Here is a 72,089-nt window from a genome sequence, read left to right as displayed (position 1 = left end):
ACAGATTTAACTAAGACAATGTAGTACGAAGAAGGTTGTAGAGTCCACAGAACTTGTAAGATTTCAAATTTTCTTTATTCCATAGCTCGATACTGTCACATTCACAGCCAATGCGTTTCGCCCAAACATGGGCTTCTTCAAGGCTGTTTGAGCCTGTGCCTGCTTCACTGTGCATGAGATGTTTGGCCGGCCTGAAATGGCCGGCCAAACACCTCATGCGCAGTGAAGGGACAAGAGAGTGCACTATCACTCCCCCACCACAGTATCATCCCCCTGGACCTGCCCCCAAGACTGGTCAGAGTCCTGGGGGTGGGTCCAGGGGCATTAAAATAAAACAATAATAAAACGGGTTAGAAACCCGTTCTATTATTGTTTTATTTCCGGGTGGTGGGGGGGTGCTCCTCCACCCTAATGGAGGGGCCGCCACGGTGAGAGACGGAAGAAATGCACCATATCAACTGGGATATGACGCATTTGTGCTGTCTCCTAGCACTGGCACACTTTGCTTTCCCTAGGGCCAACTAAGGCACCATTGTAGAAAGGTGGCAAGTGTTACCGTGTTACAGGCAAGATTGTTTTTGCCCGGGAAGTGATACCTTCCTGCTCAAAAACAATCGTTAAAGTCTTTTTGCTCTTTCTATGCTTGATGCAGAATGCAGCATTCAATGAAAGAGGAAGTGACGAGGGAAACAGTTATTTCTCCTCATTACACCTCCCTCAAGAAGGGGCTGCTTTTTGAGGCATTCCCAGGTTTACTAGCTTTAGGGGAATGCCCATGCCCCACCCATGGATCGCCTCTCTAAAGCAAAGTAACGCATGGCTGAGCATAGTGCTGTCTTGTGTTACTTTTTGGGAAAAATCCCATGCAAAGACATGCAAATCTGATTTTCGTGGCTTTGTAAATCACAAATAATATTTGTGTCATGGCTGCACCAGAAAATAAACAGCACAAAATGTTCTACGTCAACCCTCAATTTTTTACCCAAAACGTTGATGGAAGAGCAATGGCAAAAACAGATAGATTGCAAAGTGGATCACCACCCCATATTAATATATATATATATATATAAAGGGGTCAACAACTCAAAACCCCCTAGAATTTAGTATAAAGCATGCCTAGAATAATAGCAATACCTGGCTTTGCGGCAAATCTTAAATGGGCCATCTTTTGAAAGATGTGACAATATGTCTCAAAACTCAAGTGGACATCATGAAATAAAGAAGCATTCTGTAGCAGTGTTATTAGTGCAAGATTGGGTAGAGAAAACTGTTTTCTCCACACTGGAATGTTCTTTTGCAGCATGAAGCATGGGTAATTTCTTTTTTATTCATACGCTTACTCTTATTTACTCCTCTAACTGTACTGGGCTCTTTTCGATTAGACAGGCTAAAGCATTTCCATTACCACAGAGGCAATGATATTCTGATGAATCACTGCTGATAGGAGGGGTGGAAATTAGGGTGTCCTAACTCCACGTCAGCAGTCAAATGAGAACCATTAATTGACAGCCAACTCCCAGATTAGAAATCAAATTTAGATACACTTCTCTTAAGACCATGCTGTAGACATAAAGGATAGCAACTGGAAGACTCAACCTCCTGAAGAAGTTAAATCGAGTGAGGATTATACAGAGCAAGAGCTCTGCAATCACAACTAAGAATAAAAGAAGTAAAACCTGATGCTCTGATAGAGATCAATGATTCTCCCTACAACACATTTAAGTCATCAGTACAATAGCACAATTTAAATGGAAGAACCAACAGGACTCAATAATAGACTCAGACAGATTTAGATTAATCTGGTTATTGTATTAAAGAATCAAAATTCATTAAAACTTACAATCTCTTAAGGACTTCAGTCAAGAATAGCACAGCTTGCAATAAAGCACCAAATATTTAGGCAAATCTTTAAAGGATGGGAATTAAAAATTCCATTACAGAGTTACAGAGTCCCACTACCCTTTAAGACAGGACAATAGTTCAAAGTTATAACAGCTCAGGTCCTACCAAAAAGGGGACACAGTCCAGACTTAAAGTCCATTAGGGATAAGTCCATTAGCTTAAAGCTAAAAATATAATGGAAAATTGAAAAATAGAGACAGTTCATCAGCTACCGATTGTAGCATTGAGAAACAGTCCAATAGATCGATCAGCCTAGCATCCGGGTCTCAAGTAGGAAAAATCAGAATGGCGGTTGTTGTGAAGCAAAAATCAATGGCATTCAGTGCCCCTCCATTTGGGTTTCTTCTTTTAAAGAGTTCTTAGCAATGTCAAGTGGCATGGACTCACACCACCATTGAAAGATCATAACATGTCCATGTTCACATCATGTCACCGGAAATGGTTGGAACCTCAAGCTGGTTTGCCATGCTGGTAATGAGTTACGAGAAAATGTGAGTCCACCCAAGCCTAGTATCTTATAAAAGGATACAAAGTAGTACCGTCAATTGACATAGCTGAAATTCCATTCCCACTGTGACCACTGAAGAAGCATTCAGTAATGTCAAGATAAAACATGTACGGAACAAAATGTGTAACATTTTACTTGTAAAGAACGATCCATTGTATTAATTCAGCGGAAAGGTTAGCACTAGAGAAAAAAGCATTTAAAAAAGGACTTTAAGTTAGCATTGCATGTTTAAATGAAATGAGCTCTAAACCAACAACAAATGTAATAAAAATTAAATCAATTCAAATAAAGAATATGTATGTTTTCACAAATTACTATTATATGAAATGGCTAATGTTAGAAATGCCCCATTACCACAATTTTTCATGATTTTCATATGAATGCACGTTTTTCTAATTTCTTCCTACAAAATTTGTTTTTAATATTTCATAAACTATAGCACCCCTAATATCATTAAGCAAAATATCAAGCTTCTACCTACTTCATTGCTACACATTTTTGTACCAACATTTCTAACTGGTCCATTCTCAGCAAAGAGCATGAAAAACAATAGGCCACTTCACTTAGCATCACAATTTTCATCAATATACGTTAATAAGCAACATATGCATTAGGAATTCATTATTGCAACTCAAGTATATGTATTAGTGTTGTCTTATAAATGTGTTTTCTTTAATTCACATTTTAAAACACGCTTTTACGATGCTTCTACTACACTCTTTCTCATGTGTCACTGTGTCTAACGTGTGCAAGGTGTACTGTCAATCTTTTGTGTCTTCTGTGTTTAAAGATGTCATGTATTATGATTTTTAAAATCAATCTGCATCAGTTCCTTTAAAACCAATGAAATCAGGCACAAAGAAGGAGCAAGTGGAATATAATGTTGTACTTCACGAACAACATGTAATTTTGTTTGTCATCCAATTTAATTTAATATTTTACTGGAGGCTACTACTCTGAAGCTAAAAATTGCTGGCTCACATTTTCTAGTGCGATAAAGAGGATTATTTTGAGTGGACGCAGTCAATTACGTAATTTTTGCATGACTCATCATAAATCTGCCACACCACAATTTTTTAACATTCACGCAATGCAGAAGTGCAGTTTTTCATGCAGCGTTGTGGTGCATGAATGTTAGTGAATCTAGACCATAAAGTAACAATCAATTGAAAGGTACTCAGTTTCCCAACTTCAGAAGGAAATAATTCTCCCTTTATCTAGCAACGATTTGAGCACCACATGTTCAAGTTGCTGCACATCTGGTGTAATCAGTAACTGCCTAAGCCATCTTGCCACATATAGTCTTGAGGATATAGCTCATAGTTACAAGGATGAAAAAATAACTTGATCAGTGATACATTTACACTACCTGAGTGGTGATGGGATGGAGAAAGGTCACTTGCGTGGTTCTTGAAAACCTGTGTGCCTGCCTCGAGCTGCTCATAATAAACTATAGTGTTTTTTACTCCCACCTCAGCACACATGATGATTAAGTTTGTGCTCTTAGGCCTTTCCATGATATGAAGTGAGACCCAAAAAAGTCTTCTGTGGTTGAAGGGGCATACCAGGTGTGCCCTTCTTTTGATAAGACTGCAGAGCACTTTGGCAGAATCAACTTATTTTCTACTAGAAAGCCATGCCTTTTTGTCTGTCTCCAGCTAGGGAGAGAGGCCCATCCAACTCTCATGTGTTTTTAAGGGTAAACATCATTTACCACGAATACTTTTCCCCGCAGGGAAATTACAACGTGGTTGTTACAACTACCACGTTGTAACCACGCATACCATTACTCCGCAAGTCGGAACAATGACTTGCAGAGGGGGCGGAAGGTGTTGGATTTAAAATCCAACACCTTCTCTACTATTGCACATAGTAGAGTTGGAATAGTAAATTATACTATTCCAACATCCAGCGCCCCCCCCCCCCCCCGCAAGTCGTTGTTACGACTTGCGGGGTAATGGTATGCGTGGACAAATAATGCATTAAAAGAGGTATATTCGTTTTTAAGCCTATTCATCCAGTCCTCTGTAACTGGTTCTTTCAACCATCCTTGTAGGACATGGATGTTGAGAAAGTGTACATGGATTGAATGTGCAGAGGACGCCTGTTGACACAATATGACGCATGGCTATTGCCACACTGGGTTCCAATTTGTATTGGCTAAAATTAAATATAAGCTAAGATGAAGGATTGGAGATACAAAGGGCCAGACAGTAGTTGAAGAATTCAGGGCTTCCCCCTAGAATCCAAAAATCCTTCAAAGTAGATCCGACAGAGGAGTGTTAAGGAAATCGGATTATACTCATGAAAAACAAGTACAAGAATATCATGGCACACTAATATCATGGACAAAATAATGAGGGACAAAATATTGAAAGGTAAGTGCACAGAAGGAAGTACAGATTTACTGTTCTTAACCCCACATGTACGTATCTTGATTATATACTAATTTAATATATACATATCATTAAGGTACCTAGCTGTTGAGGGTCATGGAAATCAAGACTGTGAGTTCTGCCGTGTCAACTAGCTCCAAGTAGTGCCTGAAGCACTAGAGGACTACTGATTGCCATATGCAGTCAAGTTGCGATGAATCGACAAATGTCAGCTGAAGACCAACACCATTATAAAAGACTGCAACTATAGGGAGTGATGACAGCTACGTCCCAGAAAAGGTGAATCCTTGCTTAGGTGAGCGTTTATTTCCATTGGCCTGGAAAAAGACCCAAGCCGCAAGGTCTCCAGGACCATGAGCACAACGACCCTGGTGCCACCTCCTTCCAACTGTTCTGCTGCTGGCACTGCCAGGACTTACCTGAGTTTGAGAGTGCCAATGCCCAAAGCATGAAGTGCAAGCCCATCAGAAGTTGGACAATTTTAAAAAAGGTATTCAAAAGAAATGGATGATAGATTCTAAAATAACTATTGCAATATGCTGCAGATGTAGGAAAAGTAATTATTTCCATCTGGCAAAGCTAATATTTCTTTAAATGGATCAGTGACAAAAGCACCTGAGGTACCATCACACTATCAGTCTTCAATGTTCAACTCGATTTTTCAAATGTTATGTACTTTAGCATCTTGTAAAGTGCAGTCGTAACTTTCTGGATTTAAATCTCCGACCTTGAGTTTCTACACAAACATCTGCAGTATGTGCATTAACCCACTGACTGCAACATGAGGGCAGTTCATTATATTGACATTTCTGTAGCAAGCACTCGAACCACAGAAATGTCTCAAGGTGTTGGAACCTGAAGCTTGCAGTCTACACACAGGTGTGTGCAATTGTTGCTCAGGGCCATATGTGTAGGAACCATGGAAAGAGTGTAAACATTATCTTAGATGGTATGTAATGTTGAATGATGTTGGAAAGGGTGATACAATGGCCTTTTAAGGTTGACTTGATTAATATGGCTTCAAGGACCAAATGTCTTGCTCCAAGTTGCCTCAAATCCTTAACTTTATTCAAACTTGTACTGTGCTTCATCAAGTATGAATAACAACTGTAAAATGCGACAAGATACTTCTTTAAAGTATATTTCGAGCAAATGCATGTGGAGTCTGGAGACCGTTAAATGTATACAAAGTGTTGATTACCTAATCTAGGCTGAGGAAAGCCAGCCACACATGCATCCCTGAAGTAGAGTATTCGTCATGTGCCATGGGGACTCTAGGAAAATATTGAAAATGTGAGATGTATGTTGTAAGGCACTACTCGAGTTAAAACAAGATGTTTTTGTCTAATTTGGGAGCAAATATAGTCCAGCCAAGTACCTACCAGACGGCATTCAGGGCTTTCTCGCTCACTCTTTGCTCCCTACTTCCTCCCAGCTGATTCCCTCCACCTCCTCCCTTACTCATCATGGCCCTTAAAATACTTTATTGTTTTAATCTTTTTTTGGAGAGCCCAGTAGCTTACAGTCGCTTATCAGCTACTCTACATTAAACAATGTCCTCATGCTCCCTTTGAATGCCCCAGTTTTCAGGAATTTTCAAAATCACAGATGATTGGGTTCAGCCATGAGATTGGGGCTCAGCTTGTTTCAGAGTTTGGGGCCCATGTTTTAGACCTTTGAATCTTTTTTGTTTAACCTCATCAGAGGAAAATGAGTGAAGGGCTCTTGTTGGCATGTTGTAAGTGGTCAGATGTTTCCTAAAAGCAAAATATTGGTGCAGTATGCCTTGTGAATTGGGCATAGAGCTATTACATTAATTATGGATTGCACTGGAGTCCAATGGAGTGCTTTTAATGCTGGTTTCACATGGAATTGTTTATTGAGGTTAAGTAAGAGTTTGCCATGTTTAATTCTGAACTCTTTGCAAAATGTGAATGCCTGAGCCGACCTTGTATATAATGTTGCAGTAATTGAGGTCTGCCATTACAGCTACTTGGCATAGCTCATTCTGTGTTGGACTCAAAGGAAAGAAAAGTTGGCATTCGTAACAGCTTGCATGTATCTGTGGGGCAAAGGGAAGTCCATGTCAAAGATGATCCTGTTATTTTACTTATTAAGAATTTATTGGATGTACTTTAAATCTGACTAGTCATTCAAAAAGCCAGGCACTGAGATGTGAACTTCCGGTCAGAAGGATTTTAGTTTAGGTTTTAGTCTAGGTAAAAGCAGATATTTTTACAGTGAGAATATATTTCGGAATTGCACTTTAAAAAAAGATTGTCTGCATAGATACTTTCTTACTGAATGCCTTTGATAAACCCTATATTTCTGAATGATATTTTGGTATTTCTCTTTTTTCTCTGTTGTGGTTCCTATTTTCCTTCTCCCTATAGAATATATAGGAATAATAGTGTATATTAGTAGTGTATATTATATTACTATCCTATATGTTCCTAAAGGAGTACGTGATCTCTTAGCGGAGCAGTGAGCGACCTCTAAGCACTACGACAGAACTTTCCCGAGATCTATAGAATAGAAATTGTCAAAATTTAGATTTTTTTGTTGTAGTCCTTATTCTTCTTCTCCTGTGGAATACTATAAACTCACCCTGTATATTTTAATACTGTGACTTTATAGTAGTTCAAAGGGGTTGGAGATCTATCTGTGTGAGAAATTAACAACATATACTACAGTTGTTTCCGTTGATAACTTACTACCTCACAGTTTGTAACACTGCTATTGTTTTATAAAATAGTAGTTGCTAAAAAAAAATTGTATACATAGTGCTTCATTTAATATTTTGATAAAGCGTAAATTTCTATGTAATATGATGTCATTTGTGTATAACTGTTTTTTACTTGTTATTGTTGTTGTAACCTGAGATGATGTAGTGCGGGATTGTTTCTTGTTGCACTTCTCTACTTTATCTAGAAGTAACTGATACCCGTTTATATTAACAAGAATATGGGGCAACACTTTTACAAATTATAGGCGACAAAAAAAATAAAGGGTGTGGCCACGCTTAAGGGATATTTTATGAATTGCGTTTTTATTTGTCACCCCTCTGATATATACAGCTTCACTTTCCTAAGAAAGTATATTTGTGATTGCTTAATAAAAACTGTTTCAAACCTAGACTGACATTTTTGCAGCGCAACCACACCTCCCCGTCAGAAAAGTAAACACCATATTCTAAGTAAATAGTGCTCCTGGGAAGTATCCAACCCGCTGACTTAATAAATAGAAGACCGCAACACACTCCCGCCTTGATTTGTAGGCCCCACACAAATGATATAAATGGCCCTTAAAATATATAAAAAACAATTTTTACCTTCACAGTCCCTGTCCACCACCTTGTGACCACTGTACAGAGTTAATACTGTTCCTACCCTCCCCTTTACTACTTTTGTGTCCCTTACTCCTTTGAAGTGCGTCACAAAATGGCTGACAACAGTGAACCGTTCCCAGCCAATAAGGAGCAAACTTGTACTCGGAACCCTTTAGCCAATAAAATGTCCATGGTGTTCCGCAGAGGGGGAGGGAATGGCTGCCAACACTTCTACTTTTAATGCTTCACAGCCAATGAACATTTACTTGGGAAGGTCCTGCTTGGAACACGTTACCCAATCAGATGTCCCTGATACTCCGCGGAGGGGGAGGGAATCGCTGACAACACTTCTACTTGCAATGGTTTACAGCCAATGAACATTAAGCTTAGGAAGGTCCTGCTTGGAACACGTCAGCCAATCAGATGTCCCTGCTACTCCACGGAGGGGAAGGGAATGGCTGGCAACACTTCTACTTTCAATGGTTCGCAGCCAATGAACATTAAGCTCTGGAAGGTCCTGCTTGGAACATGTGAGCCAATCAGATATCCTTGCTACTCCGCGGTTGGGGAGAGAATGGCTAGCAACACTTCTACTTTCAATGGTTTGCAGCCATTGAACATTAAGCTCGTTGTTGGAACACCTTAGCCAATTAAACGTTAATTTTGTTCCGCGCACAGGGACAGAACACGCCCTCCCACATAATATTACATTTCCTCTAACAAAGTGACACTATCTGTGATAAAAGTGAACACCGCATTATAAGTAAACATTACTGCGCATTATATTAAAGGAAGGCTGCAAAATAGCGCATTGTTATTTTCCCAATATGATTTCCACAAGCCTACTGAACATTGCCGCAATACTGCGCATCGTTGTTTTGAGGATGTGATTTCCACGGCCTACGCAACATTCACACTACCTGTGTGAGCACCCTACACACTGCTTGCTGCAAAATGGCGCATTGTTTTCCCGATGGGATTTCCAGAGACAACGCAACCTTGCCGCAATACCGTGCACCGTTGTTCTGCGGACTTGATTTCCACGGCCTACGCAACATTCAAACTCCCTGCCTCTGCACCGTACAGACTGCTTAAACTAAGTCCACAGTGTTCCTACTATACCTTCTTATACAATTTTCTCTTTTTTTCCCCATACTCCTTTCAACTGAGTCTTAAAATGGCTGCCAACGTTGCCTAGTTTCAAACGTTCACAGCCAATTCGTGCTCGTAACGCCTCTGCCAATCAGATGTCAGAATTCTCAAATATCGATATCTGTAAATTTTGATATTTCTCAAAAACTACTGAACGCATTTACACCATTTAAACAAAAGCGTGCTTTCTGGACCACGACCTTTCTCCCTGCCAAATTTGGCGTAATTCTGTTCAGCAGTTTTACCTGTAGCCTTGTCTAAAGTTTCCTATAGAAATTGCATGGAGAAAACACGTTTTGGGACCCCCCTTTTTTCTCAGCCCCCCTTGACGAATCACCCCCAAACTTTCAAGATAGGAGCTGATCTGAAAAAATTATGTTTGGGGAACATTTCGTAAAGATTCGTCAAACGACGCCAAAATTATAATCAAAACAAAAAATGCTTGGTCCTGGTGTGTTTAGATGTTTTTGGTTTAATACGTACATAAATTAGGTTAAATATATGTATATGTATATATATTATATTTAATATGCGCTCTGGGATCCCTGAACATGAGAGGGACTATTCATTGCTTATAGCTATTGATGAGTCTCCCCTGGAACTATTATTTTCCCACTGTCACAGTCCTCCATTCAACATAGCCCCACAGGTGAGGATCCTGGAGCATTGAGTCCTACAAATGTTTGATGTTTTGTCCGAAAGTTCTCTTCAAAGAACAGAAGATTTTGACTTCACTCAATGGCTTTAAGTACCTTGTGTGCTTTAAACTACTTATCGGACTGAAAAATATTTTTTCTAAGTCACATAATGCAGTCTCTTTTCAACAAGTGCCCTTCGTGTAGCAAAAAGATTGCACATTCTGACCCACACTCTGTCTGCATTGTGTGTTTGCCTTCCTCTCATTGTCCAGCAACATGTTATCACTCTCAAAAGTTCTCTAAGAGGACTTTGAAGGACAGGGACAAGATCAGACTGCATGCCGGTCAGGAGAGAGGAAGGGTAGAACCTCCAAGTGGCCTTAGGGGTTCTCAAGCCTCCTTCAAAGAGCCCTCCTCTCAAGAAAAATTGGCACACAGAGGAAGAACAGAAAAAACACATGAAAAACGCCGTTCCTCATCACTGTCGACAGGTAGGAGATCGACATCAAGAGAAATACCTGTCTGCTCGCCGTCGCTATCAGGATCGACGTCGAAAGTGCCACCCAAAGCCAATCCAATCCAAAAGAGCTTTATTCGACAAAAGTCATAAAAGCAATACAAAACAGGTACACAATACACAAATAGTTTGACAAACAGACAATATAAAATCGAATACTATTTAAAATATTTACAAGTTTTTAAAAGTACATATAATACAAAAGAGATCATTGGGGGAAACATCTAAGGCAGCTGAGACTTTACTAACCATTACTCTTGATTCTTATAATCCATGCCTGTTGGAGCCGGCCTCGTGGCGTGGTCCTGTTCCCCCTCGCTAAGCCGCACGAGGTCCCATGCACCTCGGGGCTCCTCCATTTTGGATTGTACATGACTCTACGCACCCGCCTACGTGACCCCGCTCCACCCGGCCTCGGTCCCAGCGAGGCCGGACATCGAGGCGCCAACCCCTGGCCCGAGGGATACCACGTGGACACTTCCCCACTCCCGGCGGCGGGCAGTATCGATGGGACCCCCAACCGTCCTTCCACACCTAGGTGCGATCGCCCCACAGCTCTCTGGGGCCTGGCGCCTCTCCTGCTGGGCGTCTGGCCGCTCCCAACCCGGCCTCTCCGCCCCCCCCGGGCGCAAGGGTCCGGACATCAAAGGGCTCCAGACCTATATCTGGGGCGACCCGGCAACAAGACAGCAGTTGTATCCCGGAGTCAAGAGCCCTGCTGATCGGATCGCGGCTGACCCTACGGAGAAAGACTCATCCTGAAACCACACTCTGAGCCCTGCTGACGACGTCGCGGCTCCACCGTGCTTGAAGACCTTCACGAACCCTTGGGGCCCTGCTGACGCTGTCGCGGCCCGACCTTGTTGAACTTACCATCAGAGCCCCGCTGACCTCGTCGCGGCTCGACCGAAGCGGACCTACCACCGGAGCCCTGCTGACTGTGTCGCGGCTCGACCCAAGCGGAACTACCACCCGAGCCCTGCAGACACCGTCGCGGCTCTCCACGTCCGAGCTGCTTGGAGACCAGCACGCCAGGTCTGGCGCAGAGCCTCCCCGTACCAGGCTGGTACTAAGACTGTCCCGCTACCCTATCTCTACAAAGACATTGAGACTCTTTCTGGATCACTCGATCCCCCCTGTAAATATATTGAATGTGCTACCATTGATAAAGTACCAAGATAAGCAACTGACACGGAGTCCGGTGTGGTGGTGTTACTGGGCCTAGTACGATCACGGGAGAAGGACCTCTCCTAGGAGGCTTCTCAGAGGCGCTCGGCTATAACTGTGCGGTAGGAAGGTGCTCCGGAGTAGTCCCCCCGACTCCCCGGTGGTCCTCCCTCCAACATTTGGTGGCCAGCGACGGGATCCGAGCCAGACGCAATCGTACAGGCAAGTAACGCACCCACTACCTAACCAGACGGAAAAAGAAAGGGAACCATGGACGGCCAAGAAGCAACCGTGGCCGCAACCTTCCAGCCGGAAAGGCTGGAAGAATACACCAACAAAGAACTGAAACAATTCTACAAGGACAAAGGGATCCCAACCACGGGATTGGGCACCAAGGAAGAAATGCAGAAAGCCCTGAAAGCCTGGGCAGAATCCGAAGCCACTCCACCCCGAGCTGAAGGGACCTCGGCCCGGGACGGAAAGCTGCCACCGACCATAACCCCGACAGATGGGGGGCGAAGCATCCCGGAAGCCGGCCTATCCCGCGAAGAAATGCGAGAACAGGAGAGGGTCCGGACACACGAAATGGACCTCGCACGACTCCGGCTGGACGGTGAACTCCTGCTGGCGGAGAAGAAACTAGCCTTGGAGCAACTGCGGCTGCAGGAGGAAATCGAAGAAAAGAAACGGCATCGGGAACTAGAAGAGAAACGGCTAACCCTCGAGCACGAGAGGAGCCTCAAGGAACTCGAACTGAAATCTAAAACGGGGGAGACCAGCACCCCCGGGGCCCGGAACGCTCTGCCACTGACCGAGCCAAAGGTTCATATCCCCAAGGATGTCGTCAAGGAATACTACAAAAACGACGACATCCAGCAATGGTTCCGAGCCTACGAGGAAGCTATGACCTCCCATCGGGTACCCCGGAAGGATTGGGGCGCCGGCCTATGGGGGAGGTTCCTCAGCGAGGGCTGGGATACCCTGCTGCAACTCCCCGACGCGGTGATGACATCCTACGACCACATGAAAGAAGCCCTACTCACCCGCTACGGACTATCAGCCGAGATGTACCGGCAGCGCTTCCGGGACTGCAAGAAGCTCCCCGGTACCACATGGGTCGAATACGTGGACTTCTTCAGCCGGGCCTTTGAAAGGTGGATAAAAGGGAGCAAGGTCACCTCGTACAACGAACTGTTCGACCTCATTGTCTGGGAGCACCTCGCCAACAACTGCTTTGTCGAACTAAGGCAACACCTCCTGGACAGTAAGCTGACCGAGCCCCGGAAGCTCGCCGCCAAAGCCGACCGATGGGTCAACACCCGGGTCCCCCGGAACCCCGTGGGGGACTACCAACGGAGTACCACGGGACCTCCTCGCCAGCGGGGCGGAGGAGGGGGGTCCCACCGCAGTCGAGAATTCCCGGCCGGGCCGCCCAGAAGCCCGCCACGAGGCACAGCCGCCAACCACACGTCCCCGACCCTGGTCCGAAGGGGGACCCCCATTGCCAGGCCTGGACCCCGACCAACAGTGACCTGCTTCGGCTGCCAACAGACAGGCCACTATGCGAGCGACCCGGCCTGCCCCGTGAACCGACGGAACGGGACCGCTGGGCCCCCTCCCCGACAAATAGCCGCCGCAGCCCTGGGGGAAGGAGAGGACGGGGAGGAAAACCGCGACGACGGGTTCCCCGAGTGGGAACCAGCTGCCATGTCACTCGTATGCCTGGGCTCCCGAGAAATGGTGCCCCGAGCGGCCATCCCAAGCAACACCCAGAAGTACCAGCAGTGGGTCACCATCAATGGACAACGGGCCGAAGCCCTCCGGGACACCAGGGCCAGTGTGACCGCTGTCCGCTGCCACCTGGTGACCCCCGAACAAATCCTGCCGCATGTCCTATGCCCTGTCCGGACCGCGGACAACACCGAAAGCATGTGCCGGATGGCCAGGATCCCCTTCGAATGGGGGGGAGTGTCAGGCACCCTAAAAGTAACTGTCCGCGACGACGCCCCAGTGGACTGCCTCCTGGGGAACGACCTAGAGAGCTCCCCCTGGGCCCAGGTGGAGTGCCGAGAGCATCTGGGGATGCTAGGGCTGCCCGAGTGGGCCTGCGCCACCACCCGGTCCATGACCACCCAACCAGCCGCCGCAGCGGCCCCCGACGAGCCTACGGGTCAAGAACTGCCACCCTCCTCCGGCACGGAGGAGCCCGACGATGAGGCCGGGCCATCGGAACTTTCCCCGATGAGGCCGCCTCCCTCAGCGAGATCCCCGAACTGGCCCAGTGGCGCCACGACGGGGGCCCCACCCGCGAACAATTCCAGCAAGAGCAGAAGGCCTGCCCGTCCTTCGAGGGGGCCCGCCAGCAAGCGGCCGCCCAGGCCACGGGGGACCCCACGGGAACGCACTGGATCTATTGGGACAATGACTTGTTGTATAGCAAGCAGAAAGTCGCCGAACTGGGAGCCGGCCGGGTGTTGGTGGTTCCCCTCCGATTCCGAGAGTTCCTCCTGAACCTGGCGCATGACGTGCCTCTCGCCGGACACCTCGGGCGAGACAAAACTTACAGCCGCCTAGTGACCCATTTCTATTGGCCCCGAATGCGGCGAGACGTGGACCACCACTGCCGGTCCTGCCAGACCTGCCAGGCTAGCGGAAAGACTGGGGGTCGAGTCAAGGCCCCTCTCCAACCGTTTCCAGCCATCCACACCCCGTTCGAACGAGTAGGGATCGACATCGTGGGGCCCCTCGACCCCCGAACCGCCCTGGGACACCGCTTCATCCTGGTACTGGTCGACCACGCCACCCGATACCCCGAGGCCATCCCACTCCGCACGGTGACAGCTCCAGTGGTGGGCCGGGCCCTGATGGGCATCTTCTCCAGGGTGGGGTTCCCCCGAGAAGTGGTGAGCGACAGGGGTACGAACTTTATTTCGAAGTACATGAGATCCCTCTGGCAACAATGTGGGGTCACCTACAAATTCACCACCCCCTACCACCCCCAGGGGAATGGACTGGTCGAGCGGTTCAACAGAACCTTGAAGGGGATGATCAAGGGTCTGGAAGAGCCCCTGAGGAGGAGATGGGACGTCCTGCTGCTCTGCCTCCTGTTCGCCTATCGAGAGGTACCACAGAAATCCCTGGGCTTCAGCCCCTTCGAACTGTTGTATGGGCACCCCGTCCGAGGGCCCCTCAGCCTGGTCAAGGAGGGCTGGGAGGCGAACGTCCAAGATGCCCCCCCGACGTCTACGATACCTCCTGGCCCTGCGGAACCAGACTCGGAAGTTCCGGGCCCTGGCAGAAGCCAACCTCGAAGCCAGCCAAGAAGACATGAAACGCTGGTATGACGAAAATGCCTCGACCATCGAGTTCGAGCCGGGCCAGCAAGTCTGGGTCATGTCGCCCGTGGACCCCTGCGCCCTGCAGGACAAGTGGACCGGGCCCTTCAAGGTGGTTGAGAGGAAGAGCCCGGTCACCTACCTGGTCGACATGGAGTCCCCCAGGAACCCCCTCCGGGTCCTACACGCCAACCGGCTCAAGCCCCACTTTGCCCGAACCGAACTAAGCCTGCTGCTGGCTACCGACGATGGGGGCGAAAGCGACTCCGAGCCCCTACCCGACCTCCTGGGGTCCTCTGGCCAAGACGGCTCCTTGGAGGGCGTCCACCTCTCCGCCACCCTGACCCCAGAACAGCGCCATGACTGCCGGAAGCTGCTGCAACCCTTCGCTGCCCTCTTCTCTCTCACGCCCGGGGTGACCCCCAGGTGCGTCCACGACGTGGACACCGGGGACAGCCCCCCTGTACGACACCGCGCCTACAGAGTACCCGACCGAGTCCGAGCCTGCATACAGACCGAGGTCTCCAAGATGCTCGCCCTCGGAGTCATCGAGCCATCCGACAGCCCGTGGGCCAGCCCTGTGGTCTTGGTGCCGAAGGCCGCCGCCCCCGGCACCCCCCCCGGAACTCAGATTTTGTGTAGACTACCGGGGCCTGAACGCAGTCACCAAGACCGATGCCCACCCCCTGCCACGGGCAGACGAGCTGATCGATCGCTTAGGGGCCGCCCGCTACCTGAGCACCTTTGATCTTACCGCTGGGTACTGGCAGATCAAGCTCACCCCCGGCGCCCAAGAACGATCCGCTTTTTCCACCCCCGATGGGCATTACCACTTTCGGGTGATGCCCTTTGGTATGAAGAACGCCCCAGCAACCTTCCAGAGGCTGGTGAACAAGGTCCTGGCCGGGCTAGAAGCTTTCAGCGCGGCCTACCTCGACGACATTGCAGTCTTCAGCAACCACTGGGCTGCACACCTAGGACACCTCGGAGAAGTCCTGGCCACTCTCCAAAGGGCCGGGCTCACGATTAAGGCCAGCAAGTGCCAGATCGGTCAAGGATCTGTGACCTATCTGGGCCATCAGGTGGGGAGTGGCCAGGTGGCGCCCCTCCAGTTGAAGGTCGATGCCATTCAGGCGTGGGAGCCCCCCGCAACCCAAACCGCTGTCCGGGCCTTCTTAGGCCTCACCGGCTACTACCGGCGATATATTAAGGATTATGGCAGTATTGTGGGGCCCCTCATGGAGCTCACCTCCAAGAAACAGCCCAAGGCGGTGCACTGGACGCCCCGCTGTCAGACCGCTTTTGAAGCCCTCAAGGCGGCCATGTGCGCTGCCCCTGTGCTACAGGCCCCTGACTACAGCAAGGAATTTGTGGTCCAGACCGATGCCTCGGAGTACGGGGTTGGGGCGGTCCTCTCCCAGATGGACACCGAGGGCCTCGACCGACCTGTGGCCTTCATCAGCCGCCGACTGCTACCACGAGAACAGAGGTGGAGCACCATCGAGCGGGAGGCCTTCGCCGTGGTATGGGCTCTCAAGAAGCTCCGGCCCTACCTCTTCGGCACCCACTTCAGAGTCCAAACTGACCACCGGCCCTTGCGGTGGCTAATGCAAATGCGGAGCGAGAACCCCAAGTTGTTGCGATGGTCCATCTCGCTGCAAGGGATGGACTTCACCGTGGAGCACCGGCCCGGCAACGACCACGCCAACGCCGACGGCCTGTCCAGATTCTTCCGCCTCGGCGGGGAGAACCCCCAAGGAGATGGGTGACTCTCCCTGCCTTCAGCTGGGGGGGATGCGTGTTGGAGCCGGCCTCGTGGCGTGGTCCTGTTCCCCCTCGCTAAGCCGCACGAGGTCCCATGCACCTCGGGGCTCCTCCATTTTGGATTGTACATGACTCTACGCACCCGCCTACGTGACCCCGCTCCACCCGGCCTCGGTCCCAGCGAGGCCCGACATCGAGGCGCCAACCCCTGGCCCGGGGGATACCACGTGGACACTTCCCCACTCCCGGCGGCGGGCAGTATCGATGGGACCCCCAACCGTCCTTCCACACCTAGGTGCGATCGCCCCACAGCTCTCTGGGGCCTGGCGCCTCTCCTGCTGGGCGTCTGGCTGCTCCCAACTCGGCCTCTCCGCCCCCCCCCGGGCGCAAGGGTCCGGACATCAAAGGGCTCCAGACCTATATCTGGGGCGACCCGGCAACAAGACAGCAGTTGTATCCCGGAGTCAAGAGCCCTGCTGATCGGATCGCGGCTGACCCTACGGAGAAAGACTCATCCTGAAACCACACTCTGAGCCCTGCTGACGACGTCGCGGCTCCACCGTGCTTGAAGACCTTCACGAACCCTTGGGGCCCTGCTGACGCTGTCGCGGCCCGACCTTGTTGAACTTACCATCAGAGCCCCGCTGACCTCGTCGCGGCTCGACCGAAGCGGACCTACCACCGGAGCCCTGCTGACTGTGTCGCGGCTCGACCCAAGCGGAACTACCACCCGAGCCCTGCAGACACCGTCGCGGCTCTCCACGTTCGAGCTGCTTGGAGACCAGCACGCCAGGTCTGGCGCAGAGCCTCCCCGTACCAGGCTGGTACTAAGACTGTCCCGCTACCCTATCTCTACAAAGACATTGAGACTCTTTCTGGATCACTCGATCCCCCCTGTAAATATATTGAATGTGTTACCATTGATAAAGTACCAAGATAGGCAACTGACACAGAGTCCGGTGTGGTGGTGTTACTGGGCCTAGTACGATCACGGGAGAAGGACCTCTCCTAGGAGGCTTCTCAGAGGCGCTCGGCTATAACTGTGCGGTAGGAAGGTGCTCCGGAGTAGTCCCCCCGACTCCCCGGTGGTCCTCCCTCCAACAATGCCCACCCCAGGAATTTAGCAACAGCCACAACAATTTCCGGGTCAGTGCAGGTACGAAGGAGTCTTCCTGCTTCAACACTCCGTCTAGTACCCAATAGTTGGCAAACAGGTCTCAACCATACACGCCTCGGCGCCGAGTAGGCAGGGCATACAAAAAACATATGTGCTAATGATTCCACCTGGGATTTGCACAAAAACATGAGTTACTACTCTTAGTATCCACCGAGCAACAAATGAGTTTAAGGGCAGCGCTCCCACCCGCATCTGGAAAAATAGTTTCCTATCTAGCACTTTAGTTACAAGATCCCAGAAATGTTCTAACCTTGGGGCAGTTTTGATACTCAAAAATTCTTCGGATAGCGAAAGAGGTTTAGTGTCAAGAAATACCTTGGCATTTACCAACTCCCAATATTTCTCTTTCAAGAGTGCTTTAGATGGAAAGGTAGCACCCGAAGGGTTCTCCCAAAGATCGCTCATCCCCAGAGCCTCAAGGGATTTTCTGATTTCTTTGAACCAAACCATCTTCCGAGAGCCCACCAAAGACATTATATCACGAAAACCCTCCGCATACTGGGCTAAAGCCGGAGTGGTCCATAGGCGACGCCAATAGAGAATGGGTCGAAGCCTGGCTACATCGGCTATGGAGTTCTTCCCGAGGTCAAATCTTAAGGGAACTATAGGTGTGCTCTGCGGGAGCGAAGTAATACTACGCAGAAACTTGTTTTCCGAGATGGTTAAGGAAGACAGGTTCTCGTATCCCCACAGTTCAGCACCGTAAAGAGCCGAACTCACAGCTTTGGCACTATAGACCTGAAGCACAGGTCTAATAGGCTTCGAAAGAGACTTTTTAAATTCGCCAGATAGTACTCCAGCAAGCTGCCTATGTTTTAAAGTGGATAAATCTCTCTGGAGTTTCCACGCAAAGTTATTTTGAATGTTAACTCCTAGATAATTAAAAGCCTGTACTTGTTCTGATGGATTTTTAAACAAAACAAATTTATTTTTAAAAGATTTATGTGGCCTGAATACCATGAGATTTGTTTTTTTAATATTTACTTCAAGCCCACGCTCCACACAAAAGGTCTCAAAAATATCTAATGAACGCTGAAGTCCGCAAGGTGTTTTAGCCATTAAAAGCGTATCGTCGGCGAACATTAGAATAGGGACCTCAGTGTCGCCAAGAATGGGGGCATCAACATGAGCTTTCAAAAGACGATCCGCTATATCGTTAATGTATATGGAAAATAGAGTTGGGGCCATTGCACAACCTTGCCTGACACCCCTTTGGACCGGAAAATCCTCGGTCGTCGTACCCTGACCTCCCCATCTGATTCTGGCAGAGTTATCCGCGTGAAGCCTCTGGATTAAGGACAACAATCCACCATGAAGCCCCAGATCTGACAACGTCAACCAAAGTTTAGAACGAGGGACTAGATCAAAGGCGGCCCTTAGGTCCACAGACACCGCGTACAAATTCCCCTTACCCAGGACCACTGTCTTCCAATAAAGGAGGATGAAACGAAATACTTGGTCAATAGTGCTAATGTGCTGGTGAAATCCTGCCTGGAATGGAGACAAAATATTGTTTGACGCTATCCATAAATGAACACGATTTAAGATCAATCTACCAGTGATCTTCTGGATAGCGTCAATCAAGCTAATAGGCCGATAATTCTCAGGAAGCGAGCGGTCCCCCTTTTTATACACCGGAATTACTTCCGCCGCTTTCCATGAGCTAGGAATTGGGGCACCATGTGCCATCGCATTAGCAATCAACTGTATATATCTCCCCCATTTGAGCTTATCATACAGGAAGACATCCGCGGGTACTCCATCCGGGCCGGGAGCCTTACCAGACGCCACTCCTACAAGTACTAATTCCACCTCTGAACTAGTAAAATTATCTTCTAATTTGAACAACTGAGGGAACCCATGGCTTTCGGGGTGATCAGTGGGAGAAGCATACTGGGGTATAAAATACTCAACCCACTTCTCTTGCGAAACATTATTTTGGGGACACTCAGGCTGCCCACCAGATCCCCACTTTACAATGCTCCAGAATAATTTACTATTATTCTGAAAGCTTGGTTCGAGAAGGCCCTCCCACTTTTTTCCGTCCCATTGGCGTTTAGACCTAGCAACACAACTTTTATAAATGATTCTTCTATGTCGCACCAGGCTAACATCACCACCCTTCAAGGCATTCCCAAGTAGTAGCCTTGCCTGCCTACATTCTTTATTGTACCAAGAGGCTTGGTGGTTAACACCTCTCGGTCCAGGTTTCGCTTTTGTAAGGAAATAGGATTTCAAACTGGCAAATAAGCTATCATGAGCTGATGCCACCCAAAGCATCCTTCAACACACAAGAGTCCGACGTCGGAAGGATTGCTGTAGAGGCGCTCGCCGACAGCCCTGTCGACCCAAGGAAAGTTGACGTTGAGGCAACATACATCGACATCTAGGCCTAAGATGAGACATTTGCTGTCGAGCCAGTCAGCATTACACAAAAGATCAACATCGAAGCAGACCTCGAAATCACTAGGCTCAACCTCGACGCACTCCCAGGCACACCGTCAGTCGACCTTGACACCGGCACCAGGGATTTCAATTCCTCCATCAAAAGAAGTTTGGTGTTCATCGTATGACATCTGATCCAGAGAGGTCTAGATCAACGTCAAAGGCAAGAAGATCGAGAAGCCAGTTTCTCTCTTCAGAAGTTAGGGTTCTGCCTTCAGGAGATCCTGGGTTACCAGTTGCAGAAACGTCTCCTACTGACCCACCCATCAATATCTCTCACCGAGTCTCACACCAACTCTATTCTAACTGAATTTGTTGAGTCCAACGAAATTCTGGGCTCTTCGCAGAATGTCGCAGCACCGAATCCACCCTGCTGGCAGTCACCAAACATCTGCGGAGCACCTTGGATGACGGCAATATCTCGGCTCTGATCCTTCTTGACTTCAGCACCCCATTTGGCACTGTATCGCAATAGATTTTGCTGCGACGTCTACTCAAGATAGGCATTGGAGATGCCGCTCTAAATTGGTTTGCATCATTTCTATCAGATAGATCCTTTCAAGTGATTTCCCCTTCCTATGGCTCTCAAGTACACACTACGTCACAGGGTGCCGCAGGGTTCAGCTTTGAGCCCTACGCTATTTAATATATACATACAACCCTGTCACGGTTTTCTTGGTTGTGGGGGACTCCCGCAGTCACCAAGGATCCCTCTGAGGCAGGGCAGGTGCACCGGCTTCCAGCGTTGTCCCGACGTAAGACACAGAAAGAAAAGAAAATGAAAACAAGGGTCAGGGGAAGGAAAATAGAACCTTCCTGGCACGGGGTAGGGATTGTGAGGAAAGCAGCACCCGATTCCAACACCTTGTGAAACGGCTTTTTCGGGACAAACGTGACCTCCCGCTATGTCATACCTGGCCCCTCTCTGTGCCCTGTAAAACCCTGCAGTCTTGCTCGTACCTTGTCCATCCACCCTCTTTCAGGAGAATGGCGGGGTGATTAGTGATCTCGTTGGCCTCCTGGCGTGTCGTTCGTGTCTGGGACGGCGTCTCCGGCTTGCCTCTCCTTCTCGGGGCTGGTATCGGCCAGCAGCTTCCACCTCTCTCGCTCCTCTTCTCCTCCCTTATTCTCCACTTCCTGAGTCGTCACGGTGTTCCGCCCTACTTGCCAGTTGTGAACCTCCTCTGATAGGGCCGTCAAAGCCCACGTTGCTGGCCACGCCCCTTGGGGCTCCTCCTGGTAGCTACTGTGGAGGTCCTTAAAGGGCTCCTGCACCGCCTGTATACGGATTGACAGCACGTCAATCAGGTTGTTGACAGGGGAGTAAGGAACTATAGACAGCTGTTCGTCTTCCGACTCCTGACACACCCCTAGTGGGAGTTGCAAAAAGTAGGGGCCTCTCTCTGGTCTCCTATGCTGATGATACTCAGCTTGTGATCTCTCTGCCTAAAAACTCATACCAAAACATGGTCAAGTTCCAGAATGCTATGATGACCATCACGGACTGGATGGCAGTCAACTGCTTGCAGCTCAATGCTAACAAATCAGAGATTCTTCTCCTGGGAAGAGACACACATTTATGGAGTGATCGCTGGTGGCCCGCTGCGTTGGGAGTCCCCCCATCATCTAAGGAAACTGTACAAATTCTGGGAGTCTGGGTTGACTGAACTCTAACCTTTCAGTGGCTGGCGTTTGTTTCAGACTCCAACGCGGTCTTAAGCCTTTACTCAAATTTTTTTTCACTCAAACACACCAGACCATTATCCAGTCTACCATACACTCTAGACTGGATTATTGTGATTCCCTGTACTTGGGTACCAATAAAGCCGGAATTAATCATCTTCAGAGGGAACAGAATGCCGCGGCCTGGACTCTATTCACCCTCCCTAAATTCTGCTCTATCTCCAACTCCATACGTAAGCTGCATTGGCTTCGGGAACAGAAGAGAATTCATTTTAAGACTTAGTGCATCTCTCACAGAATTCTTTATGTTCAAGACCCCATCCCATTCTAGCTAATCTTCTTATTTGTTATGTTCCTAAACGAGCGCTGCGCTCTTCTGACCAACATCTGGCACGTGTTTCCTGGGTTAGAAAAGGACGCGTTGGAGGTCGGACTTTCCTTACCTTAGCTTCTTCCCTCTGGAACGCCCTTCCATGCACTATTAGGAGCATTCAGAATCATGGGGCTTTCGGGAAGGCAGTAAAGACCTGTCGTTTTCCTGAATAATCCACCTGTCCTGATCTCCTCCACTGTCTGGTAGTTCCGGATCTAGCACTGGGATACCCTGTTGCTGAGGCAGCCATGCGCTTTACAAATCAGATAACATAACATAACATAACTGTTAGCTACAAAGCCTTAGTAAATGGAGTGACCCTCATCAGAGCCCAGGGTCCGATTATTCTCAGATCTACTCACCATCCAGAGTCTCTGAACGTACACCCCCGTGAAACGTACTCCTCCATGTACATTTTCTCTTGAGGCTCCATCCTCAATTCCTCAGGTACGGACAAGACCTCCATGATGATCAAAGAGTCTGCAGAGACGAAGATCACCATCCAGGACTCCACAGAGGCAGAGATCCAGGTCTAGGATACCACATAGAAGTACACCGTCCAGATCTTGATGACTTGCCGATCTAGATCTCGCCGAGACAGGCCCAGAACTTTTTCCTGGTCCACAGCCTCTAGCTCAAAGGTGAAAAATTACTGACCAACATTACTGGGCTCACCCCCGGCGAGAATACCTTTGGTGGATGATCTCATCACTTTCAATATCGTACTCATCAGAGGGGCGGCAAGCTGAATATTGACATTCCTACACCTGTCCCTTCATCATCAGTCATATTCTGGACTCTCCATCACAGAACGTCTTCCAGACCACTTCTGTCTACGGTCTACTGTAGCCAGCTATGCAAATCTTTCTGACTCCAGCATCTCTACGGGCTGCACCCTCACATCTACTTAAAAAAAAAGGCTCCTGACCAAGACCCACTTTTCCTGAGATCTGATCCTCTTCTAGATTTGGTGATTGTAGTTCTCAAAAGAAAAATGCATACTGGGACGTTATCAACAGTGCCTCCAGATAAGGACATCAAACAAATAAATTCTGTAGGTAAAAAGATGTGCAGCATGTCTGAATCCTTTATGAAGGTTGCCAGTTCCTCTGCATTACTATAGAGGTCCAACAGATCACTCTAGGGCTTGCTGCCTTCAAGAGGGCGGCCTGGTTTCAAACCAGGTCATCAGTGCTGCTGTTGATGCTTCTTACCTTGCAGCTCGCGGATATTCTCAATTTTCAGATCTGCCTCGAAACCCATCATTTTCTAAAAAGTCTATACAAGTACCGACTCAAAAAATTACACTACCTGGGAGCAACTCTAGATGCAAAAGATTCAAGGGTGTATCCTTCAGAGGAGAGATTATCCTCAATCAATATGAAATGTTGCACTCTCCTCCACACTCCTCATCAATCGGTCAGACAAGTTACATCCCTGCTGGGGTCGATGGCTTTTTGCATCTTCATTGTCCCCAATGACAGGTTACAAATGAGGCCACTGCAGCAAGCTCTGGAAGATCAGTGATCTCAGTTTTTGAACCTCTGGTAGGACAATGTGGGCCTTACACAAGTTGCCAGACAGTCGTTCACGTTGATGATGCAGAGTCAACACCGTATGGTAGGAGTCCCCTTTCACTAGGAACCTTCCACACATTCTCTTATCAAGGATGCTTCCCTCCAGGGTTGGGAAGCTCACATGGGCTCCCTACAAACTCAAGGCTTGTGGTCGGACAAGGAGCAGCTGTATCACATCAACATGCTGGAGCTGAGGGCAGTCCATCTTGCCCTGACGTCCTTTTATCCAACCATAAAGACAAACCCTCTCCTGATACAAACAGTCAACACAACCACAATGCATTACTTGAACAAACAAGGAGGAACTCTGTCCTGTCCTCTGTCACTGGAAGCACAAGCCATCTGGAAGTGGCTAATGGCCAGGGGCCTGACAATCTCTGCCATTCACCTGACAGGAGCACTAAACACCCAAGCAGACTACTCGGTTGCAACTTCACAGAAGCTCACAACTGGACCTAAACAAAGACATCACTCAAGATATCTTTCAGGAATGAAGGCAACCACAAATTGACCTGTTTGCAGATGAAAACAACAAGAATGTCAAAACTACACATCAAGGCTCTCCCGACCAGGATCGAAGGGGAATGCCCTTTTGATCAACTGGTCCAGGAGATTTGTCTATGTGTTTCACCCACTTCCATTGATTCCTGCAGTAATCAACAATCTCCACAGGTCCAAGACCAGAATATTTCTTGTAGCGCTTGAATGGCCTCACCAGTTCCAGGACCTGCTACATCTATCAGAAAGGCCACACAGGAGGTTGCCATGCAGATAGGATCCCCTTTACAAGTTTGGGGGAAATATTTTCCATCCCGACCTGCCCTCAATGAGCTTAACAGCGTGGCTCCTGAATTTGTCCAGTAGGGACACTTAGGACTCTCGCAGGACTGTATGGACATTTTGAAAGAGTCCAAGAGGCCCATGACAAGAAAATCCTATGCATTTAAATAGAAACGGTTCTACTTGTTGTGTGCCCAAAATGATCATCATCTGATTTTGGGCCAAGAAATTGTAATATTATCCCATCTCCTGTATTCAGCGAAGTCTGGTCTGCAGTTTTCATCTAAAAAGGTACACCTTCCAGCCATTGCTGTATACAGAAACTCTCCCACACAGATTTCATTCTTTCAAATTCCTGTGGTCAATGATTTCCTTGAGGTTTTAAAGAAGGTCTATCTCCTGGTAAGGTCACCTTTCCCTCAGTGGAAACACAATGTGGTGCTCTCAAAGCAAATGTGCTCCCCATTCAAACTGATGCACAAAGCTTCATTGCAACACCTTACTTGGAAAACAGCTTTTCTGGTTCCTATTACTTCAGCACGTAGAGTCAGTGAAATCCAGCCTCTCTGTGCTAAAGAGCACAATCCTGTATTTCATGCAAACAGGGTGGTCATGAGGACTCATACGAGTTTTCTTCCCTAGGTGATTTTTGATTTCCACATTAATCAGACCATTTCTCTTCCAAATTCTTTCCTAACCCTTCCACGCCAGCATAGAGGGCTTTACATTCATTAGATCTTAAGCGAGTCCTTGAGTTCTACTTAGATAAAACAAAAGATATCAGACAATTTGATCATCTGTTTATCAACTATGGTTCAATGAGAACTGGTATTGCTTCTTCCAAGCAAACCATTTCTAGGTGGATAGTCTCCTGCATAGTGCTTGCCTACTAGTTAGCCAACAAGCGCTTACCTTCTAGACCCAAGACCCACTCTATGAAGGTTAAGGCGGCAGAAATTTGCAAGGCTGCAACATGGAGATTGGTATATAGTTTCCTAAGCATCATTGTCTTGACTGATACACTCAGGCAGATGCTCAAGTAGGGCAGGCTTCATTAAGAAATCTCTTTGGATAATTTGTTTTCAGCTGCTGTTCAATGGTTCTATTCATCCGAAGGGGTGTGGGATGGGTAGCTATTCCATTTAGTGCTTATGACTATTGTTGAGCATCCTGTGGAAGAGAAGGATAAATTGCTTTCCGACAATGCTAGTTCGCTTCCAGGGGAATACTCTTTAGTCATAAGCATCCCTGCCTTCTCCCTGGACAAATGGTTAAAACAACACCTGTTATATTTTGTATCTTCCGAATGTTCATATCACCGTAAAAAAGACCTGATCTAACTGTCACCAGTGATCCCTTGCTTTTTCATTTCAAATAAAGAAAATGTTTTACACTTTAAAGTTTCATTTTTTGTATTACAGAAATGTTGAATAGTTGTGGGCCATTTTAAATAAAAAACTCAATGTAATTTGGGAATTTATTTGACTCTATTTCTATAGGCTGCATATATATATAGCAATAAGCAGAAATAACGCGCTCCCAGGAACCAGCAGTTATTTTCAGAAATACGCTTACCAGCATTTTGTGTAGCCACTCTTCGATCTACATGACACTATGCCACATCACATCTGACACTTAGTCAATCTGCATTTACAGTTATATTTGTATCTCATAGTACTATAATTGATGTGACATTATCATTTATAATGTTATGTACATTGTGTCTGTTGGTTTTTTGCACTTTGCTCTTGGATATATGCATTGATCATGTCTCTTTTTTCAACACTCCAAGATGGCCCCCACTGGACAGCCATCCGACACTGAGCCTGTAAACTAGTCCTTCCTTGATTTCACCTTATGTGTTCATATGACGCTCTGTGGGCGAATGCACTTTTGTGTGATCAAGGCCGCTTGATGGCCGAACCGCGTCACAAATGGGATTTATGAGGTAATAAATCTACTCGTACCCTACATCACTGATTTGTGGTTCCTGACAGCGCGTTATTTCTGCTTATTGCTACGGACTATTTCCGGAGGCTCAGCCGGCACATGCGCCACCTCCCCAGGGATTCTGGTTCCCGGAAGGAGCGTTCTGTTGTGGTTATATATATATGTACATATTGATATATTTTGTATATCTGTGTGTGTGTGTAGATATATTGAATTACATATATGTATGTTTTTGGGGTACTATGCACATTGATGAGGTTAAATATACATATATATCATATTTAATATGTGCTCCGGGGGCCCTGTGCATGGGGAGGACTATTCAGAGCTTACGACTTTGATGAGTATATCCCTGGAAGATAACTCGGATTACAGGTAAGCAATTTATGCTTTCTGATCTATAGAAGGGCGTGGGCAAATGCCATTACAGTGATAGTCCAAAAAGGATTAACATATATTAAGAGTAACTGAGGATTTACTAGGTTTCATAGTCATTGAAAATAGGCTTTCTGTCTATGGAAGAAAATGTTGGTAGAACAGGAGTAAGGTTAGAAGGATCTAAGAACTTTGAGGCAGCAGTGTTTGTGTAATGTGCTGCCGCTGAGTTTGCCAGTTTTACATCAATGTCTTAATCAATCTTTTCGATATCCTGCATGAATGATTTTGCTTGTGTCTAGGTAGGAATTATGTTGCAGGGTGAATGCATGCCCATAGTGAAACTGTTATTCGGGGTCAATATACGCTGGTATTCCATGATCGTGCAGAAAATTTAACTTTCAAATACAACTACTGTGGGAATCAAAGAATCATAGTGCATTCCTAGTTTACTTAAAAAATACATCATATTGTCATTGGCTTCTACACATGGACAATATCTCAGGATCATGCATTATGTATATCACCCTGTCTTTGTGCAAGAATGATGTTTAATTCTAAGGAACTACTCAGTCTAATATTTAAGTTGCTGCAGACATATTCCTCACAGGAACAATGGTATGCAGTGGTATAACTGGGCTGATGGTAATTGTTTGCCTCCTGTTGAGAACTGGCTATCTCACTAGGTTTGCTTAAGCATTCAGAAGATCTTCACTTTTAGCTCAGTAATTTAAGCAGAGGTCAGTAGTTTGCTGCCATTCTTTTAAATGTGTGAAACATATTTTGAGATATCAGTCCATATCCCTATGTGCTAGTGCAGACATTCAAGTAATGAACATGTAATCTGAATTTAGTATTAATTGCCAGATGCTCATTGACATGCTCAGCAATGGGGACAAGGAAATGATAAGTATAGGCTTTTGTTGGGGGCGTGAATGTCCCTTGTATGGTAAATGAGTATGTACACATGCCCTGACTGGCATCAACTACATGAAAATGTCATCCTGACTTTTCTTTGGCCAAGCGAAACAATCTAATATGGTGTGTGCCTGTGGCATGGAGGGACCCACATGCATACACATTAGCTCAACATAGGACTTCTATCCATGTCCTGGGTTGTTGACATAAAGCGGTGGTGACAGCCTGCCATTGGTTTTAAATATTGTACTGAATAGAACTTTTTTCTCTTGTTCAGATGGAGTGTGGTAGCTACATGCCACACTTGTGTAAAGTTTTTCATACATGAGACACCTAGATACTTGCACTGATAACCCATGTGCATGTTGAGTACATGTGTGTGAAAAGTAGATGGCAACAGGACTTCATGCTATTGTGAGTGTAGGTTTGCGGCGACCAGGGGATCAATTTTAGACTGTATTTTTGTGATATGGCACAAGATAGAGGGTGGTGTAGGCCTTCCCAAAACAGTCGATTTGTATTGCCTTTATTCCTAAAGGAGAGAAAAGCCCTAAACATTGAAGTATAAGAGTATGGAAACAAGGCTTCCTTTAGAAGTTCAACGAGGGCCTTTTGGCTGGGGTTGCTGATGAGTCCTTCCTGATTACTTTCATCCGGCAAATGGCATGGGAAGGGAGGTGAGTCAGTACAGGAAAAAGGGAGTGTGCTTGATCCTGCAGGAAGAGAGACAGTCCAGGAAGAGAAGCCCAGCCATGATTCCAGAATATGGGACTCCCAGAAGAGCAGACTTGCTAACAGGAATGAGAATGGCACCGACCTAAGCTATGATAAATCTCTTGGCTTCCCTACATGTTTTATGTGGCAACCTAGATGAAGCATCATCCTATTTTCTAGGCACGGCGGCTTGGCTGAATCCTTTACCCTTAAGGAGGTGGAGGCAGCCATAGCTAAGCTCTTACCTAATAAAGCCCCTGGGCTGGATAAACTGCCAGGGGATCTTTATCGAACCCAGCCTAAAATCTGGGCTCCTTATCTTGTTGTGTTGTTTAATGGGGTCTTGCAGGGCGCAGATGTGCCACCTACTTGGTTAGGCGCTGAGATCGTCCCAGTTTTCAAAAAGGGTTGCCCCCTCACCCCTTCAAATTATAGACCTATTAGCTTGATCGACACCTCACAAAAGCTAATGGGGAGTATTATTCTTGATAGGATCCTTGGGTGGGTAGAGGAGAACGACATCTTATCTACATTCCAGGCAGTCTTTAGAAACGGTATTTCCACCATAGACCAAATATTTCGCCTGCAGGTACTTTATTGGAAGGCAGCTAAGGTGGAGGGTGGGAGCCTCTACCTTGTATTTGTGGATCTACGGGCTGCCTTCGACTTAGTTCCTCGAGCGAAACTATGGAAAGTGCTGGCAGCTCTAGGTCTCCCTTCTTACTTGTTGTCTATCCTGTCTAGGTTACACACCAACAACTACGCTCAGGTTAGGTGTGGCAGGCAAGGCGATCTTACAGATCAATTCCCTGTTAAAAAAGGGGTCCGCCAAGGGTGCGTATTGGCCCCCACGCTATTCAGTCTGTACATTAATGGTCTTGTTGACCATTTGAATGGCGTGGCAGACATCGACGCCCCCAAATTGGCCACAGGAAAGGTACCCGCTCTGATGTTTGCTGACGACACATTGTTGCTGTCTAAAACATCATCGGGTATCCAGAAAGTACTTAATGGCTTTGTGGAGTTCTGTGAGCAGCGGGGACTGGAAATTAATTTGGGAAAAACCAAATTTATGATATTTAACCCCCCGAAGCAGACACGCCCTAATCCGGTGCTAAATGGCACTCCCCTAGAGAGGGTTGAGACATTTGTCTATTTAGGTGTTACCCTCACGGAAATTTTTTTGTGGAATTCCCAGATTATCAAATCGGCATTAAAGCTCTCACAGCTAGTGGGGGGGATCAGTAAGGTATTAAAGGGGTCAACTTTTAAACCAGTGTCCCCGGCGCTGGAAATCTATTGTCGCCAAGCCAGACCTGCAGTGATCTATGGGGCTGAGCTTTGGGGGCACAAACAATTATTGTCCCTTTCTAGGGTGGAACAAGCTTTTCTGAGGAACTTGGTGGGTTTGCCAGCTAGTACACCTTTGATACCACTTAGAATGGACCTTGGTATAGACTCTATTGAGGAAACTGTCAGTGCAAGACCAGTTATGTACTGGAAGAGGCTCTGGTCAGTCCCAGAGCTGGCCCCTTTTAGAACTGACCTAGCCGAGATATGGCTCTCTCTCAAACATAAGAAGATCCCTTGGCTGGTGCACATTAGGGCCGAAAGCATCAGGCTGGGCACCCCGGACTTGTGGGAAATGCCAGACACCTTTTGTCCTAGGGTACCCAAGCGAGAACTCCATGAGTTGATACGTAGGCAGAATTTTCAAACCCTTTTGAGCTCTGCAACCCTGGGTAGGTTGACCACTGAGTTCCTCTTGGTGAAACTGGATTTTAGGATGGAGGATTTTATGGATGCAATTGAACCCCCGTTGGCCAGGAAGTTGTATCTCCAGTTAAGGCATGGCACTTTGCCTATTAGGTCATTTACCAATAAATGGGCAAGGACTAATAATGAAATTTGCCCTGCCTGCGACTATAAAACTGAGAACATATCTCATGTCTTGTTCTTTTGTCCTGCTTATTCAGTGATCAGAAAATGCTGGCTGACTCCAATCTGCAAGAACCTTAAATTTCTCCATTTTTCCCAAGCCTGCAGAACATTAACCTATGATACCCACCCCCCTATTGTATTTGCAGTATCTCGTTATCTTATAGGTATGTGGCGTAGGAGACAATCATTCTTAACCTGATATTTGTGTTATGAAATTATTTTGATCTTAAATTCTTTCGTGGTTGATAACTCTTAGTTTAACCTTCTTCTAATGTTCTATGTCTATTTAATGTATTATTTATATGTGCTGTTTTTGTATTTGCACTTTTATGGTCTTTTGACCGCAATAAAGTTATCAACTGACTGGCATCATCCACCCCAAGCGACAGAACACATCTGGCATCACCATTATGTGACCACAGGTATCTGTTCTTTTGCTGCCCTATCTGTGATGCATTCCTGCCAGGCCCACCAACACAGCCATTGCATAGTACCTCAAATGGTCTGAAGGTCACAATTACCAAAGGTAAGTGACCACTGTAGAGGCCTGCCATTCTGTTCTGTATCCAGTATCAGACCCGAAAGGAGGGAGCACTATCCTCAATCCTGCTTCTCCGCCCTAGGTGCTGACTGTGCTACCACGAATGGTTCACCACCAACCACTGCACCGGACACATTCATGCAAACAAGTAACACCAAGTGTGAAACTAGAAACTGAATGGTTGAACCTTGGACTCAGAAAGATAATTCTCCATGTTAGAGAGCCTATCTAATGCAGTCTAGAACTCCATTTTATCAAAATGCAATACAAACTGACCTACAAGTTACTCAATAGAGTAGTTACTTGCAGAACCCAATTATGATCTTGCAACAGTGCCTGATTCCTGTATTTGCTCTTTTTCATTGCTGCTAGAACTCTACTATATGGAGTGAGATTCCTGTAGAACTTTGCTGGATCCTCATGTTTTGTTTTTGTGAGGATCCTGTGCCTGAGCCACCATTAATGTGTGCAGCATTTTGTTTTACTGTGTGATTAATGTACTTAATAAAAAAGCACTAGGCTGGTCAATGAATTATTGTGTCTGTTGTTTTACTGTTTGAGTACTGAGACACTACCCTGATCCCACACTACCTCCTTGAGAAGCCTTTGATTACTTGTCCTTGCTATCATTAGAGTAAAGTGCAGAAGGGGTGTACTTGTCCCAGTTTGCCAAGCAATAGTAAGATGGCCTCTGTGTCACCAGAGACAAATGACCCCAACCGTAACGGTCGTGGCCCATTAGCCTGTGCTTGCGTTGTGTCCCCCTGAACAGGATCTGACAGTTTTGAATAAGTTTCATTCCCCAAGGTTTCAGGAAAAGTCTCATTCATCTATGATTATTTGACTGTATTAAGTTTTCTTATGTTAAATAGATTTTGCTTCTTTCTTATACCCTTACAGCCTTCTCTCTTTCACCCCTCATTGCAGAAATGTATAAGACAACAGCAGGTGATCAATTTTCCATGAACTCCCCGGCACTATTACCTAATACTGTTTTCAACACATTTGTGATAAGTGATTGCCATATTAAAACAAGAATATGTACTTCACTCCATTTCTCTTCAAATCAGGAAAGCATAGTAACACTGTATTCATTCGTCCAGTGGTGCAAAACGGAGCTCTTATAGTAGATACTTTCTCCCTTTACTCACTCGACTTACTATGTACAAACAAAACCTGGTAGTTAACAAACTTGTCCCAGAAAAATCTTAAATTCTGAAGAATCATTGCATAAACCTAGAGAAAGTGTGTCTTGCTGTAATTGCTGATCAGTGGCTTGTTCTTGTGGCTGAGATCCCACATACAGGTATGAAGAATGAGATACTAGCTTTTTGATTTAAAGTCAAGAACTAGTTGTACAGTTTCCTTTTTCTTTACCATCCTCCTTATACTTCACTTCAGTGACCAAGCGGTGATCTGTTTATTGCCATTGAATAAATATAATGTGATTGTGCCGGGTCACCCGAATCCTGATCAGAGGTCCACTGTGGCTTAGCACTTTATATTGTGAACAGTTTAGTGGTATGTAAGCTCCACCTGCTTGGTTCAAACATTACTCGTTGTGCCTTTAGTTCTTGGACCACATCTCCTCAAGTAGAGAAGTTACTGCAGTAGAGGAGGTAAGTCCATTTACATGAACTGACATTGTTGAGGTCCCATTCTTTATCATGACCATTGGCCCCAAAGAGGTGGTGCTGGTAACTTCATATCTTACCACAGCTTTTTCATAATTTAGGTTCTCCTCCTTAAACTTGGACCATTTAGTGAGGGTCTTTTTTCACCTGAGATTACTGAACAAGATTGTGTTCTTAATAATAATGAAGTGCTCTGATCCAATGCTGCTTAGACTATGGTAATGCTCGTTGCCTAGCAGCACCAAAAAAGATCCTGCACCATCTTCTGCTGCTGCAGAATGTGACTGCAAGTTTAATAACAGGTCATTCTAGGCAGGGATCTATCAGCCATGCCTCCATCACTACACTGGATGACTGCAATCTTTGAACTACTCTTGACCTTAGAGCTACTAAATACAGCTGGAACATCCAAGCCCAGGCCCGGGCTCTGGGTTCTGCCAGCCCATCATTTGCTCTTGTGCTCAAAGTCAAAATGGTGACATTTGGCTTTGTCTATTTGCCTAAACTGAGAAAGCTGCTATAGTCTATACTCTCTCTTTGTTAAGTCTAAGATTTGCAGAGAAATCCTTATGGCTCAGAACATGGGTTAAGTTGGATAATATAAGTTAGAAATCACTGACCTCCTACAGCAATGAATGGAGAATCATGTTGGAATTGGGGTAGCCTGGCCAAAGCTTAGGCAGGTGCTCCACGTGCAGTAACAGGGCGAGGATATCGGCTTTGTGTTCATTTTCTGCCAGCACTTTCTATCAATGTTAGAAATCAGGAGCACTTTTGGATATCATAAGACCAGGGCCTAAGACTATTCCATTTTAAAAAAAGGTGTTACAAAATGTTCCCTCTCCTAATTGTGACTTCATGTATATTATTATCTCGAGATGGTTATTTCCTAATGCTTTGTGCAGGAGCTCACATGCAGCAAATCGAAGCAAAGGATTTCACCAGTTATCTTACCGTTAAAAAGGATCACAGTTGCATCGCAAAATTGTGCAACGATGCTCCACAGCCTGTCGAATCCTTAGTATAGCTAGCCCTATGTTTTTAAGTTCTATTGGCTCACAGTGGATCTGAGGGCTCTAAATTTGTACTAAGACAACTTCTGTAGGACAGTTACATGAAAACAATCAACTCGTGATAGTAAATACTGATTCCTGTCTTCCACAATAAAACAACTGTGGGCCTGTTGCACAGAGTGCCCCAGGAGTGCAACGCTCATGTGCACCTCTGGGGCACTTTGATATTACAAAAGGGGCCTTAGATGCTGATGCGGCCCCTTCTGTAATACAGATAATGCTGCGCACATGTAGCACCAGCTCTATAATTAGAGGTTGTTCCCTCATTTGCATGGGGGCTTGGCCACATGAAAATGAGGAATCCCTTTGCCTCTGTGCCCGCGCCCTATTATGGACTCAGGCTCATAGGCCAACATGCCTTTAAAAGGCGCACTGAAAGCGTACCACAAAAAGGGGCACACTTCCATTCCGTCTCCTAAAGACAGCCCTCTGAAGAGGAGAAAGGGGGTTCATGGACTGCACCCGCCTGCAAGAGCATGTCTGAGGAGTCCATGGGATCCCTTTTCTCCCCTTCAGAGGGGTGCCTTTAGGAGACAGATTAAAAGTGTGCCACCTTTTTGTGGCACACTTTCAGTGCACCTCTTATGGGTATGTTTTCCTCTGCGCCCATGTTGGTAATATGGCATGGGCACCGAGGCAAACTGATTCCATCATTTGCATGGGGCCACACCTACATACAAATGAGGGAATGCCTTCTCATGATAGCGCTGGCTCAACATGTGTGTCAGCCCTATCTGTATTACAGAAGGGGCCACGCAAGCATCTGCGGCCCTTTTTGTAATACCATTGCTCTCTGGGGACACTCAAAGCAGGCTCACACACCTGCTGCTCTCCTGGGGCACAATGTATAATTAAGACCCTGGTTTTCCATTAGATATCATCCACTTTCGCTCTCGATCACTGACTGTTCCCTCCAGATATTTTCTTGTGGTACTATTTGGACCAATGAGCACTGTTAATAGATTAGAAACGTGAATTGTTGGGACTCAGCTTACAACAATGAGAACTTGTCTCTAAATGCATGAAGAGCCCTAGAGGTTCAACATGAAGTATGCCGAGAACCATGGTAGATTTCATTGTGTATCATTTCTTCTCTGTTTGCACCTTTTCTCAATGCCATTATGTTGTAGTTAAAGGTGATCACAATTAGCCGTGACACTGTCATAAAGCAAAGCACACAATTCTTTGCTGATGCAGTTATTTCAGCCAATGGGTAAAGAAGGTAGCAATAGTCTGTCTGACACGTTTTTAGTGCACCTCAGTGGTTTGATTTCTGGCATTCTGTCAGGTCATCCTGCTCTGTGTGGGTAGCGCTTTCTGATGCATAAAGACCCCAGAGACCTGTGCTCGATAATGGTAATACTAAGAGATGCTGCTTGCATAGTGTGTTTGACTCTCGGCTTGAGATAGATATTGAACCCCAATCTAGGGGAAATATATTTCTCAAATGTGGCGTAGTATTCCTAGTCTAGTTTGTTAAAAATGGCTGCACAAGTTTATGGCTGTCACATGGGCACCAACAGCACATTCTATGCAGGAAACTTCCACCATTTTTGCAAGGTGGGGTGTGGGGATGGGTCACAGAAGCAGGGCGGCTCCTCCGATATGGCGGAGGAGCTCCACCCCACTGCTTTTAAGCAGTGCACTGCAAAGTAAAGGAGACATAAAATGATAATAACTTTGAATTCTTATCATTTAATGTTTCCTGCTGCTTTGCGGGCGGGCAGCGGGGCTGCTCTGCTCTCGGAGCAGGGCAAGGCAGAAGTAGTTTGCCAACTGCAATGGCTGTTTGGTCGGCCCTCTCGGGCTGCCCAAACCAGTCATGCACGCATTCCCCATTCTCCATGCAGGCTGAATTACAGCCTACGTGGAGAACAAACCCAGGCCCCCATTTCCTGGTTGACCTTCGAACCAGGACGCTCAAAACCAATCACAACGCTGCATAGCAGCATTGTGATTGATCAGGGGATCCTGCCTGTGCTTCCTGTGCCTCAGTCTGACAAGGAGAGCAGGAGCAGAGACGCGAGACCTGGCACGGCAAGGTACGTTTTTTTCCTAATATATATATTTTTAGGTCTCACCTAGGCAACGCATGCGCTGTCTTGTCGAGGGATGCTGTATGCAGTATAGTGGCGGAAGCTCTGCCCACTCTCCGCCCATCTTTTTGTTTGGCTTCCATCCTAAATGCTGGCTTCTGATTGGTTTTTCCCTTGTTAGGCCCGCCTCCTAACGTCTATGGCATAATTTGTACACATCTGAGGCTATTGGCCCCTTTACTCAACATTATTTTTTTCCCTGCGTCCCCCCTGCCCCCTTCCGCAGTCCGTGATATTTCACCAACCCCTCACCCCCACTCCCATTTGTGCCTTCTATCACACTCGCACTCCCATTTTTAACACACTATGTCTCGCGTAAATGCGAGTCGTATTACATTGCAAATGCTTGTTTAAAAATAGTGCTCAGGCATCCCGGAAGTGACGTCCCTGGGGTGCTCCAGAAAAAAACCCTTGGTTGCTCCGGATGTCTTGTTTCGTAACTAGGCGCTGTTCACCTCAGTGTTTGATCCCCTCTGCCTGAACCCCCCCTCGCCTTCTACCCGGAGCTGCCTGTCACCATCCCACTCCTCCCAGCTGGCGCCTCGATGCCGATCCTACGCCTGGGGATGCCCTATCTAGACTGATGAGGATCTCGGAGCTGTGCCTCTTGGACCCTCTGGTCTACCACAATGAGTGAGTACCTCCCATTGTGCTGAGCGCCGCGGGGTGAACGGTGAGCACAGACCCAGGCTGTTACCACGATATACTACATAGCAATAACAGGGATATGGAGAAGTACAGAGTCCCTGCCCGCTCCAGATTAACAAGCGCATGATACTGTCACTGGCGGGACACTCTATATGTGATTTAAATTCATTGTGAAGAGAAGATTCACAGGAAGAGCTGGGGAGGAGGCAGTGGTGGGACTGGCCTGTCAGGGCCACTCCTGGATCTGATGCGTGAAGGGCTGTCAGCCTGTCCTGGGCAGTCTGTGTGTAGACTCCCTCTCGAGCTTGCATGCAGGCACACTCCTCTCACGACACTGATTCGGCCCCTCAGCCTTCTGCCAGCCTGGGAGAGACCAGGCAGAGAGATTATGTGGCGAGGACTCGAGCACTACCTGCTGTGGAACAGGAGGAGAGGGCGCGCCCTGCCCACCTTCACACCCCCAGGCAACTGAACATTGTAAGCCCTTGTCTGAGTGTGTTAAGTAAAGTTATAATGCTTGTTACATGCGCACATAAATGTGCTGAACTAAATCTGTGTTTTAATTTGTCTGAGGTGCCCTATATTAATGTTGTAATCAGCATTGTAGGATCTCAACCGTTAATTAGCTTTTGCGACAATATCACAAATATCTAACTACTCTAGTGTCGCTGTCGTTTTTATTCATGCGATCCCTACCTTGTTAACACCATGGGTCTTTGTAAGGCGTCTTATCTTATAAAGTTCCTTTAATACTTAATGCATAGGTACATTTTCTAGGGCTAGTGAGAACAACTTTCAAAGCCTCCTGATCTCAACCGTAATATTTATTTTTGCGCCCACTTCAAAATAAACGATTGGTTTATCAGTGCATCTTTTTTACCTTGCATGATCTCTTACTTCTCCTTACCAGCAAACTATGAAAGCTATACAGTTCCTTTCATATTTATATTTATATGGAAGAGAAGCCCCGCTTCGGAACATTCAACATTGGGTGGAAATATGTTACAACTACAACTATATTTTCACAAACAAACATCACACAACCTTGGGTGAAGCTGTAAAAGCTCTGTGAATTAATAATGGTGTAAAATATGCTGGCAATCTGTCAAAAATAAATTTGGTCTGTTAGAGGGCTCCCCTTGCATTTATTTGTGGATTCCAAAAAGAAACGGAGCCTATTGCTTTATTTTTCATTAAGTTTGCTGGAATTAAACATTGTTTGAGGTAAAAAGTATGTTATTTTTGTTATTTTGTGCCTTTGTTATTTTCTATTTATATCTGCATGTCGCACTTATGGGGGTGTAAGCGATCACTAGCTTCAAACTGGTGCAAACAGACATCACACAACCTTTGGTGAACCTGAAAAACCTTGTAAAAAAATGGTGGCGCTGTAGCAAAAAAGAATTTGGTCTGCTGGAGATCGCCCTTTGTATTGATTAGTAACAGTTTTGCCATTGGGCACTGCGATGCAATTTGCTGTCCCAATCCTACCCTGCCCACCTTCAGTTCAGTCAGCTTGTAGCCTCTGTTTTGGAACATTCAACATTGGTTGCTATATTTTACAACCGTAAGTATACTTTTGCAAACAGACATCACACAACCTGCGTTGAAGCTTCAAAAGCTATTTTACAGTAACCCTGGGCGTAGTTTGCGAAGTAGCACTTCGCGAAGCTACGCAAAGTGCAGTTCGCACTACGCGAGCTACGCGTAGCACTTCGCGAACTGCGTAGTACCTTGTTGCACTGTGCCAGATGTCGTTTTCAATGATTGCACAGTGCGGACAAGCAACCGGCACTGTGCAATCATTGAAAATGGCATCTTGCACAGTGCGAGCTGTAGTTTTCTGCTGCTCGAGTAGATTTTTACTCGAGCGGCAGCTTTCTCAACGCGAACTGGTAGTTTCTCATCGCGAGCGGTCGTGAGCATACGCGACCACTCGCAATGAGAAACCTGACCTCCTCGCGTTGGGAATCTCGCCGGGAGGTTTATTTTCCATGCTCGCGATCGCCAACTTGATGTTGCTGATCGCGAACAGGGAAAAAGTCTTGCCTCTATGTCATTTTGCTTGCTCGCGGTCGCCAACTTGACGTTGAGGACCGCGAGCAAGCAAAAAATGACCGCAGCACTACGCAACACTACGCTACGCGTGTTCGCACTGTGCTACGTGCAGTTTGCGTTGTGCGAAGTAGCGCGAACTTCGCAAACTACGCGAGCGTAGCGTAGTGCTTTGCCCAGGCTTATTTTATAGTACACTACAAAATTATTACTATTGCACACTTTCAGAAGCGGGGTTAAAAAGTAAGTAAAACAGGAACTAAAATTTTTAAAAGTACCAGTAAGTAATCTAGGTGCTACTCTGCCACATTACACACATCGCACCATTTTTACATTTGATGAGGGTGTAAGCAAGCACCGATCACTAGCTTCAAACTGGAGTTTTGTGTTTGTTTCATGCAACATCCATAAAAAACGTTTCTTTTATATCAAAAATGGACCTGACATGAGAAATAGGAGGGTGTCATAGATCATTTCCAGTAATATTATTGACCTGCTCCTGTTACAATATTGAAAACACAAAACTATCCCTGAATCCACAATGTCACATGATTCCACTCCGCACAATTATACACAACACATGCCACAGAATTCTACACAACGGCACACAATTCAGCCCCACACAATTCATCAGCACAGCATAATTACACTCCACATAATACCACTCAACACCACATAATTCACCTCCAAATTATTGCACTCTAATCCATACCACATAAATACAAACCACATAAATCCAGTCTATGCAACGTAGCAACACTCCACATGAATACACTCTACGCCATGCCACATAATACCACTCAACACAGTTTTCACTCAACGCCACACACTTACACGCCACACAATTCAACTCTACAAATTTCCATTCCACACCACATAATTCAACAAACCACATAATTTAACTCAACAACACATTTACACAACACAACACATGACATACAACCAATCCACACCACAACATTCCACATCATGCCACAAAATTCAACAGCACACCACATAAATCCACTGCATTACATTCCATGACACACAATCCCACTCTACATAATTCCAGTACACTTAATACCACATAATTAGTTTCCACATAATTCCACTGCACACTTTGCCATATTATTCCATAACACAAATGCACTCCACACCACACAATTCCACTATACTCAATTCCACAACTAATAATCCAATACAGCCCACATATTAACACTCCACACCATGTACATTCACTGGTATCTAACACCAAATCCAACCCAGGCCAGCATGCAACAAACTCAGTAAAAGACATTGTCATTTACACCTCCAATAGCCCAAACTCTGGCAGATGCAAGACCAATTTGCATTGCAAATGCTTGTTTTAATTGCTCACCGTTCCTCCTCATCCAGCTTGCGTACCCAAGTGCCCGCACCCGGCCACCACCCGCGAACCTTGCCGGCCGCCACTGCACCGAAGAGCTTCTTCTCCACACAAAGCCCATACATGCAGTCATGCACATATGTCTGTGACGTGACTTTGCTGAGCTGTCCCTGCTGTAGTTAAGCGCTTGTACTCTAGGCGGCGCTGTCCGTGGGCCCTCACGTCTCCTCTTGTAGGGCGGACATTAATTTTACAGTATGCTGCTGAGAGTCCCCAAACACACAGTGCTTACAAAGACGTTTCAAAGGACTGACGCATGCCGATTGTGAGTTCATTACTTCAGGTTTCACAAAATTTGAATAATTATTAGCACGGGCCTTCTAAAATGAGGTTTGATCATATTGACGGAGGTGTTAGCTATGTGTGTCAAAGCTCTGTTCCAGCTCATTAAGACAGTTCTGTTGAATGAGTGTTCTGGGCAGAGGCCCCCATACTGATTGTTTGTACTCAGTGAAATTTCCTCTGGGGTTTGAGTTGAATTCGTCTTTTATTAATTTTGTTCTATTTTTCCCTGTACCTTCTTTTTTAGGCAGTGAATGTCATGTTCCCGACTACAAAGGAGATTATGATCAATTGTTGATACACTAAATAATTTCCTTCCAGAGTGCGCCACTGCATAAAAACTGCTGTGACAAACATTGCCCAACCATAATGCAGACAATGTGTTCTAACTAAACTGTTGACAAATATGTCATTTTACTTAATTTCACATAATTAACCATAGAGCTGCAGGATGACGTCGTCAATACCGTACAGACTGCTTTCTCCAAAACCTTGGTTGAACTGTCAAATTGCATTGCAATTTTCATCTCTAAGGCTTTCATGTCCATGGACAATAAGATTACAGTCCCTTGTGCAAACACCTGTTTAGGCAAGGGCGATCATGCCTAGTAATGTTGACTTTACCGCACATAGTAATGGTGTGGTATGATACAATCTTGGCTTCTGCAACTCAAACTTGACCAAATTTACTGGGGAAAAAATGTGGTAATTACCGGGCCATACAGAATGCAGTGTGATAGACAATATATTCCACGTTAGGCCCATTTTCTGAGTCTGGACTTAGAATATAGTTATTTACTGGATTTAGTGAATACCTCATGTCCTTCCACCCCCCATTATTGAGGCGTAAATGTTGCATAATATGCTATCAAACACTTGCCACCAGACTCAGTCTTCTGAATATACTCATTTCCTAATGTCCCAACTCTGACTTCAAACATGATAGAGAATAGATTGGGGGCTTAGTGGATGTCACCATACCAACCTGCACTTGATTACTGGGACTCTACTGCTTTCTTTCTTCTCTTTCACCAACTCTCTTGGATTCATACTTTCCCACACTGTCTTACGTCTGTCTTCACGTGGGTGGTACAAAAATAGAAGACAGGCACAGTCAACATTTTTTACCAGGCTGAAAGCGTGCCCAGCACCCCCACAAGGTGATGTAAAACCACTGGGTAAAACTACAAGGTAGGATCTTAGGGTGCCACCTAGTAGTAGCATCACATTAATGTACAATGGCAAAAAATTACCATTTTGATTGTATGTGGCGGATACTTCAGCAGAAAACGTACGGCATTGCATGGAGGACTGAAAATACTTGCCCTGTTCCTGGTTGAAAGAGGAGCTGCACACAGTACAGCCTACATCAATGTTTCGGCTTCTCATTTACCTCCAATTCAATAGGATAGCCGCCCTGTTCTCAAGTAGATCTTGCTCTAATACAGGGAGGACTAACGCAGAACTAGGCGATATTTCACACATTTGTTGACTGTGAGAGGCTGGCAAACAGAGAATTTAGTCCAATTAAATTGAGTTCCTTTTCCTGTAGGAACCAACCGAACAACACGGAGTTGCTTGAAGAGTGTAAGATAGGATTTTTTGTGTCTACCCCCACGAACAACCCAAAAAGGTACTTTTCAGACTCCTACTAAAATATGAACTAAGGAAGAAATATAATTGGGAAATTAGTCATTAGACTTCCAATCAGGGAGCTTGATCTCCCCCCGATAATCAAATAACTGATTTTTTATCAGATAAAAACAAAAAACATTTTATTTTATTATTATTTTTTTCGACAGCCTGGGGAATTGAGAGAAATTGAAAAAAAACTCCCTCAAGAGTTCAGCAAAACAAATAAGCAATCCTAGTGCGTTTCCGCACAGGTGAGTCTCTTAGGTATTTTCCAGAGATAACCAGTAAGGCTATTCCTTACTGGTGTTAAGTTAAAGTGTGAGTGTAGACAACTTGTTGAGTGAATGGATGGAAACACTTTTAATACAAATTACGTTTTTTTATAAAAAAAGAGCTTAGGCAGTTTGAAAAGTATTACCATTGTGGTGCATGCTTGAAATATTCGGTAAACGACAGATGGATATTGAGGACCTAATCGTTGTATTGGTTTTTCTAAAATAATTATGTCCACAATGTACCGATAGAGTTGCACAATGAGGCAGGGCATTATGTAATATGTTTCTTAAAAAAACACATGATGTATACCATTAGTGAAAAAAATTGTTTCTTATTTGTGCATTAGGCAACCATTCCTGGATAAGGAGATACGAATATTTATAGTCCTGAAGAAGGAGGCCACAAACAGCGAATAGCCTCCGAAACGCGTCGACGCAATATATATGTGTTAAATTCGGAAGGGGCATACAAACTTGTGCCAAATAAGGAAGTGAATCCTTATTCAATGTTGCCCATGAGGGTTCTGAATTAACTGTGTTATGACAAAATATATTGTCTTTTAATCTCCTTTTTGTTTAGTACCAATTACACAATTGTTTTTAAGTTTCGTCATTTTTTACAAAAATGAAATGCATATTTTATATTGATTATATTCTGATGATAAAAAAAATTTGTGATACAAATGAACAGTTTGTTTTGATATAAATTGACGCCTTTTGTATTCAAGTGTTCCATCATAGGAAGCGAGTTGTGGAAACCCGATTTCGGGAGTTTGATTGAATAGAAGGTCTAAATGAGTTAACAAATATTTACCCAAAAAGGAAAACATTTTTCACTAAACAGAGAAAAAGCCTAGCAGGAGAAATTCTCTCCTTCAGTCAGTCTTAAATTTTCATTAAAGATACCTGCACAACCTGCACGTGGATTTCTCGAATTTTGCAGAATTTCCATGATATAAAAGTGATTTTGCACATCACTATCAGGGCACTTGCATAGCAAATCCAGAACCAGATCCCAGTTTCGACCATAATCTGTATTAAAAAGAGTGCATGAAGCTTATGCCACACACCAGGACTGTCCAAAAGCTTACGAACAACAAAAAACTGGAATTCAAGAAGAAACTGTGAGAGAGTTGATGTGATTCAATCAGCAAAGAACATGGCAACCAAGCACTTCAACACAGCATCCTTTCCAGATATACCTAGACATCTAGTAAGGAATTGCTAGGTAAGAATGACTGCTTTAGAAAAGATAAACATTATCAAATATCCAAGCAGCACTCTGGCCTCGAAGTCTTACTAAGTCAGAAAAATTAATGCCAGCTCAAACTAAAGGGAGGAGGCACAAGATTATCGATTGAGGGCCACAGGGCAGAAATTCCTACCCTCAGCAAATTTACTTTGAGGTTCAAGCTGGGAATTTCATTTTCCAGAGTAGGAAGTGAAAACAGAACACTTGCTCGACACAAAATGCAAGAATAAGGTTAACTCATGAGACTAAAATTTGCCAACCCATGGAAGCTGGTTCCTAATTGCAAAAGGACAAATGTCAATCGCCATATTCTTGATTATTGAAATAAGGATTCTGATCTTAACCCTGCCTGATCAGTAGAGTCGAGTTCATCTGTGTATTATTAAAGAGGTGAGCACTTTCTCTCTGAACACACAAATATTCAGTCAACATGGATCAGCAGAAATATTGCATAAAGGGGCATTGGGCCTACTGCATTGTTGTAAACATTACACTGATTAGGTTATTACACACTGTAGAAGATAGGAATGCCATGTTTCGAAGGTATAGGATCCTGGAAGAGAGTTTCCCCACAAATGATGAGTCTTTGGTGAGGTAATAAACCACAGCAGGAAGGAGGTTGGTTGACTGTTGCGAGTACACTGCTCGATGCAACTTGGGATATGAACCACCAAACTAATGGTGGAAGTGACTTTTGCCCAGGTGAACCTATCGGGTTTTAATCTACAATGAATAGCATCAGGTGAGGGAGAAAGTCAATTGCATCTTTTCAGCTGAAATCCCAATAGCTGAAACTACAGAAGTGTCCAAAAAGACATGTAGGTGCCTGAAGAGGACAACGTTTCTTGCAAAGGGGACCTGACTGAGCTAAAGGAAGGAGCAAGAATACTCCAGGAATAAGCAACAGTACATGACCATCAAATACCAGGCCAACAGACAACAACAGAAGAGAGATGAGAATTCACTGGGCTGCATGGGGTCCATTGGGAAGTATGACCAATTTGCGGCTAGGCTAAGACTTTTTCTCCGTTGGTCAAAAAGAAGCTGTTATACCTCATTGTCATAATGAGCTCTTACCTAAGTTGACATAAGATATATTCCTGATTATGAATGATAAAGACAGATGAGGGGTCGCCTTATCTCTTTAAATAGGTCCAAATTGAAATATATTTAAAGAGGTAGCTCTGTAGTTATCTAGACAACGCCCCACTATTAAAACAGGATGGAAGAACACTGTTTCACAGAAGTAACATTTGTGGTTGTAGCACGAGGCATGGTTGAAATATGTACATGTATGGGAGCACACCTCGAATGTTGTGACAACTTCTACACCATCTTATACAGTACATTCACTGAAAGCTTAAAGCTCACCAGCACACCACCAAGGCCTCTTGACCAACAATGTGTGCCTCCAATTAATCTTAAGCGATTGAGAGTGTTCATGGAGCCTGAGGCAATCAGTGTTTTTGGGCAGTGCCCAAAATGTGTGCTTACATTTACCACCGGTGTCTCTGATCAACGGTACTAGTGTAATTCTTTTGGATAACCAAGTTACTTCCTTTAGGGCTATTAACTTCCCTGCAATAGGGAACATGAGCAGTTAAAAATTACCCATGTTGTCTTGGTTCCATGACCACAATGACATTTGTGTCACAGGTAAAAATAATTCCCTGGAGAAGGCTGGTCCTAAAATGGATATTACATTAATGGTGATTTAAAATATATCCATTGCACCATTGATGATTTACAAAAGAGATATAATTAAAGCAGGGACTTACATCAATTTACGAAAAATTATAGCACCACTAACAGTCACAGCTTTAGTTAATAATGATCAAATTCTCAGTCAGAAAATGCTGTTAGTTGTTCTTGATGGTGAAAGACAGTGTTCAAAACATTCAAATATATTTCAGTCAATAATCTCTTCTAGTGAGAAAACACAAGATAATCTTATAGTCCAAATCTCAAATATAAACTGCCTCTCTTATGTGGTTGGCATCCGTAAAACCAACCAGAACTTGAAAACTGTCTACAATTAACAAAAGATTATCCTTCAAGGCTGCTGAATCCTTTGACATGCAAAAGCTGAATTTGATGGAAATTCATCTTGTGAACCTGTAAGATCTATCAGGCTGGTCTTACATCTTGGCTCATTGGAAAAAAGAAGTTAAGTCTTAGCAAAGCATTAATGAGTGTAATTTATTAGTTGTAAACCACAGATCAAACTAACTCCAACAATGATCCCTTCCAATAGTGTGGACACATTTTTATTCATGACAGCATTACAGAAAAAATGGCATGTTAAATCTATAATGGTGAATGAAACATTATGATTCAGAGTCGGAAATGTTCTTGAAATATAACAATTGAAATGTATCTAAATGAGATGTTGTTCCTGGCTTACCTCCCACTGGATCTTGTAAAAAGGGGATCTGTTGATAAAATATGTGACACATATTCAAAGATTTATGACTACAGTATGTTTTTTTTCTCTTGACTCTCTTTCAAATAGTATTATTCATATGTTAATTACATGTCCCCACTGAAGAGGTACCAACGTCCAATAACCCAAAGAACACAACAAAAGCTGAAAGGGCCAACAATTAAATCAGACAGTTAGCTCATGGAGGTAACAGTCAGTCACAATCTCAATGTTCAACTAATGGTGATATCAGGATGTGGCAGTCAGGGTTTCAGGTGCATTGAGTACAGAGGCCAGTTATGTTGTTAATTGGTCTCAGAAAGTGGACTAGGTCAATGCAAGTAAAGGAACCCACAAAAACATGCCAATATCTCGGAAGTGGTCAGTCAGTATTGAAGCCTTCCTATAGGGGACATCATTGGGTCCCAGGCTCCGTGTAGGTCCATAGACTCGACCGGCGGGTACTTGGACCTGAGACCTGTGATTTGGATCCTATTTCATCTTCAAACATTGAACAGCAAGGGCTAGAGAAATGATTAACAACATTACAGAACCAGGGTGACTGATCACCAAAAATAGAAAAGATCCACAATACTTAGGATAAAAAAGATAAGACCTCTGTGTCTGTCTGGAGCTAGATAGGGGCAGATATAGCATTATTGATCAGGTCAGGGATGGTGCATAGTCACAACAGTGTTGGACCTATAATGCATGTCTGCGGGTCCTCATCAGTGAATCACATTTTGTTGCTTCTCTGATTACATTTAATTGGACTGTAAAATTCCTTTGCAGCTCCAGAGCACTTACTCTCCCCGATAGCCTCCAGGATTGCTTTCATTCAGTTTGGACTTATGCTGGTCTTTCTCTTGGTCAGAGACCTTCTCTTTTAAATATTGGCACTTCAGCAAATGCCGGCCTTTGTTACTTGTAAGATTCGGGAGGAGAGGCAATATTTATTGCATGCTTTGGTCCATGGCAGGAAGCTATAGTCAAAAAACTCCAGAACAGTCCTCCTGTTAAGAGGAATTGCACTCATGAATTTTGTTATCAATTTCCCAGGTTTCTTAGTGGCATGCAGAGATGAGGCTAATCAGAACACATCAAGATAATTATGTTTATTTAAACCAGACTGCTTGAGTCACAGATCCCTGATTAATAGGCATTAGCCAGCACAGCTTGAGAAAGTGGGGCTGGTGGGTTTCAGCGAATAGCACAGATTCTAATTCTACAAGAAATGCATGCTACTTCTCCTTGAGCCCACAAGGAACCTAAAATATAAAGAAGGGGAGACTGTCAAACAGTGAAAGAAGGCAGACTGCAAACACCCACTATTATGGATAGACTTAAATAAGGTCTTAAAATGGACATCAGCCACTGTGAACAAAGAGTCCTAGTGCCACATATGTAAACAAGAATTGGCATAGCAAATAGATCTCGCTTATGGAACCTTATAAGTGTTTAGCCAGAGCTATTAGCATTGCCAATGTCTTTAAGCTATGTTGCAGAGCAGCATGGATACTGTGCAGCATGTTGAAAGTTATAACAAAAAAGTCTTATAATTATTTTTGTTACCTTATATATAACCTGTTAGATTTGGCTTTTTCAGTGGGTTTATCCCCAGACTTTTTGCTTTTGGGCCTCCTGTTTTGGACCCCATTTTTGTTGGTTTGATGACTCTGGGCACTTTGCCACTGATGATCAGTGCTAAAGTGCATATGCTCTCCCTAGGTAAATTGTGTTTATGGATTGGTGCCTCCATGATTGGCTTATTTGACTTACTACTAAGTCCCTAGTGCAGTACACTGTATGTGCCCAGTGCTTTTAAGTCAAATGCTGCTAGTGGGTCTGCAGCACTGAATGTGCCATTCATACAGCAGCCTTCCAAACGGTTCACAGACCTGCCACTGCAGTGTCTGCGTGCAGTCTCTACTGCCATGTCAACCTGGAAAGTGCACCCACTTGCGAGGCCCTAACCTTCCCTTTTATTACATGTGAGTCACCCCTAAGGTAGGGCCAAGGTACCCCTGTGGGCAGGATGCACTGTATGTGAAAGGTAGGACATGGCCTGTTGTGTGTGGCATGTACTGATAGTGAAATCCTGCCAATTTCGTTTTTCGCTATTGAAAGGCTATCTGTCCCATAGGATAGAATTGAAGTTTATTTATAGCATCTTATAAAAATAACTTCCCATTGGGATCATATAGGAAGATAAAGTTTAATATGCCTGAACTCAAAATCTAAAGGTGCTTCTTTTAGTAAGGATGATTTTTACTTTCTGTGTTTGAAAAATACCACTTTTAGAAAGTAGGTATTTTTCTTGCTTAGTCTGTGTGACTCTGCTGGGTTGTGTATTGACTGTCTGGTTTTGGAGTGACAGGGGCTGGGGATGTGCATTCACTGTAGACATCCACTGGGGAGGTTGAGGTGTGTCCTGCCTTTCCTGGATGAGCTTCCACTGGAGGGGGATGTCATTCACTAGGAGAAATGGCGCCTATTGAGTGTGCGTCAATATTGGGTCCTACTCTTCTATGCAGTGCAGCAAGGTGAGGGAAAACACCCAAGACCCTCAAATTTTGAGCCAAACTTATGACAATGTATATCCTGTGCACACGCTCTATATATATGTGAAATTACAAAATTACAATCAGTGTGGAAAAAGGAGGAATAAAGTTCTGTCGTTTTTTGTTCTTTTTTCTGTTAATCCAACAACACCCAGCCAACACGTGTTTTGTCGCTTGGGGATAACCCCACAACTTCTTCAGGGCTGTAAGGCTCTTTAAGTCCTAAATTAAAGTCCTCTCTGCCGTTTATACTTCCAACCCGGCTGGGCAATTGATCCAAACTGGACTATGATTCCAATTATGAAGAGGATTAACAAGTCCAACCTTATCATTTGACTGAATGAAGTTCCCGAGTGCGGTGGCTTGTCCTGACCAAGTGAAATAAAGTTCTAAATGTCGCAATCACAGATGCAAGTACACTATCTTCGAACGACTTTCAGCGCCGGATTCGCGGTTACAGCCCTGAAGAAGTCGTGGGGTTATCCCCAAGTGACGAAATACATGTTGGCTGGGCGTTGTTGGATTAAAAGAAAAGAGAACAAGAAACTACAGAACTTTAGTCCTCCTTTTTTCACACCGATTGTAATTTTGTAATTTCACGTAATTATAGAGCGTGTGCACAGGATATAAACTTTCCTGGATGAGCCAGGGCTGGGCTGAATAGACCTGGATTGCATTTAGAGTAGGGGGAGGATTTGCACTGTCTTTGTTTTCATCATTTTTTTCAAGGTACTGTCCTTTGAGTGTCACAGCGTCGTAAAAGTTCCAGGTAGGGCTATTTGTTGCTACAAGATTTATTTGTGAGAATACCCTATTTCTGAGGATATCTTGATAACTGTAAGTGGATTTTTGCTGTTTTGTTTAGATAAAGATTACTTATTTTTATAAACTAATGTGGTGTCTATTTGTAGTGTTTTCACTGTATTACTGTATGTGTGCACAAATGCTTTGCACACTGCCTCTGAGATAAGCCTGTCTGCTCATGACAAGCTACCAAGGGGGTGAGCAGCAGTTATTTTAGAAGTGTATCCTCCTTACCCTGACTAGGAAGAAGGGTCCCTATTTGGACAAAGGTGCAAACCATTGTCAACTAGAGACCCCCATTTCTAATATAACCAATAAGACATTATTTATTTAAACTTTCAACAACCTTTTTGAAACATTGTTTTTGCATGTGTTTAAATAGTTTTAGAAATTAAAGTGTTTTCATAATTTAATATTTAAGACCTCTGATTTCTGACGCTTAATGTCAGTAAATAAGTAGAATAATGGTGCTTGCACAGAGAATGAGAGGCTAGTAAGGAAACGTTCTTATTATAGCTCAGATCTCGAATGTACAATCCTCTACCAGACTTTGGAGGACACACCTAGGGGAGAGTAGACATAGACTTTTTATACATCATGCATAAGAATTTAAAAGCAAGGAGATCTTAGACTGGGAATGTTGGCGTACGCTATGGGAGGTGATGCGGGCTTCCCAAGTGTTAATATGATACATGGTAATGATAATCAACAAACCAATTAAATTCTCAGTCTTTCATGTATGGAAATAAAAACTTCCAGCTCTATAAAATTAATAGCTTTGAGTGAGTATTGACCTTATTGTGCACGACTACTCTAGTTTCATAGTGTAGCTGACTTCTAAAACCACTACTGCTGCCTCATTAATTTGGGAGTAACTTGTTTTGATGATTTGAGCACAATAGCACTTGGACAACAATAATAGATGACACTACTGATACCCAACATTACCCTATGACCAAGAAACAAGAGTTGCACAATACATATAAATAAAAACATTATCACTAATGATGACAGGTTCTAGCATACATTACACATTGCAAGGCGTGCCTTTGCAGTTTTAATAGTGAGTGTTACCATCCAACTGAAGAGTAATCAGTTGATCGACCATGGAGGGATAAACAGCTGAGCTTACACAATCTGAAGAGAATGTGTATTAAGTAAACCTAAATCTCTACAGAAAATGCATTAAAACACTGGACTGCAAGATCTGAGGAAAATCCAGAAGCAGGAGTGCCAGTGTTGGCTTACGCCGTGATTAAATCATTTAATGTAGACTGAAAGAATGATTCAGGCTTTCAAACCATAGGGTGGATTGGAGGGGACATTCACCCACTGCTGGCTGTCAGAATCAGAGCGGGAGGGCCTGCATGCTCCTGCCGCCAAGCAAGGTGTGGGTTAGTGGAAGCGTGGGTCTGTGACTGAGTCTGTTGTCCCAAGAGGTGTCCCAGGGCGACACTCTTCATTGTCTAACCCTTAAGAAGCCGTGCTCCAGGCTCTTTTAGTCCACACTTACCATACACAGCTCCCCGGCAGACAGACAGCAATTGCTCACACTGCTTGCCTTGGTCAAAGACAGCACACCAACATTTATAAACTTCTCCCTTGCACTTCTGCTTCCGGTCGGTGCCGGCACAGCAGGACATCACTGTGAATGACATGAATTCAACAGCTATCTTGGTATAATAATACTCTCTGTAAACTGTAACTGGGTTACGGAAAATATACCAGATTTACACTAACAGATTATTCTCATCTGGGTTGCATTATATTTGTTATATTTATTTTATGAGTGCAAAATTGTAGAAACTTGGGGCCTGATTACGATGTTTGTGGGTCCAACATCGACGGCTCGTCGGTGTTGGGCACACTGACATGTGCCCCTGCGGTCTGCCCGCTGCATTACAATGTGGCGGGCAGAGGCATCTGGCGGAAGGACCGTCCACTGTTCTTCCAATGGGCTCTTTGCTCTGAGGCCTGGGGGGAAGGAGGCCCTGCTAGGGGCCCCCAAAGTCACTTTCCCCCTGCCTTTTCATGGCGGGTGAACCACCATAAAAGGGCAGGTGGAAAGGGACATTGTAATCCCTACAGTGGTGCCTGAGCAGGCACCACCCTCATTGTAGGGATTACTGACCCTCCGATGCCCACAGCACACACTGCAAAGGAAAGAAAACACATTGTGACCGCCGTGAAGGCAGTCGCATCTTAATCAGGGCAACGGGACCGCTGACTTCTAGTCAGGCAGTCCTGCCTCCGCTACGGTGCCCGTCAGGCGAGAGTCCGACCGGCACCGTCCGACCCGCATCGTAATCAGGCCCTTTGTTCCCGTACCAAAACAAATGTCGTTTTAATAAGAAAAAAGGTAGATATTATTGTGACATGCAAAATATGAAAGCGGCCACCATGCTGAAACTTGGACAGAGCTATCCGTTTAGATAAATGTTAGGTGCGTGGCTGCCTCGGGGAAACCTGAATCGCAGTGCTGATAAAGTAAAATGCATGCGGTACTTGGAACAGAACACAAGAAACAGGGGCAACAAGCAACAGAGCAGGAAGTGCGGGAAGGATGGCAGCAACAACAGGAAAAGGAGGAGGAGGGAGGGAAGATGCAATTAAATATGGGTGCTGAAGCTGAACAAGCACCCACAGTGTAACATGAGCAAGAAAGAAAGAAAAAATAGTCCCCCAAACATTCAGGTAAAGAACTTAGCATAAAGATACAGTACTTGGTCCTTGCTACTTGGGAGGAAGTGAAAGACAAAAAGGAGGGACAAAGAGGGAAGACGGACTACTAGCAAGCAAGGATTTTTAAAGGACACTGAAACAAACAAATAGAAATCAGTAGGCAGGCTGTAGGCCCACAAAGAAATATATACAAAGTGTTTACAAAATGTCTTGAAAGCTCGACAAAAAAACACACAGGTCTACTTATTAGATATTAAAGAATCCCAGAAGAAAGGAATGAAGACAGTAATGAGCGGGTAATAAAACAACTTTCACAGTAGAGCTGTTGGTAAAAAGGCACCCACCAGTAGTAGCAGAACCAAATTTTCTGCTATAAACTGCATCTTTGAGTATGCAAAACAACTCCAGTGACCTTACATAGGTTTATTGATGGAAAAACAAAAAACCATCAGAAAAAAAGACAACATAGTAGAAAGCCCATCCTTTCCAAGCCATGTCAGAAGCACTGTCCATAAAGAGTACAATACGTCAAACAGGAGCAATGTCTGTCCCCAGAGTAGTCAAGCTGATCAAAACAAAATCACTGTGCACAAAGAGCTTCTGTATTAGCCCCACTGACTAACTAAGGTACCGATACAGAAGCAAATTCCATCTAGATATTTAGAAAACAATCCACAATCTCCTGCCGTCTAAAAAAATAGTACTGGTTCTAACGTGGGCAGGAGTTAAAATAGTCCTCTTACCTTCTTCTGACATTTGACTTACCAAGGCTAGTACATCAGTACCCGCTATGTAGCACAGCTATCGTCAACATCCGCTCAAATGCTGTATTTCTAAAATCTACTTTCTCCTATAAACCTCTGCCTCACAACAATTTGTAAAATGAGACAAGTTGTGGAACAGCGTCCCCCTTCCAGATACAATGCTTCCTGGTCCTTATCCCATTAATAGACATACGGATAAAGGTTGTAGGAATTGGAAATGTGAACGGAAAGTTGTGTTTTGTTGACAGAAAGTTGACTCTGTCTCAAACCTGAGGTGATGGATTAAAGAGAAAAGTGAACAAAGCTAGAGATTGACAATAACAGTGGGTGAGGGAATCCCTTATTCACACAACACGTTAGTGATGTTGGCACACGGGCTGAATTGCGTTTCATTAGTTATTCAATTTTTAAATTATTTGTTCTTTTTTATATATATATATATATTTATTTAGAGTTCTGTATAGCACTGCAATGCACCTTTCAGTTACTTCAGAGTGCTGTCAGAAAGAAGAATAGAACTTGATTATGGAAGGGTATTAGAGTTCAGACAGCCAAAGTAAGTAACTCTGTCTGATATTCTCTTACTGCCATCCCTGCTCTACGTTGAATTCAGTTAAAGACTAGTCAGAATTTGAGTTCCAAAGTCTAGGCCCCTGCACATATAGTGTTCGGCCTCCTTATTTCATCCTTTTAAACAATGACTGAATATTCAGATGGTCTGACTGGGAACAGAAGTCTCAGGTTTGGATGTAGTGAGGTGCCAGTCTCTGTATGTTTACAGGACCTTTCCCCCTGTAAGTTTAAAGGACTGTGAACAAGATCTTACTCATTCTGACACTGATCTATGTACACCTCTTTTCCTTTGATAGATTCCATTTACTCGAATTTTCTCCCGTTTCCATATCTTAATTCTATATGTTACCTAGAGGTGCTATGCATCTCTGATTCTGTTTTTCTGTACAGCCTGCTGACACTTTTAGGAAGAGCAGAACTCAATAAAAATGCAAATAAATGAATAAATGTCATGTCCCTTTATCTCAGGCCCAACATGCTTTCAGAATTCCACATTTCGGCAACACCGACTCTGTGTGTTTTGATACATGGAGGTCTAGAGTGGCCAATGAGGGTAAGGGAAATAAGAGAGGGTGCTACAAGGAAAGTGAACTTGAATGGGAGTTTGACACAGATGAATTGTGATCCAATTATGAAACAGCTAAATACATTCTCGACCTGCTAAATCAATTTTTGCCAAAGTCATAACCACATGTCTACCTTGCGTTCACTATTTCATAAGAATATGGAAGCGCTGCAATAAAGGACACATGAATACAAATGCAAACTAGTCTAAACTTCATAGTAGTACTGAAGTTAACAATTAGAGGTTTGAGTGATTTGAGAATAAATAGTCTTAGTGATTGATCCAGAGATATGTCTCCCTGCTCTGCCCGCTTTATCGTTTTGATCCAAAATAAATAATTTTAAAAGTCCATTCCATTCCCTATAAAGGAAAAATCTGATGTGTCCCCCATTTGCAGCCAACACAAGCCAGGTTTTCAAGATCACCCAGAGTCCTCTGAGTTTGTATTTTGGTTAAAGCACATCCTGTGTCACTGTAATGCTTTCAGCTCAACTTAGAACAAAGAAATTAAGATATGTGTCTAGTGTTACTGGGAGAGTTCTGCCATGTTGTAACAGAAGTAACTGAAAAAGGCTCTTCTTCTGTCTTCTAGAAGATAATGTCCAGGATTCACAATCATATCCAACCCATAAACCCAGGAAGAGCAAAGAATCTTGCCAGACCATGCCTAAAATCACTTCAACCAGAAGCACAGATCATTCCTCTCTGCTAGAACAATGAATACAAGAGTTCAGAGGACTTCATCCACGCTAGAATAAGAAGACCTCCTCTATGAACACTGAGAGAAGTGTAAATGCCCGCAGGGACATAACCCAACAGCTGCAGAAAGGCCCAAGATACCTCAACGACCGCCTGAACTTCTACACTCCCACCCGCCAGCTTCGATCGACCAGCCACGCCCTCGCCGCCGTCCCCCGCATCCGAAGAGCCACAACGGGAGGAAGATCCTTCTCCTACCTGGCCGCCAAGACGTGGAACTCCCTCCCCACCCACCTCCGCCTGACCCAAGACCACCTCGCCTTCAGGAAGCAACTCAAGACCTGGCTGTTCGAGCAGTAGCGGACCCCCCCTCCCCAAGCGCCTTGAGACCCTCCGGGTGAGTAGCACGCTATACAAATGCTTTGATTGATTGATTGCAGAAACTGTGAGAAGGGCCTTGGAGAGGCAAGCATAGCAACAAATAAGCACTCACAATTGAATAAATAGATACATAAATAAACAAATAATAACATCTACTGGTAGTCAGTGGAATACTTCAGGGGCGGGTTTGATGTTGCCCTGCTTGCAAATATTAGGGAACATTCTGGCTGGCTGTTTCTGGTGTTGTCAAAACCTTACAGTGATTACTCCAAATGATTGAAACCTATCAGCTCTCCCTTAAAGCCAAAATAGACTCTGTGGTAGTGCAGTTGAACCTACTACAAGTTGATCATCGCAAGCTATCAGATCAAGTAACTCGATCGGAAAAGACTCTGAGTAACCTGGCTCACGATGTCTATGATCACACCTACACAGCTCCCCTTACAGTCTCTTTGTGACATACCGGATGACGATTTTGGTTGGGCCCTACATGAGAGAGAATGGACGAATGCCCACATAAGATCTTGTGCAATTCTCAACTGCATTTGTATATAATATACAGGGTGTATCTGTTACCGCTATGGATCCATTACATCTTTCCAACTGCCTTAGACATGTGTGCCCGATGTCAGGCTCCGACAGTGGATCTCAGGCATGTTTTATGGGACTGCCTGGATCTTCATCATTATTTGATCAATGTCTTCTCAACTGTATCCTCAACTACAGACCACCCACTCCGAGACAGCTGAGAAGCGGACAAACTGGGTATTTGTAAGCATCTGAAGAAGTAGAAAACAGTTGCCTGCTTAGCTTATCTGGCCGTCGCCTTGGTGAAGTGTGCCATGACAATGCGCTGGAAGAGTGAGACTCTCCCTAACAACATGGCCTGGAAGGCCTCAGTGGTGCCCCGGGCACAGATCAAGAAATAGGGAGGATGCCAGAAGCCTCCACCGTGCTATAGCCCCACACTAGGACCAGCTGCTGTCACGATATCTGGGCATCGACGAGAGGCCCTCTACTCTCCCTCCCCATCACCTCAAAAAACTGAAGTGCTCTTCACCACCGCCGCTGTGGGTTTAATATCTCCTTTGCCTGCTCCTGAGAGTTCTTACCAAAAAGAGAGGCTAGGCGGAGCTTCACTCTGGCTTCCCCCCGGGCAAGACACTGCAATAAATTCAATGGTCCCGAACCATAACCTACCTAAACCACCATCTACGCCGTTTTCCCTCATTGTTGTCCCCTTTGCCTAAATGCCATCAATTGGCTACTGCTCACACTATGCTCTGGGAGTTGTTGCTATAATATCATCCTCCCTTTCCCCCCACCCACTCTCTGTATTGGGCTAATCCCTTCTGATAGACTGTCAACCCTGGAGCATAATTATCTGTGCAATGTACCATACTGTGTCTTGGACATGTAACCTATGTCTATTTATTTGTTGATCAAATCAATAAAACATGTCTTGAAAAGGGTCATGAAGTATCATCAAAGCACCCCACACACAAAAAAAGTGCTAAAATAAAAGTTGTTAATGCTAAGTTATGGTTCTTCTGCTCATAAAACATCAATGTGTATATTAAAAAAAATGTAAAAGTGAAGTTATGATTATTAAACAAAACTGTAAACGACCTCAAATTGTTATGGTTAACTGGGCAGACCATATGTTTCTCCCCGACCATTCAAACTATAACTCAGACCCCAGATGCAAGCTTATGACCTGATCCATGACGTGTCAGATGAAATCATAAATGCCACCGACGACATCTCTGGTGACCTTACATAGAACCTTAACATTGTTTTTATCAATGACATCATTATGGAAACAAAGGGGCCCTACCGGCGCTATTGCACCACCGGAACGTCACTTTTTTGACATTCCGGTGGCGCAAAGTGCCACTGGCATATTTATAACGCCACGGAAGGCCACATTACGCTGCTTTTCTTGGCCTTATAAATACGTGCCTCTTTCAGGCAGAAAACTGTGTGAAAGGGATGTTCCATGGGTGTTACTGGGGGCGTTCCCATGCAACATCCATGGATTTTTGACACTGCCCCAGATTTTCGACACATCGTAAGTCTGAGGCCGTGCCAAAAATTTACGCAGCACCAAGGGAGGCTTAAGGAAGGCATAACGAGGAGAAATATCTTTATTTCTTCTTGTGTTTCCTCTTTCTATGTGTGCTGCATTCGGAAAAAGCCTCTTGTGATTCTTTTTGTTCAGGAAGGTTTCCCTTCCTGCACAAAAATCATCCCCGCAACGCAGGCACCCTTGCACCATGGTGCAACGGTGCATGCGTGGGCGCACGGCATTCCATTGTGCGCTGGCGCAGGGGAAAAAGACAGGAATGCCCCGCATCTAATAGATATGGCATATTTCTGCCCTTGTTCTTTTACCGTAGGACAGCGCAGCAGGCAAAAAAACACATAAATGTGGCCCTCATTTTGTGTTTTGATATGCGTTGTTATTTAATGATGTTGTATTAGTGAGTCTTGTTGTTTATTGATATACACTTCAGCTTAGCTATGGGTTGTGCAGTGGTGATATACTGGATGCAGTTACACCCCACCACTTGAAACCCTCTTTCGATACAAAATACCCATTTTCAGCCAAATTTTTGAATATTGTCTACTTCTAAAGAGAGTGTATATCTTTTCAGACTTGTGGTGTCTTGTTGTATGCCATGTCTTTTCAAAATGGAGAAACGTATTCAAATATGTTTAAATTTTAGTTGATTACTTGGAAGAACTTAACATTGTTGAAGTGTAGACCAGACATCGCCTGTATGTGGAAATTACACACATAACAGATCAAAGACAACACATGCAGACATACTCATCAAGAATAAAGGCAGGCTTGATAAAAAACCTAAACAAGTCAACGAATGCATCAGAACACTAGTATACATTTCAGGCCCACATACACAGATGATTAGGCGACATGTTACTGGAAATGAGAAGCAAAAGAAATGGTAACCAATATGTGTGAACAATTAAGGTAATGCAAACAAAAAGTGAGAGAAAATGGACAGCGTGTCATGAGCAAGTGATTGTAAGACTTACAAAAAATCAATCAGCTTCCAGGGGATGGATCTAAGAAGCCGTAGGACTTCCCACAGCAACATTGGTAATTATTTTGTGCAGAATCTTCCAGAAGAAATTTCACATATGGGGGAGATTAAGGGACTGATTCACAAAGGTAAACCTACACTTTTGTGTACGTTTACGATTTTTTGCAATGAATTAGTATCTTTGTGAATGTGGAGTCACCGCTGTTGTGACGGAGACTCCGCACGTAAAAACATTGGCAGTTGTAAAGATACCACTCCTAAAATTCATTTGTGAATTAGAAAAAAAACGTAATCTTTCATAAAAGTATAACTTTACCTTTGTTAATCAGACTCTAAGGGGCATATTAACAAGGGCCAGCGATAATTATCGTTGGCCCCACATAGCGGTAGAAATATTATCGCCGGCTTTCGCTGAAAATTATCGCCATGATAACGCTATATTAACAATACATAGCGCTATGGCGATAATATTTCAGCGATAGCGGTGTTTACCATGGAACATTGCTGGTTTTCCAGCGATTTTCCATGGAAAACAGCGATAAGATTGCTGCTACGACCCTGTGGTCGCATCAGCATAATCCACCTACAATTATTAGTATGCCTTAGTCTGGAATTTAACAGACGTTAAATTCCAGCGTTAAGGCGAGGTAGCGCGATTTTTTTTATCGCTGCACCTCCTTGTTAATATCGCAATATTTTCATGTATTGTTTTCACAGCCACGCCTTCTTTGCATCTCATTAGCGATGCGAGGTTGTGATAAAACGGGCCCTACATCAAAGAAACACGCGCTAGCGTGTCCTTGATGAAATTTTGCAATATAATTATCGCCCGAAAACGGACGCTAAAGCGGCGATAATTATATCGCCAGCCCTTGCTAATATGCCCTTAAGTTTCCAGCTCTTTGAGAGTAAAACCCCCCTTCCAGAAATCAAACCTAATGCACTTTGAATGTAACTGTTTCTTTAGTGGGGACCTAAAGTAATGTAAAAAGGAGTGGAACTCTATTCAAAATGTTGCCAAAAAAATATAGTCACAAAGAGATATTTCACATTGAGATATGATGATCAGATCAGTCCCTGGATCGCGCCTTCCTAAAAAATCGCAGTATTCACACTGACTTTGAAGCTTTAAGGACATTTCCAAGTGTGGTATCATAAAGGCGTGGCTGCAGGAGCTTTGCATCAAGACCCTTGTATAACATTGCCAATGTTGCTCTAAGTGCAGTCCATCCTTATATAGTCACTTATTTACAACCAGCTGCAATGGAAGACAGCTTCCATCTATCATTTTGAGAGCAAACACAACCCATGTTAAACCTGTATCTAATCATGAAATATACATGAATGAATAAATGAATGAATGAACAAATGAATGAATGAATAGCTCTGTGCCATGTTGCAATCTGTGGTGTGCCTGATTGACTATTCATATCTAACCCTTGAAAACTGATGTGTTGTTATGAATAATACTTGTCTATCCTTGCCAATCATACTCCACGGTATGGTGTCCACGGCCCACATTCGAGTTGCAATGCTATTTTCATTCTATGTGAACCACCAAAACAATCGATAGCCCTATGCACCATGATTGTTCATTTGTGCAGTGTCTCTGTTTGAAATGCTGGCACTACTGCTATATAAACAAAAATATACACTCTCATTCTGCCTTCGAGACTTCTGTGACTATGCAGGCTGAAAAGCACAAGATTACAGACTCCTAGGCCCCAGCTCCAAGTTGCACAGTATGGGGGACACTGGAATTCGGAGGGTGGAAGCAGTGTTTCCGGACAGTGTTCTAACCCTTGCAGTGCACTATTCTACACTGGATGGCCAGACAGGTCCACACATTACCAAGTCCTTTCCTACATGTTTGTTTACAATTCTGCCTATGTTTGCACTTACAGACTCCTCCTACTTTCTACAGGAGGACTTTTGCGCCCCGGAAAGAGGGGGTGAGGGGGTACCAGCTTTGAGTGCCTCCACCACCAACCCCGCCCCCCTCCCTGCCCACTGACATCAGATTCAGAGTAGGCCTACCTCTCACAGAGATCTGCTAGCTCAGAGTAAGGTCCTTTCTAATGAGGGGAAAATAAGTTTCACAAGCCTTGATTATGAGTGGGACGATAAAAGTGAGGTATTTTTGCACCTGGTAAATAAATCATGATTCCCCAGGGCGATGTCATTACCTGGAGTGGTAAAGACCTCATAGTCCGAGTTTTCAATCAATAAATGAAGAATTAGATGCCAAATTGCTGAATCAGTAGCTGAATCAGTACTCACTGAACCAAGTTCTGCTTGTTTCAGAGGTGCAGTATTCACCTCAAAACCCAGGCTTCTGATCCCTACACAAACACTTATAGGCAGGTTTTGAAATTTCCCGCTCTAATCAGGGCCTTTGGACTGATGCAGGAAATCAGCCAAAAATGGCAGGGGTCCAGTGTTAAGTGTGCATTGATGCCAATGGCACACTAAATACGCTGGGGGTACAATTCACCACTTTTTGGATGTCATGCTCCACCAAACTCTAACTAAGACCTTTTCTCTTAAAGTGTGTGCAGGGCGGACAGGCCTTTGATTCCACTGGCAAGTTCCCCTGGAGGGAAGGAGCCCAGTTTTGAAATCCCAGGGCTTCACTAAGGGGCATATTTACAAGGGAACCGTGGAGCGTGGTGTTTAGCACCAAATGCTAATGCCATGCTCCACCATTCTGAAAACGCAGGGATGAGCCATATTCACAAATATATGGCACATCCCTCCGTTTTCCCTTGCACTGGTGCAAAATTAAACTCCCTAGCACCAACACAGGCACTCTTGCACCATGGTGTCCCAGGTGTCCCTTCCTGCACATAAACAATCACAAATGGTGATTTGAAACTTCTATGTGTGCTACATTGTGCAGCACACATAGAAGTTGCAAATTGTAATGATTCTTTGTGTGCAGGAAGGGACATCTTCCTGCAAACAAACAATCATTCATGGTGTTTTTGTTTTTTCTCTGTGTGCTACACAATGCAGCACACATAGAAACAGCAAAAACGAGGAGAAATAAAACAGTTCTCTTCGTTTCACCTTAAGACCAAGTTTTCCCTGATCGTAATTTTGGCGCTGCCTCCTATTTAGGTCACCCTTGTAAATAGGGGGCAGCGTCAAATCAATGGGTGTTGCGACGGAACGCCCACAGCAACACCCATTGTTCACCCCTTTCACGCTAAGTATAGTGTGAAAGGGGGCCTTATGTACAGGGTGGGGTTAAGTCACGTTAAGTGACTTAATGCCGCCTTGTAAATAAGGCAAAGGCCCTATCTCCACAGGAACGTCGTTAAAAGTGACTCTCCTGTGGGGAAAGGGGCGTGTAAATATGCCTCCCAGTGCCTCAGGCAACTTTCACCAGACCCCTGGGTTTAATAGCAGCAGGCACGGGGAAGCTTTAAGAGAAAAATTGGGAGGGAAGGAAAGAAGAGAGAATGCGATGAGAGAGGAAGACAATATGAGACAGAGAATGGATAGATGGAAAGAGAGAGATTGCTTGTGGAGATGATGGGAGCCGGGATGGTTTGAACATTTTTGCCCACTTTTGGTTCCCCAGTCCGGCCTGAGAGTGTGGGACACTTCCGACAAGCAGAATAGTAGAGGGTTCAAGGCTAACATTACAGTCAGCTAAGGGCTGGATTCAACATGTTGTGTATTGGCTCAATTCATAAAATGCAGGGAAGATAACTTATGAAAACAACCCTCACATTTCAGCAAGCATTTGACTGCGGTAGGAAAGTACTCATTTGAATATCTGAACTAAAAATATAGGCGCCTATTCAAAGGTAGAGTGGCATTTGACACTTTGCATGTCAAATTGTTTAAGAAAAAAAAATCTGTCTTTCCCTGTTTGTGCCAGTCGACTGCTCTGCATTCTCCCTCTCCTGAATTCACATCAAATCTATATTTGAAAAGAGTGATTCTAATAGCTGGCACAATCAGTGCCGGCAGTAGCAGTGAATAACAATAGGCCAGACCAGAGTATTCCGCGCCTGCATCCTTCATGCTCAGAGATGCTCCTGAGCTGCGCCTTATGACACAGTCATTATTCCGGCAATCAGGCTTGAGGAAAAGTTGGTAAAACGCCTCGTGATCATTGTGCCTCTCGAAAATAGAATTTTAAAGTTCATTCAGGGGGCTTATTTACAAGCTCAGTGCGCTGTGGGAACGTCACTTTTTATGATGTTCCGGCTGTGCACTGGCCTATCCCATATCTACGAGGTCACGGAAACCCACCCTGCACTGCTCCTCAAAACCTTGTGGATATGGTATGAGACAACGCATGACTTGCGCTGCGTTGCCTCACACTGAAATGGGGAGGCGTGCCATGGGAAACATCCTTTACCCCGCATGCGTTACTCCGCGTGCCATTACCCTGCATTTTTTACACTGCAAAATCTTTTACAACGCAGGGCTTTACACTGCAAACTGTTACAATGTATTCCCCAAAGTAATGCACAGGTGGAGTTAAAATAGTAAATTGCGTTGTAATGGGGAATGCGTTGTAATGGATTGCGTTGTAAAGCCTTGCGTTGTAAAAGAGTTTGCGGTGTAAAAACTGCAGGGTAATGGCATGCGGACCAAAAGTGTGCGGGGTAAAGTGTCCTATTCGCGTGCCATGGGTGTTACGGTGGGTGTTTCAGAAACGCTGACTGTGCACCGCATCATATTTGGTGCATGATTAGTATGCCCCCGGCAGCTTTTATGCCTTGCCTCCGTGCCTGTGGCTATAATATGGCACAGTTGCAACGGGTTCCCTCAGCTCCACAGGACCATGCCTCCATGCAAATGAGGGAACGCCCTTTTAATATCTCTGTACAGGACTGTGTTTCATACACTGTCCACAAAATGGCATGAGAGTAGACTCAGTAAACTTGAAAGCTGTACTATTAACCCCTTTGCCGCGGCAGGAATTCCGCCGCGGCGCTGGGGGGGTTGGGGGCAGTTGCGGGTCCGCTGTGCTCGTGACGGAACCACTCCGTCACGAGTCACGGGTGAGCTGTGGTCATGACGGAGTGGTTCCGTCACGTCTCCGCCCACTGCGCTAATCGCCCGCACAGGCGGGGAATTAGCGCCGCGTGGGCGGAGCGGCCGCCAACGGCCGCAGCATGACGGAACCACTCCGTCATGAGCACAGCGCACCCGTGGCTCATGACGAAGTGGTTCCGTCATGAGCGGGGAAGGGGTTCACAATGTTTGTCTACTGTGTGAAAACTTTCACTGGCATGCGAGACATTTACCATGATGCTTTGTTTATTTATGCATCTTTTTTGTGCAGAAATCTTCTATGCTGTATAACTAATCTTATACTGGGTGCATGAAAACCACCCTATTCCAGTATCCTGTCTGTGACAATCTACTGTGGCATTTTAGCAATGCACTGATCTGGGGACACTGTTTGTGTAATTTACTTTTTATTTGTGTGTGGCACAAAGTGACACAGGGCCGTATATTCCTTATCTTACCACTTTAAATGCCTGGGGGCGCATCTCAACATTCTGGAGCATTGCTCAAGCATTCACACAACCTTAGTAAGTAGCCCCATAAGTCAACAGTGGAGTAAAGGTATCTGCAAATATTGGAGCAAAGATATCTGTTTTGGGGAGTCTTGGGTGTAGCTGTTGCACCTAGTGAAACTAATGTAACATGCAACCACTTAATAGAGCTTAAGAGTGAAAATATTTATTTCATTTATTTATTTATCTATTTCACTGATATCCCTACTGTCAAAGTTACTTCTTACAAAGGTGCTTCTATGAAGCCAAAGATGATTAGTAATGTCACTTTTCATGATTTCACTTTTTTGTCATGCGAATTAGAGGGGTCTTGCACCTTCCCCTTTCTGACTGAGGTCCCAAACTTTCTTGGACCAGTGCTGTTGATAACATTATATCACAAACATTCTAAACAGTGAAAAGTGTTTTATGTATTTTTGTAAGGTATTTGTTCTGTAAAACATTTGTTCAGCTAACTGTGCAAAACATATGGAAAAATTCTAATGAATGAATCAAAAGATAAAAAATAATAATATATTAGATATAAAACTATCCTACACATTACAATGTGGCGGGAAAGCCTTACTCACAAATAATATCAGTTGTATGTATGGGTATATGTGGTTCTAATGTAGAGGGAACCCCGCCTAACGGTAGCAGTGCAGGTAGACATGCATAAATTCTATGAGTAAAATTAGATTAAGCTGGGTTTTGGACGGGCAATGGATTTGATGTAGTGCTCTTTAAAGAGGTTGAGTCTTTGACTCATTTGCTAAATTGAAGTAGTGTTTGGGAGGTCCTGGTGGATACTGGGATGTTGTTCTAGATCTTAGGTGCTTGGATGGAAAAGGTCTGCTCTCTTCTTTTTTTATTTTTTAACCTTCTTAGTCTGCACTCCTACAGTGTCCAGGCTGCAGGATCAAAGATACATTTTAATAGTGGACTGATGGTGAAACCATATGCTGTCCAAGCTCAGACCAGGGCCTCAATTGCACAGAATGCTTCCGTGATGTGAACTGCTGTGGTTTTGATTACACTAGGATATGATCAACAAGCAATCTTACCATAGCCTTTTTTGTGTCCTGTATTTCTTCTTTTTACAAGACACCCATAAACCTCCAATTACCCAAGTCATAATAGGCTAGACATACCAACAAGAAACATCTTTAATCCTCTGCTTTAGGGTTGCATCTCCCACGTCCTGAGTGGCCTTTCATCCTTTGTACCAGGTTTACGACTCACCTTAAACCATTTGCTCTTGACGGAGGGAATAAAATCTATTTTCATGCATTGTTTTGAGCACACTCAGATTGGGTTTTCATCATTTTAATACATAATATTACTTTTTACGTAAATGTTGTTCCTCTCTAGTACTTCTTTCACACCTTAATACAGGAATCAGCATTTAAAAGGTGATCAAAGGCCCTAGCACTGTGTGGCACTCTACGTGGTGGTTATATAAGTACCTTTGATCCATTTGAGCTAGAAACTAAATTTTGTGATTGTGATCTGCAAATTATGCAGCACATGATCAATCCTGTAACAAGTGTGGTAGATCCATGATTGTGCACAAGATGCGGCAGCCACAGACTAGCATAATTTATGGCCGTATTTATCCATTAAGCAATTGGAGATTGGTGTTTGTAGATTTACAAAAGTTGAGGGTTGTACAATATGCAGTGGTTGGAGGTTGCCCATCATACTCTTTTTCAGAGTTAATTGCGTGAGGTGGGGGGGGTCATTGGCCATGGAGATACATTTAATGTGGAGGGTCTTGGGTTCTTTCTGGTGGGCATACAGTAGGGTGCAATTCTTATTCTGTTCCAGAAAAAGATCACTTTTTGAGTAACTCTAGGATCAGTTGATTGGTGCTATGTGGTACGTGTATGGGTGGAGATGGAGAGTTCATCTCCTTTGTAGTCATCTTTCATTGTGTGAATCACTTTGTAAATGATTCCCAAAAACTTAAATTTGAAATATGGTATGAGAAGGAACCACTGTAGGGTACTGAAGATATGGATATGTGGCTGTATGTTTTATATATCGAATGTAACATGTATTGGTCCACTAGGTATAGGGTCCATGCAACTGATCCATTTGCTACTTGTAAAACGTCAAAGGGAGTATGAATGTGCCCCACTATCCCAGACGTTGAGTGAAGTTAAGTAAATTCCAACATTAAGTGTCTCAACCCTGCTCCCTATTCTGTAGGTTTCAATCATAATATTTTCTTTAATCATATTTGGTTAGTGAGATGTATTGGTGCTATGACTTTTACTGTATTAGCTCGCTTGGGTTCCTTGAGTCTTGGGTGTTTTTTCTCTCTGGCAAAATGGAATCGCACTCCAAAGAGAAGAGCGTGCTAATAATGGAACTTTCATTTCACATCTAATACAAAGCCTGCTTGAATGTGACCGACTGTGTAGGCATGCGCCTACCCACCAAGCTACCTTTACGATTGCCAGTTCCTTAGCCAGCCAATGCCTTCCTACTGCTTTCTGCTTCCCGGCGGGCCTAGAGGCTGTCAGCATTGCCCGGGGTGATAATCAGTCAGACTCCACATTCGATACAAGCCATTGGAGAGTGGCCAGGGCAAGCAGAGCCATCTGGCACCATGGAAGCAGGACTGAGAGCTTTTACCGTGCTGAATGGCCTCCAGCAGCAGCCTCTCAGTGACTCTACAGAATTTTCCTCAACCTCCATACCTCTGCCTCTCACTTCTAGTCCAAGCGCTGCACCCATTGGTCTCCGACTCAGCCGAGCAGTGATTTTGAGGACTCTGGCTTGCGAGTACCAATATAGGGGATGCTGGGTGGAACGCTGTGGTCTCTGTGGGACTAAGAAAACCACAAAGAAAGGAAGAGGGCCCCTGAGAACAGATACAACAACAGGACCAGGGGAAAGGAACACTAAACAGAAGCAATTCCTGCCTGGCGAATAAATACAATTCTAATGAAAGGATCATACATTAAAGAGCGCAAAATGTTGCATAATAGCCCCCCACACCACAGTAAGAAATAATAACTTCCAGTGATTTTTGTGACACAAAAATGATATTTTTGCAAAGTTTATTCTTTTGCTATTTCTTATTTTTTATATAAATAGTGTGCCATAACTTAGAAAACAATGATACAATGCAAACAACAATATAAAACATACATTAACAAAAAAAGAAAAACAGACTGCAGCTTAAATGCTACGGGAAAACGAAGCAAGACAAAGTAAGACACAATAGGCGGCATCAAAGGTGTGTGCTTTCTGCAGCTAACCAGAATTTAAGGCAATTATTTAGATCTTAAGGCTCTATTAGCACGCCCTTCACATTCTCAAACACAGACAGAAAGGAGGCAAGAAATCTTTGAAACCAGATCATCTCAGTGCCAAACACCTCCTCTTTGCAACATATCAAATCCTACATAAATTCTGAAATGCCTTCATCGTTTGTTTCCAACGTGTGAATGCAAAAATGTGTTCTTTAAAATACATAATCTTATAAAACTGTTTGCAATCAGCTTTCCATCCAATTCAAAAAATGATCTTAACCCCTTCCATGCTGCGCAGATTCCGCCGCTGTGCTGACGGAATCTTGCGCGGGCGTGGTCATGACGGAACGGTTCCGTCATGAGCACAGCTCAACCGTGGCTCATGACGGAACCGTTCCGTCATGAGCACCGAAGGGGTTAAAACATTGTGGAGTGTAGCATCACATAAGATGTGGCGATTATGAACACATATTTTTAGGTGTGGTCTACAGAATGTTTTAGCTGTTTCCTGGGCATCATGTAAAAAATAAAAATACATTTATAGAGGGACTTGGGGTTTGTCATTTTAATTTGTCTGTGACTTTGCCTTGTTTTTCATTATTTGCTTTTGTGCTAGAACAAAGTAAACAAAGGGACTAAAGGGCGTAAGCAGGAGGGGGCAAAAGCTAAGGAAACTAGTTACAAAGGGATAAGGCAGAGATGAAAAATAACATGCAAGAGTGAAATAAAGAGACAGGAAGTGAAGGGAGAGGGAAGAAAGAGACATATGATGTAATCAACAAAAGGTGATCTTGGCATTCATTAACCCTGACAGCTGCAGGCTCCTGTGAAAAAACGTTGGGTCTCTGTACTTAATATTTTATTTAACCCCAAATTAAGCACAACGGCCTATTATATTCATTTTCCCACGTTGTTTGTCATCCTGTCCCAGAAAAACCATCATTTTATAGATAATATATGCCCTTGTTTTAAATTTACCAACGCAAGATTATTGATGGCCACTCCAAAATCTCTGGACCTACAGACAAGTTTATCTGCTTTCTGGTCACAGATAACTTTAAAAAAAATTACTGAGTACAAACTTGCTCTCAAAATACTTCCAAAATCTCTGAAGCTACAGACAAGTTTATCTGAGTTCTGGTCACAGATAACTTAAAAAGAAAAAATTAGAGAGTACAAATTTGCTCTCAAAATACATCCAAAATCTCTGAAGCTACAGACAAGTTTATCTGCTTTCTGGTCACAGATAACTTTTTTAAAAAATTACTGAGTACAAATTTGCTCTAAAAATACTTCCAAAATCTCTGAAGCTACAGACAAGTTTATCTGAGTTCTGGTCACAGATAACTTAAAAAGAAAAAATTAGAGAGTTCAAATTTGCTCTCAAAATACTTCCAAAATCTCTGAAGCTACAGACAAGTTTATCTGCTTTCTGGTCACAGATAACTTTTTAAAAAAATTACTGAGTATAAATTTGCTCTCAAAATACTTCCAAAATCTCTGAAGCTACAGACAAGTTTATCTTAGTTCTGGTCACAGATAACTTAAAAAGAAAAAATTAGAGAGTTCAAATTTGCTCTCAAAATACATCCAAAATCTCTGAAGCTACAGACAAGTTTATCTGCTTTCTGGTCACAGATAACTTAAAAAAAAAATACAGAGTACACATTTGCTCTCAAAATACTTCCCATAAATGGGCAGATCACTCTGTAATCCCTGACCACTCAAGTCGCTCATGTTTGCAATCTTTGGCTCTGTATTTAGCGATGGTTATATCAAAGGAAAGGGTTATATTGGCGCGGCAAGAGCTATTGCAAAGACATTCACACACATTTCTGACTGATCCTGAGGCCGTTTCTTCAGAACGTGCGATTAAAGACTGAACTCAGTCGTACCTTTTTGGTCTTTGTTAATTGGAAAGAAAGAAGTAAAACTTATTTTGTGAGCTTAGCCACAGGGGGAGCAGAAAATACCTACTCGCCTGTTTTCTAAGCCTCTCCGAAAAGGCTCGGGGTGGGGACCGAGGCTTGATGTTCTTTCGGAGGATTTAAAAGTAGAAAGGGGGATTGCATGGTGGATTTAGCCTTTCGTGTAACAAATGATTTTTCGTGCTGTTCCAAATTGTAATCCGAGTCATGTTGAGCTCTGTCAGAACTAGCCTCCAGCCAGGACAGGCCGCAGGAGCGCGAGCTCGAAAAGAAAATGGAGGCCGAGAAGGCTGGTCTTTGTGAACAACTAACAAAAGCAGACGATATTAGGTTGACCTTTGTCCACAAAGGCCCACTGAATTATGCAGTCGGTCAGAACCCAATTCTCGAAAGTCCCTAGAAAGACAAATTACCTCATATAGAGATATGTGGTGTTTAAAGCAACCACAATCGTATTTGCTTTGAGCTTTTTCTGCACATGTGTTCAATACGGATGTGTGACGTTTTTAAAGAACAGGCAATATTGTATTGCTCTTAATTATTGGCCTAATCTGCATCGTTTCTAAATGTAGACCCACGCACAGATGTTTCACCTCAGAGTGTCAATGTGTCAATATTTCCTCACTAGTGCTAACCAGTACTGAAAATGAGCGTGCCTTTTTCCTGTAAGGTGACTTTAAAACCTCTCTACTTTAAAAATGAATGGATGTTTCTGATCGTGAATTTTCACTGAGAAAATAATTGGGGGGCCAATTTCCCTTTTTTACATTAAAACCCACATGTAGAAAAGCTTGTTCCAGCAGGCTTTCCATGTTGGACTTTCTGACATGGTAACCCTTTAGAGTGAGTATGGTGGACCCTAGCAAGGTCCCCTTGCTTCTGCGGCCTCCGGTTTGGGGCCAAGGGGACACCAGAGGGGGGCATCTATGGTGCCCCCTGTTCATCCCTGCAGCATGTGGCAGGCACCCTGAGGGTCCATAGAGGAACTCTCATTCCTCTATGGGCACTTGTGTTACTTACGGCCAGTTTACGGCCATAACACAAGCTCCCATAGAGGAACGGGAGTTTGCGACCGACAGAGCAGTGTTCATTCGCATCATGATGAGTCGGTCGGGACCACGGACCGGTGATTGGTGGGTCCCGTTTCTGAGATGGTGTCGGGCGGACATAAGTCTGCCCGACATCGTAATAGGCCCCATAGTGTTTTTACAATAATCACTGGAAGATAGCAAGAGAAAAACTTTGAACTTCACACACCACTAGGGCATGTAAATGTTGTAATACAAGGTTACAAACAATGCAAGATTACAATTGATCATGTATGCTTACATTTTCAAATGATCCAGTACCCCATCTGCAACTCGTGAGTGTTTTAACTGCATTCTTTAACACACAACCTCTCATCAGCTTTAAGGTCTTAATTCTCATAGAACCTTTTCACAAGTTGGTTCAGTTTTGGTTAAGGGACAATAAGAGGCCAGGAATCTCCAAATCAGGCACGTTTTCATCCCTGGAATGGGGAGTAACTGTGCAGACCTGGAAATACAAGGTGAAACGCCAAGTCTTTCCTGATTTCGTGGACTATGCACCTGAAATTACCTCCTGCTGTGAGAAGGGTGAAATTGTGGGTTAGGGGATATTGGATAAGAAGGAGGAGGCTTCTGGGAAGAGGGAATGGTGTGTCCTCACTGTGCCGAGCATTGTCTGCTCCAACTGTGGTGCTGGAGAGTGCCCTCAGCCACTGCCACTCTTTAGCCCCAGTTTTACTGGGTCTGGAGTCCCCCCCCCCCCCCAAATCATTCGTAAATGCCCTGGGCATGCATGCATTCAGATATACAAACAATAGCAACACCTTCCTGCACAAAAAGAATCCTTGTAGGCATTTTCCTCTTTCTATGTGTGCTGGATGCAGCACATGTGGAAAGAGAAATAAGTGAAGAGAAATAAAGATATTTCTCTTTGTTATGCCTCAATCGGGAAGGCATTGCATTTTGGTGCATTCACAGGTTTACCATTTGTAGTAAATCCAGGAAGGTACCAAAATCCATGGTGGATACATGGGAATACACCTATGCTCCACCCATGGATTGGCTCCCAAGTAGCAATGCGATGTAATGCAGCACAAGCAGCTGCATTGCGTTCCATTTCTTTACAAAGCCACGGAAGGCCACGCAAATCAGGCCACGCCTGGCTTTGTAAATGCCAATTAAGACTTTGTGTTGCCCTGTGTCTCATTTCTTAGTAGATCTAGACCTGAATCTTAATAGTGGCAGTGTTGAAAAAACAGAAGAGATTCAGGGCCGGATTCATATATTCATAAAGTCAGAATTAATAGAAAGTTTGCGACTGCGGAGATTCCACAGTCAGTGCAGAGAACTCTGCACATAAAAAGAGAGGACAGGCCAATCTTTTTATGTGCGGAGTTCTCCGCCCAGTCGTAAACTTACTATTAACTCAGAGGTTGTGAACAGCAAAAAAATAGTAAACTTTCACAAAAGTGTAAGTTTGCCCTTGTGAATCTGGCCCTAATTTTTATGGATGAGTGTCAGTTATAGCTTTTTCATTTGGGAGGTTTTTTTTTTTAAACAGCAAGATGGTCCAGAGAGGTGAGCATTCGCTGTTGAGCACTTGCTGTTGATATCGCATGTGATTTGTAAGTCGTTAATTTGAATTTGAGTAAAGTTATGTCAGCCTTTCATCATTGCATTGTTGATACACTGACTACTTTTGAAGTTCATGGTAGTAGCACTAGCCGTTTATAAACTTCCAAATGAGAAAACAGTGATTTTACATGCCGCGCCTAATACAGGGTGTCATCAGTAATACTGTGAATCTTTCCAGATATTAAAAAAAAAAAATCATCATTTCATTTCATTTTTAAACTTCATTCGGTTTAGTTAAAACCCGTAAAAGTGTTTACACAATAGAAAGTACATCATCAGTGAATTAGAGTTTCAAATAAAAGATGTGTACCAAACAGTAAGGGCAAAATACGAAACAAAACTCAGCCCTACACCAAACTCAATATAGCAGCAGGACAAATTGCAGCAAAATGTTTGTGCAAACACAAATTACTTGGTCAGAAGCATAACAAAGTACAACAGTGCCATTCCCAGTGTGCAGTCCAGCAAAACTCTCAGAAGAAACATAACAGATTTTCTTCTTTTATGATTTTTCCTCCATTTTTATTTCTTGGGCGTATTGATTACGAGATATTTTGCAGATCATACTAACAATTCGTACAATATGTGTCATTGCATAAATATACAAAAACAACATTACAAAATTTGCCATAAGTGTCATTTCCCCGCCACCCTC

Source organism: Triturus cristatus, chromosome 11, assembly GCF_964204655.1.
Source record: "Triturus cristatus chromosome 11, aTriCri1.1, whole genome shotgun sequence".
Lineage (NCBI taxonomy): Eukaryota > Metazoa > Chordata > Amphibia > Caudata > Salamandridae > Triturus > Triturus cristatus.
This window is presented reverse-complemented; position numbering follows the sequence as displayed.